Genomic DNA, 70,548 nt, shown 5'->3' with positions numbered 1-70,548 from the left:
CGAACGTGCTAACCACTAAGCCACCGTTAATTAATTTCTCCAATAAACTTTGTGAATTTATAGTTCTATCATCCAATTAGCAGTCAGGAAGTTTAGAGACTACATTTAAAATATTTAAATTTTTACTTTATTTTTACTATTTATATACTTACATGCACACTGTTTCAAAAGACACTAAACTATAGATTGAACAGCTGATAAATATTTGAAGCATCAAGTAGACTTGTATCATATTAAATTATATAACTTAATGATTTTAATTAAATTAAGTTATATTCCTTCTACAGTATGTGTATAATTCTTTCTTCTTTTTTTTTTTTTTAAATCATTAGAGCCTCCAGGGTTGGGGGTTCGCTTCCCACCTCCGCCTTGTGTGTGTGGAGTTTGCATGTTCTCCCCTTGCCTCGGGGGTTTCCTCCGGGTACTCCGGTTTCTCCCCCGGTCCAAAGACATGCATGGTAGGTTGACTGGCATCTCTGGAAAATTGTCCGTAGTGTGTGTGTGTGAGTGAATGAGAGTGTGTGTGTGCCCTGTGATGGGTTGGCACTCTGTCCAGGGTGTATCCTGCCTTGATGCCCAATGATGCCTGAGATAGGCACAGGCTCCCCGTGACCCGAGAAAATGAGTGAGTGAGAGAGCACAAAAGCTATCCACCTCCTGAAAGAAACTCAGATCCATGGACGTCTTGAAACTTCACGATAGCAAAGTTCTGCATATTTAAATTTAACAACCCTCCGAGTCGGCCTAGCTAGCTTTATTTATGTGATTATTGTCAAAACTTTTTGACTTTTTTTTTTTTTAAATCATACCATCTGAAAAGCCAGAAGTTTTTTTGTTATGCACCAGTTGTTTTAAAGTCAAAATGGCTAGTAACAGCTAGATGATTGATTAAGTGCCTTAACATTTAACAGTGTTTACTGCTGACATTTCCTATCTGATAAATCACTGACCAACTAATGTAACATGTTAAGAAACCTCAGTGTGACCTCGTGGCCCATTTGGATCGTGGGTTCAGGAGTTCAGAAATGTCAAGTTATGGTTAGAATGGACTCAGCGGATCACAGGAATTTATAACACAGCATGACTGAATGCTTAAATCGGATATAGCAAGAGGGCGTGATTTTTGTATAATTATATAAAAAATATATAAGTATTCCTTATTTAAATCCATTTAAATTAAACATGCAGTGGATCCTCGATCTTCGGAGTCTATATACAACCATCTGCTTTGCTATCAATTCTTTTTTTTAAATAATAGGAATATAAGACAAACATTCAGTGTCGTCAAGTTTTAAAGCATTTTTTGATCTACTCTATCAACTCATTGTTATTCAGCTCACTCTAATGCTAGCTGTATGTTAAAACAACTAGCGACAACATCGGCACATCTCGGTCAAACAGAGATTAGTGACCACCTCAGGTCATGGTGCAACTCATCACTTAACCTTTCACCCCCTGTAACATTTTTGTGCTCTGGTGACTCAGAGACATGTCTACAGGTCAGATTAGTTTTCAACTTCTAGCTCATTACTCCTCATCTCAGCACTCACCTTAACACTGCAGAGGTGTTGAGAAACAGACCGATTTTACATTTCTAGATCATCCTTTATTACTGTTTATAGCATTAGTATGATATCGGCTCCAAGTTTTCTATAAATAAAAGAGTCTTTAACTTTGGCAGAGTCTTATTAGTGTTTCACTATACTACACTTAGATCTTGTTTTGGACAGTGAGTCAACCAATAAAGCTAGCTAGCTTATTACTAGCTAACAACTGCAAGCTAGGATGTTACAAATCCTGTTTGAGGCTAAGGATTACAATCGAGTGCACTACATTCACTGTTTTGTTTTTTAGTTTGTGGCTAACTAATGCTAGCTAGTAGGTTATGCTCTTTGCTTGGTTGTGGCTAGCTAATTAATGCTCATATGCTACATACTATGTATAGTTTTTGATAGTTTGTGGCTGTTTGTGGACAACAGTTCAGCGTTCAACACCATATTTCGCTCCACGCTCACCTCTAAGTTGGAGGTCCTGGGACTCAGCCTGCCGCTGTGTCAATGTATCTCCAACTTCCTGACAGACAGACCACAAGCCATAAGGGTGGGCACATACACCTCATCCACACTCACCCTCAGCACTGGAGCACCCCAGGGTTGTGTTTTGTGCCCCCTGCTGTACTCACTGTACACATATGACTTTGTGGCCACTTCCAACTCCACAACCATCATCAAGTTTGCTTACGACACTGTTGTGGTGGGTCTAATCGCCAATGACAAGACGGCCTACCTACGGGAGACTAAAAACCTGAAGAGATGGTGCCAAGAGAACAATCTTCTCCTGAACTTCAGTAAGACTAAGGAGTTTATAGTGGACTTCAGCATGAAGCAGGAGTGGTTGGTATGACCTCAACATCAACAGGACCCCAGTAGAGAGAGTGGACAATTTCAGAGGTGTGGCTTCTGTATCTGGCTCAATAAATAAGTTATGGCCTCGGTATCTATTAAAGCAAATGAGGTGTGGCCTCTGTATCTATCCGTCTCAATAAAAAAGGTGTGGCCTCTGTATCTATCCGTCTCAATAAAAAAGGTGTGGCCTCTGTATCTATCCGTCTCAATAAAAAAAGGTGTGGCCTCTGTATCTGTCCGTCTCAATAAAAAAGGTGTGGCCTCTGTGTCTATCTGTCTCAATAAAAAAGGTGTGGCCTCTGTATCTATCCGTCTCAATAAAAAAGGTGTGGCCTCTGTATCTATCTGTCTCAATAAAAAAGGTGTGGCCTCTGTATCTATCCGTCTCAATAAAAAAGGTGTGGCCTCTGTATCTATCCGTCTCAATAAAAAAGGTGTGGCCTCTGTATCTATCCGTCTCAATAAAAAAGGTGTGGCCTCTGTATATATGTCAGTAAGGTGGGTGTGGCCTTTGTAGCTGTTTTAATAGAAGAGGTGTGGCTTCTGTATCAAACTGCCAAAATAAACTAGGCGTGGCCTCTGTATATATCAAAACAAACAAGCTGTAGCTCCTGTATCTATCTGTATCAATAAAGAAGGCTTCTGTGGCTTTTGTATGCATCAATTTAAATTAAGAAAGTGTGGCTTTTTCTATGTATCTCAGCAAAGTAGGTGTGGCCTCTGTGCCTGTCTCAGTAAAGGGGCATGGCTTCTGTATCAATATAGATTTATGTTATATGTGCATTTTTTGTTTTGCTCAGCTCGAGACTCCATTGTTTGAGTCAGAACATTAGAGTTACTGTCTGCATGGAGATTCACACGTTCACATGTTCTTGTGTGTAGATGAGTTTCCTCTGGATTCTCCTCCCACCTCCCCGAAACATGTGACTCTTTTCTCTTAATTTCCCTTAAGGTTCAATGTAAATAAAGTCTGCTATTATGCGATCAGTGTAAGATACTGCATGGGATGACTTTAGCAGATCGTCTGAAAGTAACGTGACCTCAGTCACTGCCTTTATATTGCATCAGCCTCATTGTTGCTATGAGAAGCACAAAGCAACAGGATGCAGCTTCCGGCCTTTGTGTGGTCAGTCAGCAGCTACTCGTTCTGCTTTTGTGGTACGCTTCCATTTTTTAATCAGTCGGCACTATGGTATTTTAAAGAATAGCGCTGCTTTCAAACTAAATGAAAAGGTTCAAAATGTATGTGAACAAACGATATGAGCAGCTTTAAAAGTGATTAGCATCATTATGGCATTTTATTTAGGGGGGAGGATGGACACCAACGATAAGCTATTTAACTTTATGAGTTATAGATTCAACTAGCACATAGCTATTAGCTCTTTTTGGGTGATATAACAGTGAAAACAAGTCAGTTCAGGAGTGTTATACAGTAAATACCCAAGACTCATTACTACTGTATGCCTTCTCACTTTAGATGGCATAAAAGGAGTTATGGAGACTGCAAGTTGAGTAGCGTGTATTAAAACCATTACTGGACCATAGGACTCGATTCCACTGCCTTATTTAGCTGCTGTGCTGCGGTAGTGCTTTCCACAGAGGAGTGTGTTCTGTTTCTGTGCTTGGTATGTTTGTTCCCTGGACTACGAAGCACTTTATTTGGATAAGCTGCTGTATCCACACTTTAAATAATATCCAAGCATGTTTAGTGGAAAGAAGTGAAAACCGTTCTGGGTTTAGTTTCCAATCTCTAAATAAGGGAGGATGTGTTCACCATACGGCTATGAGGAGAATGTATAAAGTGACTGCTGTATTGGCTTTTACATGGTCGACATAATGGAAGATATGACATGAACTGTTTACTAGCCAGTCCATAACAGACTCATAAAAGACTCATATCCAGAATACTCCTAATGACCGGCTCCTAAATCATGTAAATAACTTAGTTTTAGTTAAACAGTTATGGCTTCCGGGTCTCAGTGAAAGGGGGTGTGGCCTATGTACCTGTCTCAGTTAAGGAGGTGTGGTCTATGTACCTGTCTTAGTAAAGGGGGTGTGACCTCTGTACCTGTCTCAGTGAAGGAGGTGTGGCCTCTTTCGGTCTGTCACAATGAAGGTGTGGCCTTTGTTTCTGTCTGTCACAATAAAGGAGGTGTGGCTTCTCTAACTGTCACAATGAAGGAGGTTTGGCCTCTGTATCTGTCTCATTGAAGGGGGTGTGGCCTCTGTATCTGTTCATTAAAGGAGGTGTGGCCTCTGTATCTATCTCATTGAAGGAGGTGTGGTCTCTTTGTCTGTCACAATGAAGGAAGTGTGGAGGCGAGGCCTCTGCACCTGTCTCAGTTAAGGAGGTGTGGTCTATGTACCTGTCTCAGTGAAGGAGGTGTGGCCTCTTTCGGTCTGTCACAATGAAGGTGTGGCCTTTGTATCTGTCTGTCACAATAAAGGAGGTGTGGCTTCTCTAACTGTCACAATGAAGGAGGTTTGGCCTCTGTATCTGTCTCATTGAAGGGGGTGTGGCTTCTGTATCTGTTCATTAAAGGAGGTGTGGCCTCTTTCGGTCTGTCACAATGAAGGTGTGGCCTTTGTATCTGTCTGTCACAATAAAGGAGGTGTGGCTTCTCTAACTGTCACAATGAAGGAGGATTGGCCTCTGTATCTGTCTCATTGAAGGGGGTGTGGCTTCTGTATCTGTTCATTAAAGGAGGTGTGGCCTCTGTATCTATCTCATTGAAGGAGGTGTGGCCTCTTTGACTGTCACAATGAAGGAAGTGTGGCCTCAGTGACTCTCAGCCGCAGTGAAGGAGGCGTGGCCTCCCTATCTGTTAGCTCTATTGATGAAGGGATGGCTCATGTGTTTGTTTTCTCTGTAAAGGAGGTGTGGCTTCAGTGCATGTCAGTGTCAGTACAGGAGGCATGTCCTCTTTGTATAATTCTGTTAACTAATGAGCATAAACTGTAGACAACAAACGTAATAATTTTAACTTTGAATGATTTTTTTTGTCAATTTATTTGATAAATAACTAAGTTTCATATAGTGTTATAGTATATATGTATATATGATGATTTAGTATCATCATAGTATATATGATGATTTAGGCATGCATGAAGCTAAACTGATAGCTATAAGCGTTAATTACTTTTTAGCTACATTACCGTCAGAACTCCAGAACAAAACTAAAGAAGCAGACTTGTAGATTTCTTGGTCTATGAGGGACATTTTCTGTGTACATTTTTATGTGAACGAACTCATCATTTAAAGGGATGATGTTAGTCTTTGTTTTACAAGTGGCTCTGCAAAAATGACATGAAACGTCGTACAACATTAACAACACCATTAAGATCGAGAGCACTGTTTTTATGAGCGCTTTCAGTTTGACATCACCTTTGCTCTCCATTATGTGTGTGTGTGTGTGTGTGTGTGTGTGTGTGTGTGTGTGTGTGTGTGTGTGTGTGTGTGTGTGTGTGTGGACAAAATGATGTAAATCTATCCCTTAGTCTCAAAGTGTGATGGTGCATTTAAGAGGTGACCCTGGTCATGAACCCACTGCTGGGGGTAACACATGAACCTGGAGAGGCAGGAAATGGCTCCAGTATGACAGGACACTGAGAACAGAAGGTCTTTGATCCTGTCTGGTGTGATTTACATGTCCACTCAGGCCTCCCTGGGATAGAGATTGATTTCAATTTAGGTCTGCAAAGATGTTGAAACAGCAGGCTGATTTTAAATATCAGGGGAAACGAGGCACATGGACACGTTTGATTATATTATAGTCCATGTTGATCATAGAATGTCTTTGTCATGTCTCACTCCACAGTGGTGCTTAATATGAAGCTCATATGAAAGTACACACTCAGGATTTAACCTACTTGGAGCAATATATTTGTAGAAATGTTCCAAAAAACAATAATGGTTAATTTTTTTTTCACACAAATGTTTGTATCTTCAAAGGAAATGTTAATATCAAACCCATTTCTGCTGTCTCTTATGGCAGGAATTGGCCTTTTCCTGTTTGGACACTAGGGGGACATTGTTGCTTTTGTGTCTGTGCCTTGTGCTTTTGTTTGGTTTTTGTATCACTTGTATTAGCCACCACGTTTCTGCTTCTGCACACCAGTTCCTTGTTTCAATTATCGTCACCCTTATTTATACCGGTTGTCTTGCGTCTGTCTTTGTGAGTCCTTGTCTTTGGTTCGCTGTCTTTTCGTTTGTTGTACCTGTTCCTGTGTTTTGTGTTTCCTGTCTTCAGTGTTTTTTTCCCTCATTGTTATTCTTTCCTTAATAAACCCCTTTTATGTTAACCCTGCATATAGGTCTGAATTAGACACCCCAGTTTTCTAACAGTTCTTGTTCATAAGAATCTAAAATTTAAAGGTGTTTAACTTTTATCACTAAAATTCAGTGTAAGATTATCAACTGAAAGAAAAACACACATCACATTTAAGGCCAATTGAGTCCTGACTCGATTTAAATCAGACTCACAGCCAGAAAAGCATTTATTTGTTCATACTGATAAAAAAATGTCCCATAGGAGGAATGAAATGTCAGAGTACTGTTAAAAAAAAAGATAAACCATTTAAAAAAATGAAAGCATCATGTTAAGAAAATTAAAATCTAAGGATGTTTCACCCTCTGATTGACATCTGACTCAGTTCTTCACTATGTACAGTATTTACAGTCTGTCTTACTGTTCATGCTGATTCCAGTCCCTAAGCTCATGCTATACTGTACTGAATCTCATCATACTGGGACGAACAAGAGCTACAACGTGACATTGTTATGTTATAACTGAGTAAACACAACAGTTTTGATTAACAATGCTTTTGTTTAGAAAGCAGGGCTTGTGCACAGCTGTGTATCTCGTCCTCTTGGATTGTGCACAACTATGTTACTGAAATGGTAAGACAGACGAGGCACTAGTCTGTGAGAGAGAGTGTGTGTGTGTGTGTGTGTGTGTGTGTGTGTGTGTGTGTGTGTGTGTGCATGTTCGAGTGTTTACACACGGCATATTTCTATCACTTTTGGATTGTTCCTCTAGGGGAATGTAAAGATGAACCGTCTCTCGTTCCCTCGTTTCCTGTCTTATGTATATGATTTTGTCCAAATCAGTTTGGACTCTAAATGCCCTCATTACTGCCCTTTAAACAGCGCTGCGATTCTGACTCAAGACAAGCAAAGACAAGGCGAAATGAAAGAATGAGTCTCCTTAGAATGGAGTTGAGCAGATGAGAGGAAAAGGCTGATGTAACAGTGGCAGCTTGGTGGTACTGAGCATCTGATCAGTAGTAAAGTAGTCCTGAGCTTTAACCTCTGAGCCACCAGAATGAATAAGATAGCATACATGAAATATTCCAAAGCATTCGTTTTGCTTCTTTCCTTTGCATTTGCATTTATTTTTCTAGCATTTCCAGGTAGACAGCTTTATCCAGAGCGACCGACAAAAGTGATTTGAAGTTTCTTTCAATAAATACATCCAGATACATTTACAGCAGACGCCTTTATCCAGAGCGACTTACACTAATACCTCACTTTTTAGACAACTGAGCGACGGAGGGTTAAGGGCCTTGCTCAGGGGCCCAGCAGTGGCAGCCTGGCAACCTTAAGCACTAGGCTACCACATCTTCAGATACCGTGTCACTGGGTCAGTGACAAAGAAAGAAATATAGCAAGACATATTCATTCATTCATGAATTCATTTTCTACCGCTCATCCAAACTTATCGGGTCACGGGGAGCCTGTGCCTATCTCAGGCGTCATCGGGCATCGAGGCAGGATACACCCTGGACGGAGTGCCAACACATCACAGGGCACACACACACTCTCATTCACTCACACACTCACACACTACAGACAATTTTCCAGAGATGCCAATCAACCTACCATGCATGTCTTTTTACCGGGGGAGGAAACCGGAGTACCCGGAGGAAACCCCCGAGGCACGGGGAGAACATGCAAACTCCACACACCATGGAGGTGTGCGGCAAACATGCTAACCACTAAGCCACAGTGCCCCCTCAAGACTTATTTATTTATTTATTTATTTATTTATTTTTAATTTACAGTTTAAAAGTTTAAACTTCTAGTTTAAGGAGCTCCGGAAGAGGTAGACATTTAGACGTCATTTGAAGATAGTCATAGTGAATCTACAGAAACGTCATTCCAACAACCAGGTGCGAGAGTCTTGATGCACATCTTCGTTGTACCCTTACAGATGGTGGGATCCGTTGAGTCGTGCTGGAGGATCAGCAATTTGGGATTTTGTTGACTGTGTAAAAACCTATTTGTTTTACTTTGGGAAATAGTAGTTTAGTGATTAGCACTTTTGCCTCATTCTCCAGGATTGGAGGTTTGATTCCAAGACATCTGCTTTTCAAATACAATATAGAAATTTAACCAATTAAATGAATGTTTCTCTGGACAATTATAAGATACTGTAGTTTAACGGGACCTTTTTCCCCCATCATTGGCTTCTCTCTTGTAATGTGAAGCCCATTTCCACTGCACAGGAACCCGAGCTGGTTCTTTCCAGCTTGTAGTCAGCACCTGTTTCTTCTCAGTGTCACATTTTACACACGGTTCTCCGAACGAGTTACATTACTACCCCAAACACAACATTTTTTTTGCCACTCTAAAAATGCAAATTCATGAACCTGAATTTAATGCACTAAAGACTTGGTGTTCATCATGAAGCATGAGACCCCACCTTACTTCTGACTGAAATTTTGAAACCGTAATCTAAAGAGTTTGTCGTATCATCAGAAGACTACACAAGATTAAATCCTGATGTTGCCACAGCCATCTGGTGATCTCCCTATGTGAATATACTAACACTAGGGTGCTTTTTTTTCAATAAAAGCTTAAACATCTGTCCTTTTTCAAATGCTTCAGTGTTCCAAAGCGAGCAGCTTCCCAAGATTTCTATGACTTTTGGGAATTTGGGAATCTGGGAATTTGGTGTATTTTTAGATTAGAGGGAACTAAGGGCACTTTTTCTCACAAGATTCATGAACTCTTTCCTCATTTAAAGCATGGTTTCTCTGGCCGCTGTGGGAATGGACAAGTGTTTGTGTGTGTGTGTGTGTGTGTGTGTGTGTGTGTGTGTGTGTGTGTGTGTGTGTGTGTGTGTGATGTATGATTATAGTTATTGGTCCTTCTGCCATTAAGATGTCATCACAGCATGAAGGATGAACAGATCTTCTCTCTGCCTGTACTCAGTGCTTCCTGTCCATTTTTCTAGACAGATTTTCTTTGTGTCCTGCCTGAAAGAGCGATATATCAGCAGAAAGAGCTCGACATTTTTATCACAGGCCATTTTAGTTAATCATTATCTCTCTGTGTGAAGAAGCATTTCATTTGTTGAACAGACAAACCTCTTTACTGCCATTTAGTGGTCATTTATAGTTATTACACCCACTCTTTAAAGTGACGTGACGTGACATAGGCTTCTTTCTTTCTTTCTTTCTTTCTTTCTTTCTTTCTTTCTTTCTTTCTTTCTTTCTTTCTTTCTTTCTTTCTTTCTTTCTTTCGCTCGCACAGAACACTCTTTCTTTCTTTCTTTCTTTCTTTCTTTCTTTCTTTCTTTCTTTCTTTCTTTCTTTCTTTCTTTCTTTCTTTCTTTCTTTCTTTCTTTCTTTCTTTCTTTCTTTTGCCCAGAACACTTTTTCTTTCTGTCTTTCTTTCTTTCTTTCTTTCTTTCTTTCTTTCTTTCTTTCTTTCTTTCTTTCTTTCTTTCTTTCTTTCTTTACTTTTTTGCACATATACACTTTCCTACTTTCTTTCTCTATAAACAAACAAACAAACAAACAAACAAACACACAAAAACAAACAAATAAATAAGTTATTTAGTTATTTATAAAGCAAATAGTGACAAAAAACTGCTTTGTAAGATCAGGACAGATTTCATCACAAAAGTGAAGGGGCTAATAAGTGTGAGAATAAGCATACATACTGAGAAACAGGTCAAAATAATTAAAAGCCTGTATTCATGAAAATTCTTAGTGTAAAAAGTTTCTCCTAGTGACAAAATTCTAAGAAATTTCCCCTTAGAATTAAAAAGAAGATCCTAGTAAAGATAATAGTTATTCATAAAGCATCTTAACCCCTAAAAGAGCTCATAAGGTCAAGAAGTATTAGTGAAGAGGACTTTTAAGAGGTTTAAGAGTTTCTTTATCAGAGGACAATGAGTTAATAAGATGATACAGATTAGAGAGATCCCAGAGAGACTACATCCCTGCACGTTCAACTATTCAACCAGAGTGAGGAGGAACCAGTTGTGGAACACATCCTTCCATCCTCAGTCATGGTCATAGCCTTAGACATTGAAAAGAAGGTCCAACGAGCTGTTTCCAGTCTTCCAGTTCCTGATGGCATCTGCTGGGTGCTTCCATCATCCCTCTGCTAGCTTTCACCTACAAACTAACAGCCAGACAGAGTGATTAATCCAGGATTTGGAGATTGGACACCAAATTCTTTGCTCCAAAGATCCTTCCTGGTCGGCCAACCTGATATGGTTTGAATATGCCCTCAACTCCCTGCCCTCTGCTGCCACGGGCCTCTCCCCTTTCCAGGCTGCCTATGGCTACCAGCCACCCCTGTTCTCTCACCAGGAACTGGAATCCTCTATTCCCTCTGCCCACGCTCTGGTTAATTGATGTTGACGAGTCTGTAAGAATACTCGCTTAGTGCTTCTTTGATCATCTAAAAGCTATGATTGATGGGCCAACCATAAGCGCCATCCAGCACCCCCCCTCCCGCATCGGCCATCAAGTCTAGCTGTCCACTAGAGACTTGCCCCTGAAGATATCCTGTCGGAAACTTGCTCCTCACTTTGTCGGCCCATTTCCGATCTCCAAAGTTCTCAACCCAGTATTTGTCCGCCTCAAAATTCCCAGAGCCCTTCCCATCCATCCGACCTTCCATGTCTCCAGATGTAAGCCTGTCCAGGCCTGTTCTCTGTTTTTTTTTTTAAACATTTTATGTTACCAGGCAGTATATAAGGACGCTGCCTGCACATGGGTTTTTCCAGATGGTCTTCTCAGCCTGCCTAATACTTCTGATTAGTCATCCCTCCTTTGTTCCTGTTCCTGCATTACCTACTGTTGTGTCTGCCTGTCCCTGGACCTTGACTCTGCCTGCAATTCTACACGCTTCCTGATTTGACCCTGTTTTCTTCTCTGTTGCTGTTTTCTGCCTGCCCTGCATTGCCCTGTGTACTACATTTTGGACTGTCTTTTTTACAGAACTGTGCCTCTCCTGTGTAAGCCATCTCATATTAAAGACTTTCAATTTGAAAAAACTCTGATCTGTGTCTCGCATTTGGGTCCTCGTCTGTCATTCCTGGCAATACTAGCTTTTTAGGAGATATCTTATTGTTCAGGATAGTAATAACATTCAAAAAATCTTAAAGACCCTTTACAAAGACTCTTTACCATCTCTTTACAATGTTTGTATGTATTTTGTGTTAAATTTTCTAAAATGTTGTTCTAAAGTTTATTTGTCCTCTTTCTATCTTTCCTCTGAAACGTGTTTACTGATTAACTCAATAAAATAGAAGGCAAATAGGAGAGAAATGATACAGCTATCAAATCAATATCTCTAAAGCATCTCAGACTGTTTATTTTAAACAATCTTTGATGCAAATCAACCTTTCTGATATCATCTGAGATGCTAATGCCTGATTATTAACCTTATTTTCACCACCTTTTTTTCTCTTAATAAATTACATTAGCATACACTTCAGTATTACTGCATTAGCATACACCATAGGATTAGCGTTCTCTCCAGTATTAACATGCTCTTCAAGCATCCTGAATTCAATTAGACTCAAGTGTGTCTTTCATATCCACACATTCCCCTCTATTCATCTCGTCCCCATGTTTCCACTCAGAGGGACAAAGAAAAAATAGAACTGGTCTCGCCTCAGGGCCACGACTGATGCCCCTTCTGTGTTTCTGGGTATTGACATACTAAAGAGGAGATAACACTCAGAAGTGTTTTAAGTGAAGGAGGACGCTTCATCAACCTACACGCTGTGGTACATTTTGAAAAAGAAATCCTTGAAGGACGTGAGATTAATACTTATTATTAGCCTGAGCGGAAATGCTAATCAGGTGTTTTTAAAGATTGATGCTTGGAAAACAAGCCTCTGATCATCTGAGTGTTTGAGGCCGATGTAGTGTGTGTGTGTGTGTGTGTGTGTGTGTGTGTGTGTGTGTGTGTGTGTGTGTGTGTGTGTGTGTGTGTGTGTGTGTGTGTGTTTTTGCATGAAGGTGTGTTTAACATATGAATCACAGACCAGCATCAGAGCAGCTTAACAATCTGCACTGAGAAACACACAATATTAACGCCATTACAACACACTCTTATGCTCTTTTACACTTGTATGTGCTATGTATTGTATATATAACTACATTTAATACACAGCTCAAATTTTTTTTTGTAGCTTAAAATTGCTTAAAATTGTATGTGTATCTTATTTGTATTTGTTCAGAATGTACAGAATAAAAAAAAAGTAGCTTTAAAAATATACTATGAGAATGAATTACAATTAAATAACACACAGACTGAACTTTTCTTTAGGTCCAGTGTAAAGCAGTTGAAGTTGCAGCTCATGTATGAACCATCTACTATGACTACTATTACTATCAATAAAATTATAACAGTAATTCATTTTCTACCACTTTATCTGAACTACTTGGGTCACGGGGAGCCTGTGCCTATCTCAGGCATCATCAGGCATCGAGGCAGGATACACCCTGGACGGAGTGCCAACCCATCGCAGGGCACACACACTCATTCACTCACACTACAGACAATTTTCCAGAGATGCCAATCAACCTACCATGCATGTCTTTGGATCAGGGGAGGAAACCGGAGTACCCGGAGGAAACCCCCGAGGCACGGGGAGCACATGCAAACTCCGCACACACAAGGCGAAGGCAGGAATCGAACCCCCAACCCTGGAGGTGTGAGACGAACATGCTAACCACTAAGCCACCTTGCCTCCTATAACAGTAATAATTTACTTATTTTCTGTTTCATTGAGTAAATTCAAATTCAGAGAAAAATGCTGTTCTGTAAAAAATTTATTAATAATTATATGTTATGATGGGGACGTGGTAGCTCAGTACTTAAGGCGTTGGACTACTGACCAGAAGGTCATGGGTTAGAATCCTAAGGCGAACATGCAGCCACCATGCTGTTACTACTAGGCCCCAGAGCAACTCCCTCAATTGCTCAGTTGATAAATGGGAGTCGCTCTGGATAAGAGCATCTGCCAAATGCTGTAAATATTATGATAAATAAACACCTTTTTTGCAATATTTTATTTATTTCAACAAACATGTTTCAGGTTTCAAGTGTACTTTTATTTTACATTTTACATACAAAAAGAAATTGTATTAAATATGTTAAATATAAAAAAAACATCTATTCTATTGCTGTGTAATGGATAGTACTGCACTTGGCTGGATGAAAGAAGAAAAAGAAGAGGAAGAAGAGAATAAAGAAGAAGAGACCTTTGAGATTTAATAATAAGTAGTTCTGAATAAAAATATATAGTTGTAAATAACTCTATATGGCCAAAAGTATGTGGACACACGACCATCAAAGACTCATATGAGGCTCATAATAGGACATTTAAAAAACTTGTAGGTGAGGTGTGATGGTGCACAAACGTGTAGCCATATGGTGTACAAATACATCAAAATACTAAATACTATAGTTAAATGTTGCAAGAAACTATAATTACTGAAGTATTGAAGTACTGGTTTCACGTGTCTTGGAGGAACGTGTTAGCTTTCCCCCGTTCTGCCTGGGACGTGTTATATGATATGTATTTTGTATAGGAATTAATGATGGAAGAGTATATAAAGGAAAAATAAATATGAAGTGTTTATAGTGAGGATTAGCTAGTAAAGTTATGGATGTCTTTAGGAAGACTGACTGTATGTATTTTTGCATCCCGCCACATATAAACACCCTTGTGTGGTGTTTAGATCAAATCGACCCACGTCATATTTTTACTAAAAGTGTTTTGCTTTTGTTGTAAATCATTCTTGTTTGCAGATGAATTTTAAGAGCTGAATTTCATAAGCGATGACTGCAATAATCTTTTGTTTCTCATGCTTCTATTGTTGTTCATCACCTCTATTTAATAAATCAGTTCAAAATAATAAACATTAATTAAAATATTGGTCCATTTTAATTTTTTTCCCCTAGATTTATATCTAAAAAAACGACACTTTCATGATCTAGTTAAATGTGATCTAGTAACTGCGAACAATAATCACAAATATTATGTTGGGGATTTAGATAGCGACAATATGCACAAAAGACTTCTATGCAATTTTTTTAATTATTTCAGCTGTGCTTGTAATACCCTACTAATGCCCCAGGACTGTTTGACCTGAAGAGTGAACATAATGTAAGGGTTAAATTCATCTCAAATACAGCTCGTTAAAATAATAATCACAGATACAGAAAAGATTTTGGACCTTCACTGAGATGAGGCCGACCCTGTGAGGATCCTGGGGCACCTAAAGATGTACCAGCTCCAGTTGGACTTTGTTTCACAAAGTATTCAGACATTTAAGAGGAGATTCCAACTCCGTGTGGTCTTTGAGGACAACAACCTCCTCATCGATACACAATTCTCAGACTGTATCTGACTGTAGAAAGGACATTATTCCTAATAACACACTCTTGTTTATAACAGTTTATAATCACACCCTCCAGTGTCACCCAAATGAAGATGAGGTTCTCTTCTGAGTCTGGTTCCTCTTAAGGTTTCTTCCTCTTCCATCTAATGGAGTTTTTCCTCACCACAGTCACCTCAGGCTTGATCACTAAGGATAAATACAAACAAATTTAAATATACTGTAAGTCTAATATTAATTTTTGTATTATAATAATCTTCATATAATATAAAATGTCTTGTATTATGTATTATGTTTGCTTATGTATTGTATTATATTATGCTTATGTTCTGTAAAGCAGCTTTGAGCCAACGTCCACTCTTAAAACTGCTATACAATTAAATTTGAATGAATTGAATTGAATTGAATTGAGAAACAATATGGGATTGAAATGAACAGCTCTCATGTCTCTATCTCTGTCTTAAGACCTCCTGGGTTCTTATTCTTGACGCTCGTTCTTTTCACACCCACCCGCACGCTCGAGTGTTATCGTGGAGGATGAATTGTGCAGAAAAGATTTAACGATGCGAACATCAGAGAAGTGTTAGAAGTATCGTAAAGGTGTTTAACAGAACTGAATCAAATACACAGTGTGTGACTCATGTCAGAGATGGAGGTGGGAGTTAAACGTGTAGAAACGGTTATGTGAAGATTAGCGATGAAACAGAATCAGCATTAGATAATCATATTAACACACTCGCTAAGATTTGGTGCTCATTTAGGCTCGATTAGATTGTATTTTTTCATGAGATAAAGACAAGACGTGTTTATTTCACGCTAATAAAGCCCACATGTGGGTTCTTTGTGAATTCAAATCAGCATTTCAATTCTGCTGTAATTAATATTTTGTTACTCTTTTGAGCAACTTCACAAACCTCCTACACGGGGTTCAGAGATGAAAGCTGCCAGAGCAAAAAGCACAGAATTTATACATGAATGATTCTCATTTTTCGGCGAGGATGAATTGCCCAGGTTGAAGTGAAGCACCGAGCCTCTTTTCATTATTTGATTTAGAGAACAAAAGCTGAATGGAGGGGGGCACGGTGTCTTAGTGGTTAGCACGTTTACCTCACACCTCCAGGGTCGGGTTTCGATTCCCGCCTCCGCCTTGTGTGTGTGGAGTTTGCATGTTCTCCCCGTGACTCGGGGGTTTCCTCAGGGTACTCCGGTTTCCTCCCCCGGTCCAAAGACATGCATGGTAGGTTGATTGGCATCTCTGGAAAATTGTCCGTAGTGTGTGTGTGTGTGTGTGAGTGAATGAGAGTGTGTGTGCCCTGCGATGGGTTGGCACTCTGTCCAGGGTGTATCCTGCCTTGATGCCCAATGACGCCTGAGATAGGCACAGGCTCCCCGTGACCAGAGAAGTTCGGATAAGCGGTAGAAAATGAATGAACGAATAAAAGCTAAGAATATAAGAAGATAAGATAAGAACCAATTTCTTATTCAAAACGTATTCACACACACACACACACACACACACACACACACACACACACACACACACACACACACACACACACACACACACACACACAATCACAATACAGAATACAGCACATTTTATACATGATCATGAGGAGATACATGGCCAAGAAGAACCACAATAAAAAGTGGGTATAGATGTAAATCTGGCTGCATCTCAAATCAGAGTATTAAATGAGACTTTCTTACAATTGCTACTGACAACGGAGCAACTTTTTTCAAACTTTTCCAGATTTTCCAACAGAAATCTTCACCAATCGGTTTGTCTCATCTCTAAAAACTCGCTCAAACCATCAAACAAGTTCGTTCATCCAAAACACTGGCAAAAAGAAAAAACACTCTGTCAGTCATAACACACTGACCTACAAAACATTGCAGATATGAAAAACTTTCTACAGTTTTGGAAGTTTGAATGATGTTATTTTAACCTCATCTCACCAACCTCGTCATTATGTTTTGAATGTGTTTTATTGTCAGGGTCACGCTTAGACATTCGCTGTTGGTACACTAGGGGCGCTTCTGTAGTGTGTTATGTTTCTGTGCCATATGTTTTTGTTAATGTTTGTGTTCAGATGTCTTTGTCCGCCCCCTATCCTTAATTCCGTTCTTGCATGTGCACACCTAATTACTTATCCTATTTATACCTGTTGTCTCGTCTTCGTCTCGCTGTTTTGTTTCCTATATTGTGTTTTTGGTAAATAAATAAATTAATAAATAAATATTTAGATTTGGGTCTGAATTTCTTCCTGTGGCGGCGATTGTCAGGCTGCGGTGATAAAGATATCTATAAGTTTACATTCCAATACACTTTAATATGCTCTCATTATATACAAATCCCTATGTTCGACCATTGTGCAATAACTTTTACATACTTATTTATACCTTAAACATCATTTACAATTATTGACTTATTTATTATTATCACCTGGACTGCATTTTTATCATTTTTTCAATTCCTAAAATTGAAGTTTAGCTTGAAAAAGTTCTTTAGTTGCATTAGTTTCACTTTACTCCATATATTGACAATAAAGGAATCTATCTTTAATTTAATTTTTATTTATTTTGTAGGTGATAAAACATGAATGATTTTAGAGCATCGTGGAAAGACGTGATCGTTGAATGCATTTTCTGTGAAAGCGATGAAAAATGATTTGCAGTTTGGTGTGAAAAGATTTTTCTCTTTTGCTGACTTTATGAAGAGTTTCTTGAAACTCTTTATTTTAACTTTCTGGTAAAATAAAACAAGTCCTGTATTTTTGCGGCTTTATCCGTGTTTAGACTGAGCCGATCGAACGATACAGGTAGAGCTGTGAGGTAAATCAAATTCTGCAGTGAAAATATGTGATTATAGAGAATCGTTCCGAACGAATCGTGAACAAGATTTATTACAATCATCATTATGTACGATTTAGAAAATGCCATGAACGTCTTATGTTATAATTAACAACAACAACAACAACAACAACAACAACAACAACAATAATAATAATAATAAACAAACAAACAAACAAACAAACAAACAAACAAATAAATAAATAAGTTACTTTGATTGAAGAGAATACACAAAACTATTATTGTGTGTTACAGTAAATCACTTTTTTAAATAACAGGTAGAAACAAAAGGTTAGAAGGAAAAAACTTTTCAACTTTTGGGAATTAAACAAATATATTGAATAAAAATATTAAACAAACAAACAGACAAACAAACAAAAAAAAAAGTAAGACAGGCCTCGGACTCCATCTCCCAGCAGCCACCAGCACTCCCACGCTCTGGCTCCCGGTTGTGTTTGACTGTAACTCGCTCTGTTGAAACATTGTTTGTTCTATTGTTCACTGGGAGGTTCAGAGCCATTTGTTTAAGCACATTTTAATCCCTGGTTTTGATCTTGTCCTGTTTGTCCGGTTTTCCCTTTATTTCCCTGTGGTTGTCGCTGCTTGACCCTGGTCTGTTTTGACTCATGGGTTTGGCTCGTGTTTTGTACATTCTTTCACCAGTTTGTTTCCTTTCCTTTGTTCCATTACTTTTTGTTCCTAATTTTGCAACTTTTTTTATGCGATTGTCTGCACGTCTGTTTGCTTTACCCACTTGTCTGTGTGTTGTTTGTTCACAACATGTTACCTGTGTGTATCATCAAACATCTGTACTTGGATCCAACCCTGCAAATTTGGGTCTTAAAAAAGGAATTTCTTTTACATAAGGTTTTTTTTGGTGCTTTTAATGAGAATTTCAAGAAATATGTTAAATAACGTTTCAGTACTTTGAGCATAATTGGGCCTCATTTTTCCAGCTGGATTAAAAAAGTTCCCAGGAGCGATTTACACAAGATTTACACAAATATTCTACCGAGGGTCGGGATAGAAAGAAAGCAGTGCAACATAAGTCCTTAAACTGAAACCAAATTTGGTCATTAAATTAAGACAAAAGTAATGGCACCCACTAAAACGAGGAAGGTCGCTGTGCCGCATTACTTAAATATTAAATCTTTATATGCTGTGATTAAGGGCCACTCTTTCATTGTTTAGTTGTTGCTCCTTAGATTATTTCTGGCCGATGAGATGATTTATCGACATACTTTATGTGCACGAGTACAAAGTAAATCTGACTGGATTTTGAAGAAGAGATTGACACTAAATGATTGATACGATTCCTTTAATTCAGAACTCCTACAATAAAACAGCTACATTCTCTGTTTGTGTTGTTGTTGTAGCTAATCGAGATTCACCGCTTCCTGGTAAAACGTCTCGATGTCTGAATTCAAGAGACTCGTCAGGAGTTTCCAAGATTGCTGGAGAGTCTGCAGGTCCAGTGGGTGCATGATTGTGTCTATGTCCAGGTTCTCAGGAGTGACAGACGACACGGGCTCGTCCGTCGCATTGATCTGTAGATAAAAATAAAATCATGCTGATAATGTTTCCTGCTCATCATTTTTATAATAACTGCGTCTATTGCAAATATTCCTGAAAATCCTAAAAAATTCTAAAAAATTCCTAAAAAATTATTTTGCAGTGTTGGGGAACTGAATTCTCGATTCCGACTGGCCAGAACATCGGAATCTCTTTTTTTGTCGTATTGAAAAAGACAGGCTTAAGATAGAACACGGAGTCCTTAGAATATAGGTTTCAAAAGATTTACACAAAACCCTGGAAACAAAGCTTCCTGTGAGTATAGAGACACGAGAATATGGAACCCTGGAAATGTACAGAGAGGGAAACATAGAGGCATGGGAATATACTGTAGGATCCTGGAAATGTAGGATACTGGAAATATAAAGCCTTGTCTTGGGAGTATAAATGAAATAATGGAAATAATAGTCCTGTTAACAAAGGATCCTGGAATATATAAAGTCATGGGAATTATGCCCTGGGAATATATAGAATGCAGGCTTCCAGTAAAATCTATTGGAAATATAGGGCCCTTCAATTAGTGTCATGGGAAAATACAACCCTGGGATGAGTCTTGGGAAAGTGGGAAAGGATTTTGGGAACTTGGGTCCCAGAATATATAGACCTCTGGGAAATTAAGTCCTGGGATTGTATCGAGTATTGAGAATGTGGAACCCTGATAAAAGAGTGTATTGGGGACACTGAGCCCCAAAATATATATAGTCATGGGAACATACAGTATGGTATTGGGAATATAGATCCCTTAATGATTCGCAAAAACTGTGCACTACTTCAGAAATTAAGTCGAAATTATTAGAGCAGAAGTCAGTGTTTATCCTGAGTCGGCCTACCTGTTCTCCGGTCTTGTTCTTTGTCTCTCTTTCCAGCATGCTCTTCTTCTTGTCTTTGCATCGCTTGTTCTGAAACCAGATACGAATGACCCGTGAGCTCAACCCCGTCATCTCCATCAGCCGTTCTTTCAGGCTAGCGTCCGGTCGCGGGTTCACACTGTAGCATGTGAGCAGCACTTGTAGCTGAGACTTGCTGAGTGCCGTCCTCACACGTACGGTCTTCTCAGGCTTGATGGGTGCCTGCCATCCAGATTCCCCTTCTCCACCCGACCACGAAGTGTCTGCATGAAATACAGTGATAAAAAGACAACATCCACTGAGTCACAGGTGAATGCATTTGTAGAAAATTGTCAAGTTGTTGCTGTGCTGGTTTCTAAACATGCCTCTTTAAAAGGTTTGGATGTTTACCTGCAACTCCATCACACCTGTTCGGGTTGGTCACATGTACTGAGTCACATGAAAGTGTCATTAATCTGTGACTGGAGTTTTCATGAGCAGTGCAGTGCAAGAAGCCGTCTCGGATGGTAAACTCATCTCCGGGCTTCAGCAGCCGATCGCAGTGCTCACAGCGAAAACACTGCACGTGATAGACGTTAACTCCTGCACGCATGACGTAATCGTGACTGCTGAAGGACTTTTGACAGTTTGCACATTTGGTGGTGTATAATCTGAAAAGCAAAGTTGAACCAATCCATTTGAATTAACGTAAGAACTTCTCTGCTTAGTATGTTTAGTGTTCGGAGAGAACAGACACAAAAACACACAGACACACACGAATCTCATGTAGCTGCATGATTAGTTCATATTTAAGTAAATGTTCATTCATTCATTCATTCATTCATTAATTCATTCATTCATTCGTTCATTTTCTATCGCTTATCCGTGCATCTCAGGCGTCATCGGGCATCAAGGCAGGATACACCCTGGACGGAGTGTCAACCCATCACAGGGCACACACACACTCTCATTCACTCACACACTCACACACTATGGACAATTTTTACAGAGATGCCAATCAACCTACCATGCATGTCTTTGGACCGGGGGAGGAAACCGGAGTACCCGGAGGAAACCCCCGAGGCACGAGGAGAACATGCAAACTCCACACACACAAGGCGGAGGCGGGAATCGAACCCCCAACCCTGGAGGTGTGAGGCGAACGTGCTAACCACCATGCCCCCCAGTAAGTAAATGTTAATTCAGGTATTATTGTGGGATTAATTGTGCGATGTTTTCTAAAGTGTTAATGCATAATGAAAAAAAAGTAAAGTCATCTAAATTATCTGTAACATACAGTAAAAAGGAAAATAAGAAAAAAGGACAATGAAATTGATTGCGTACCTGATATAATCTTCTTTACACAGGGTCTTTCCATCTTTAATGAAGCAGGTGTGTGACTCGTTTAGGTTTTGCTGGCACTCCGCACACTTAAGGCACGCTACATGCCAGCGCAGGTCTGGAAACACGCTCAGCACGAAGCGATCGCGGATCTGAAGCCCACAGCCAACACAGAACGAAAGGACATCTTTTTCTTCTCAGTACAACAGAGAACATAAAAGCTTCATTGATTATTTGTTATAATGTTGAGAGTTGGTGTTAAATTCACAGTTTTATATTAATGCACTCATTTTAATATACTACAGTTTCTATAGGAACAAATAATACACAGGGACTTGTAGAAGACTGGCTACATGTAATCCAAGTCTGATGATAAACAGATTAAAAAAAACATTTTATCCAACAAAGAAAAATGGTATCGTTAATATGGAGGACGTTTCTGTAAGCAGAAATTAATTTAACGTATTTAAGGACGGAGTCTCCAGTGTCAGTGCTTTTAATGGATGAGGAAGTTTGCAGTTTCTCTGTAACATTAATTAGATATGTTAAACTTTAAAAATTATATATCACAGACATTAGCAATTAAGAATATAGATTATCATACAGTTTTTTAGGTTAAGTTGTCAGATTTAAATGACATTGGTTTAATGGTCAAAACCAACAGTCAAAGCAACTTTGTTTTCATATTTGTGCAGTTTAAGTATTTTTAATAATGATCACTTACCTTTTTCTGGCTTTTGCATCGTGTAAGTAAATGTTAGAGCATCTCTTCCGATCACGAATCACCTGTCAGCATCTTCATGCGTGCTCTTTTTAGTCCTGTGCCCTTTTTGCACAGCTTGCCCGCTACACTGAGTGCTTTGAAAGCAGCTGGTTTTCTATGGACAAGATGATGCATCGTCCTGCCTCTGAGAAGGCCGATTGGCTGGCACACAGCTATTCAAGTGTAATCTGCACTCATTTAGAGGTTTTTGCACTCATTTGAAGGTGCAGTGTTAGAACCCATGTCCTACCTCCTACCATTGTTTGAGGTAACAACCTACCATGTCCTTCCTCCTACCATTGTTTGAGCTGTTAAGGTGAGATGTGTGTTAGTTTTCCTAAAGCAGCAGTTTATGTGAGGATAAAATGAAAGTTGTAGTGTTCAGTTACTTGTTAGCTACAATGGCCTTTAGTACATCATTACCAACTTTTCCTGTAAATAGCTGTGTAAGGATTCTTGTGGACTTTCAAGGTAAAGATCGTTTAAAACATTTTCTATTACAAGTCAACTACAGTATAAAAAACTACAATAACTACAATAGTTAACTACAATAACTATAATAACTACAATAACTATAAAAACTATAAAACTATAAAAAAACTACAGTATAAAACTGGGGGCAGTCGTGGCCTAATGGTTGGAGAGTCTGACTCATAACCCAAAGGTTGTGGGTTCGAGTCTCGGGCCGGCCACGACTGAGGTGCCCTTGAGCAAGGCACCAAACCCCCCTAATTGCTCCCTGGGCGCCGCAGCATTAGTGGCTGCCCACTGCTCCGGGTGTGTGTTCACGGTGTGTGAGTGTTCACTGCTGTGTGTGTGCACTTTGGATGGGTTAAATGCAGAGAACGAATTCTGAGTATGGGTCACCTTACTTAGCCGTATGTCACATCACTGATCATCAAAATCTGATAATAAATAGACTAGCTTTGATAATAATTAGAGAATTTTTGCACCAGATGCACTTTATATATCTAGGACTAACTTACTACAGTAAGTCCTTAGCTCTTTGTTTTATGTAGCACCATGATCCTGGTGAAACATTGCCTCATTTATATACAGTAGCTATATACAGTATGGTTGAAATGACAATAAAAGCTTCTTCACTTGACTTGACTTAACTTGACAGTATTTAAAGAAGAAAAGTAGGTAATCATACATCCCTGATAGCAAATGAGTACTGGCCCAATTAATCTTAATCTGATTTCCAAGAATGCAGCCATAATAAAAAGCAAGATGTGCATCGATTGCTACTAGGTTCATTCATTCACCTGTTCATTTTCTACACTGCTTATCCTAGTGGGTCATGGGGAACTATATAAGTGACGTGACATTCGGCTAAGTACGGTGACCCATACTCAGAATTTGTTCTCTGCATTTAACCCATCCAAAGTGCACACACACACCGGAGCAGTGGGCAGCCATTTATACTGCGGCGCCCGGGAAGCAGTTGGGGGTTTTGGTGCCTTGCTCAAGGGCACCTCAGTCGTGGCTGGCCCGAGCCTCGAACCCACAACCTTTGGGTTACGAATCAGACTCTCTAACCATTAGGCCAAGACTGGAGCCTATCCCAGGAGACTTGTTACAAAAGACAGGGTACCCCCTGGATAGGATGTTGTCTATCATAGGGTACAATTATGTGCACACACTCGTTTACACACTATGAGCAATTTAGAGATGCCAAGTAGAATACAATGCATGTCTCTGGACTGGCAGAGGAAACCGAAGCACCAAGAGGAAAGCAGATTTCATGCAAACAGCAGACAGAGTCAGCATTAGCTTTGCCAACATTAGCTTTCAAACAACGTACACCCCACCTTTAATTTCGTGTTAAACTAATGATCTGCCTATTTCCGGGATCTCTGACGTCACCCCGGATACGTCTGACGTCACCACCCTCGCCATATTGAATCAGGAAATCAGGGCTCGAGAGCCGGACGCATGTAAACATCCACGTCAACGGACAGCTGTTATCTCAGAAACAAGGATAACTTTTTCTTTTTCCGCCTCAGACTGATGTGTTATTAAACAGCGCTGTTGTTACGTGTTGGTGATCGGAACACCGGACTGTTATCGGGAATAATAATGACGTCCCTGACGCAGAGGAGCAGCTCGGGCCTGGTGCAGCGGCGGACCGAGGCCTCGCGTAACGCCACCGCCGACAAAGAGAAGAGCTGCAACGGGGACGAGTACGAAGAGCGCCGGGGTGAGGAAGATGAGGAGGAGCGGGGAGACTCGAAGGAGACGCGGCTCACACTGATGGAGGAAGTGCTGCTGTTAGGACTGAAGGACAGAGAGGTGTCTCTCTTTAACTCATAAGCATTATAATAACACAGCATTTATCACTGAAACCGTAAAACAATAATCAATAACAATAATTATTTAGTATACTTATTATTTAATAATTAAGTATAGTGTAATAATTACACTGTCGATACTACTGCTGATAATAATGTGTGTGTGTGTGTGTGTGTGTGTGTGTGTATATATATATATATATATATATATATATATATATATATAGTGTGTTATATATATATATATATATATATATATATATATATATATATATATAGTGTGTGTGTGTGTGTGGGTGTATGTTTATGTATGTGTGTGTATATATATATATATATATATATATATATATATATATATATATATGTCTGTCTGTGTGCATATGTGTGTGTCTGTGTATGTGTGTGTCTGTCTGTGTGTCTTTGTGCGTGTGTGTCTGTGTGTGTGTGCGCGCACGTGTGTCTGTCTGTGTGTCTCTGTGTGTATATATGTGTGTTTGTGTGTGTGTGTATATTTGTGTGTGTGTGTGAAAGAGAGAAAATATGCATATCTGAATGTGGCAGAAATTTCGTTATTATTAACAAATTAATAACAATTCATAATAAATACATTAAAATAACACCACATTTATCACTGAAACTATAAAACGATAATTATTTAGTTTACTATTATTATTTAATAATTAAGTATAATTATTGTAATAATTACACAGTCGATACTTCTGCTAATAATAATCTCGTGTGCGTGCGTGTGTTTAATAAGTTAAACGTTATTAAATCTCTGAAGAACATGTACAGCAAGATTCTTATGTTGACCTTATACATGAGCGATAGCAGAGAAAAATAGCTGACCTGGTGAAATACAGCTCGAATTTTCATTCATCTCAAAGTGGCAGAATGAAAGAAATCTCATTTGTTTATGTTCTCAAGATAAGATTCATTAACATAAGTCCAATAATAATATATCTTACAGTATAGAAGAAATCCATGTACAACTTTTTTGATATCTGGTTAATTATTTTGTGTGTGTGTGTGTGTGTGTGTGTGTGTGTGTGTGTGTAATTTCACAGGGTTACACATCATTCTGGAATGACTGCATATCTTCAGGGCTGAGAGGCTGCATGCTGATCGAGCTCAGCCTTCGAGGACGACTACACCTCGAACCTTGTGGCATGAGGAGGAAAAGCCTGCTGTCCAGAAAGGTGTGTCTCTTATTCAGCCTATTGTTTTTTTTTTGTTTTTTTTAAAAGTATAATCATTCTTTAAGCTGTTATATGTTTATGGTATTGAACCGTTTCCCATCAGAAAATATGTCACCTGAAAAGCTGAGCTACACAAAACATATACTACTAAAAATACCCACTAGTTCCGTGTGCCAACAAACGCCAACCTGGTGACGCTCACATGCATCATGACACACGTTGGGTTTGGGTGTTTGGCCTGTTTGTCTTGCTCCTTTGTCGCTTAATTACACATGGTTTCTGAGTAGTGTGGGAGGAGGGAGGGGAATGTTGTGCAACATTGCATATCAGCTGTAGAGGCTTTTTCTTTCAACGGCTGTGACGATCACTAAAGGCTGTTTGAGAACTCCATGGTTTATCCTCACAGTGTTCCTGACCCCTGCATCTGTTTGATTTAATATCTTACTTCAAATGACACAATTCACCAATAAATTCCTCACTTGTTCTCCAGCAAGAACACAAAGTTACCAGTCTGAAACCTGATGTCCTATGATAGCCAACACGTGCATGTGGAAAATTGTTAACATTGTACTTCGATAATGTTGGAAGCTCTGCCATTTAACTCCTACGTCTTCAGCTGTAACTAACCTAAAGCATACAGAATAATCTGTAGTTCTGGAATATTCTTTATCTGTTATTTTTGAATATTGTTTATCTTTAGCTATGGAATCATGTTAATCTGTAATTCAAGGCTGTTTTTAACCTGTAGGTCTGGAATACTGTTAATCTGTAATTCAGGAATCCTGTCATGCTGGAATATTGTTAATCTTAATTTCAGGAATATTGTTAACGTGATCTGTCCTTCTAGAATGTTGTGATCCTGTAGATCAGGGGTGTCAAACTCTGGTGTAATTATATTTGGCCCGCGAGATCATATCAAATTGCATTACAGCTGGCTAGCCGCATGCTCCGCTAATACTACAAATCCCAGAATGCCTTGCCACTGTATTGACGTGGTGTCACGAACAGCAAGCGCCCCTCATTCTCTGTTGACAGTCGTTAAAGGCAGGGTCTCAGATTTTTGAGAAATGCTTCAGAAAACTGAGTCGGGCTGATAATAAACAAAAATCAAAACAAATACAAAACAAACGTGTAGCCAATGAGCAGAAAGGGGCGGGGCTTGTCAATATGGGTGGAGAGAGTGTTCAGTGCGCATGTATGACATTAGCAGAAAGCGGTTTTAACATTGACATGGAGGATAAAAACAAAGAAAGAAAGCGAAGAAAGGCTTACGATAAGGCAAGAAGTAGGACGTGTTAAAATAGGATCAGCTTTCCAGCGCTGGAGAGAACTGAAGGAGCAGGAAGTTGGCCACATATTCACAGGTGTGAGTTTCCCGAGTCAATAACTCCTGAGCTAAACGCTGTTACTACACAAATAACACCTCTTTTCTATCGTAGTAATGTAGAGAGGCAGCTACAACCACGTTTTGTGTAGTAACAGCTTTTAGCTCAGGAGTTATTGACTCGGGAAAGAACTCAGGAGTTGTTCCAAATCCTGTGTTTAAGCCAAACTAATGTCTGTTTCCATATGAAAAAGGTTGAACATTACATATCAGTTAATTGCAGTTAATTTTTCAATAAATATTCAGTTTGGCCCATGACTTTATCTCAGTTTTATGTTTTGGCCCACTGTGAATTTGAGTTTGACACCCCTGCTGTAGATTGAATGTTGCTAACCTGTAATTTGGGAATATATTTAATCTCTAGTTCTAGGAATATTGTTAACCTGCACTTATGGGATATTATTAACGTGTAGCTCTGGAATATTGTTAACCTGTGGTTCTGGAATGTTTGGTAACCTTTACTTAGGAGTGGTTGTTAATCCGTAGCGGTTCAACTCTATCTAAGGAATGTTGTAATCCTTTAGTCTGGAATGTTCACATCAAATTTATTTAGAGAGCACTTTTTAAAACAGCAGGTGTTCACCCATGTGCTGTACAAACAATATAAAATAAACAATAGAACTAAAAAGCATAATAATAATAAAATAAATAAAATCACAATAAATACAATAATTGGGGGACACGGTGGCTTAGTGGTTAGCACATTCGCCTCACACCTCCAGGGTTGGGGGGTCGATTCCCGCCTCCGCCTTGTGTGTGTGGAGTTTGCATGTTCTCCCCGTGCCTCGGGAGTTTCCTCCGGGTACTCCGGTTTCCTCCCCCGGTCCAAAGACATGCATGGTAGGTTGATTGGCATCTCTGGAAAATTGTCCGTAGTGTGTGAGTGAATGAGAGTGTGTGTGTGCCCTGTGATGGGTTGGCACTACGTCCAGGGTGTATCCTGCCTTGATGCCCGATGACGTCTGAGATAGGCACAGGCTCCCCGTGACCCGAGAAGTTTGGATAAGCGGTAGAAAATGAATGAATGAACGAATAAATACAATAATAATTAGTAAGACACACTTAAAGGAACTCCTAACAGGTAACTCTCATACTGTGTTGTATCCTGCACTATACATATATTTTTAAATGTGATTTAGAGTTATGTCACCTCTGTTCTGTTGCATTAGGGAAGACTACAAGTAGTTGCCCAGCAGACCTAAGTGCTCTGGACGGAGCATATGGCTGTAATAGGTCTGAGAGATATTGTTATGATTTAAAACCTAAAAGTAAAATCATGAAATCAATTCTAAAATGAATTGGCAACCAATGAAGGGAAGCCAATATAGGTGTAATGTGTTCTCGTTTGCGTTAATAAACGTGCAGCCGCATTTTGTACCCCCTGCGACCGTGTTAGAGATGTTTCACCAATGCCTACATAGATATAAAAGCATGGATGAGTGTTGTTAACCTGAACAAATAGGCGAGTTGAATCCTGCATGCTTTGTGTAAACAACAGAATCCTCCAGAGGTGGGAAAACATTAAACATTGTCTCTGCACAGTTTCCATTCGTTTTAGTTCCTTCTTCCCTGTGAGCTTAGGTGCTGTGTAAATCGGACGCGCCCACGGGAGACGTGCTGCTAGACGAGGCGCTGAAGCATGTGAAGGAAACTCAGCCTCCTGAGACGGTGCAGAGCTGGATAGAGCTTCTGAGCGGTGAGAAGAAACACACACCGCTTAATAGATAATGGATATTATACCACTGAATTCTCTGAAGTCAGAAGACAAGTGTGTATTAATGAGCTCATGTTATGTTTTCTAATTGTTTTTTTGCTTTGAATAGGAGAGACGTGGAATCCCCTGAAACTCCACTACCAACTCCGCAACGTTCGTGAGCGTCTGGCGAAGAACCTGGTTGAGAAGGGTGTGCTGAGCACAGAGAAGCAGAACTTCCTGCTGTTCGACATGACCACGCACCCGCTGAGCAACAACACGGTGAAGCAGCGCCTGGTCAAGAAGCTCCAGGAAGCCCTGCTCGACAAGTGGGTGAGGGATCCGCAGCGCATGGACAAACGTCTGCTCGCGCTCATTCTCCTTGCACACTCCTCCGATGTGCTGGAGAATGCTTTCTCACCGCTGCAGGACGAGCAGTACGAGCTCGTGACAAAGCGCCTGCGATCGCTGGTTGAGCTTGAACCGGAGACCGAGGCGGCCAAATCCGGCGCTAACGAGCTGCTCTGGGCTGTCGTGGCCACTTTCACCAAATGAACCTGATTGAGAATGGAAGAGATGTAAAGAACGAGCAAAAGTGGACTTTATATTCCATGAACCTGCTAGAGATTGTGGCTGCTTGCACCAGATGAAAGGGAATGAGAAAAGCTCATGACCCTTGGATTTGTACTTGGGTTATACTGAACTGTACTGGAGGTGGTGGGATTATAATAATGGTGGAATTTCTGTTAATGAAGAATTTATAGTGATGATGATGATGATATGATGATCATAGTACCGTTTCTCAATGAAACCAACCTCCCCATCTTGGAGATTTTGTGTAGTTCAGATTTGATCAGAAATTAATTGTTTCTCTGAGAGATTTCCACTTCAGCTCATTTCCTTTACATGAGCAGAGCTCAGTCTGCTCGTACACAAGTATCCATCGATGTAGGTTCAGACAGGACTGTTCTGACATTGCACAACCGTCCTTTACCAAAAACAAAGAGAGTTTACACTTGGGCTGTGGGCCGGTGTATCTAACAGGTAACAGAAATCTATCTTAAAGAATATGTTTCATAAAAATATGTCAGAAATGTCAGATGTTAGAGATGTTAAAGCTGATCAGTCAATCCACATTTCACTTAAAGCTCACTTGGGAATTTACTTTTTTGTAATTATTGCTGTACCATGCGATCTGGATATAGATTTTTATTTGTTTATTGTTTCTCAGACTGGCCTTTCTCCCTAATTCTGACCTGACCCAGCTGTGCTCTGGCTCTGATCCCTGTGCCATCCAGTGAAACCTTCAGCTTTTGTCCCTAATATTTTTATTTAGCACATCAGATCCTGATTCTTACAAAGTCATTAAAACAAATCATTGATTTTTTATTATTTAAAAAAAGAATAAAAAAATTAGGGTTTCACTGTCGCTGCTTCGGTGATGGCTTCGTATAGAATGACGTTATTCAGGCAAATTATTACACCCCCCCCCCCTCAGTTAACTTACATGCTAGTACATGATTCATGGTTTCCTTGAGAAGGGTGTGTGTGTGTGTGTGTGTGTCCATTGATTTTTTTGGGATTTAATGCACATCATATTTATTCCTGAACCTACACACTTCTTAAAACTGTCCTGCACACTTCTTTTTTTTCTGTCCAGCAGATGGCAGTGTAACTCAGACCCCCCCCCCCCCCCCCCTTCTGAAAGAGTCCGTTAAACAAACGTAGTGGTTTCTCCTAAATTAGAGCACTAACAAATAGCATCACTTACATAGAGCTCACACTTAGAGATCAAGAGGAAGACAGCGTAGGGTTTAGTGGGAGTGTATTTGTGGAGTATAGACATGCATTTCTATCAGCAGACATGAACAAACCCCTGAAAAAACGTATTTAACATGAAGTAGGCGTAATCTATTCATCCTGTATGCACTTTTGATAATCTTTATAAACCGGTTTTAAAAGGAAAACAGCATCAGATTGGAGAATGTTCTAGTGAAGTTAAAGCCGGCCACTAAGGAACCTCACTTGAAGCTGATGAAGAAATGAAATTGCCTTCAAGATGTTCAAGAGCATTCAAAGTAATAACAGGCCATGAATGTAGTTATATTATCAAATATTTAAAATAAACTTCAAGGCTGTAACTAGTATGGAGGAAAAGAGTCTCTTAATGTCTAGTTTATACATACAATAACAGACACACGAACAACTCGCATTACAAAACTATCTTACCTCCTGACCTTGTCCTGCGAAAAGCTTTTGTGTTCTCGAAGTGAATTAAAAGCTGTTATGATATATTACTATTTATAATATGGTTTCAAGATTTGTCTGTAATTCAGTTAGTCGTTTTGTTCTGTTTGGGTTATTAGGGATGTACCAATCAAATGCACAGTATGAATATTGAACCAAAACTTTCCTGATTTATTGGATCATTATCAAATTTTTTCAGATGTTCTGGTTCTGTCTACAGACATGTCAGATTGTCTGGCCACTATTTCCACCCGAAACTGATTTTTGACTGCAAGAGCATGACAGCATGACAGGATGTCCTCACTGTGACACTCTTTTTGTGAAATGAGAAAGTAAGATCAGTTCATCTCGAATTCTTTCTTAGTCATTTCTCCTTACTCCCCTTACTGTGAATGAGAAGAGGTTTCAGGTTTGGTTGTTGATCTGCTGTTAGAAAACTACTTTGTAGTGCTGGTGTGAGAGGAAACTGAATTTGTACACTTTATTTTTACCTTGTAATAAAGGATGATCCTTTAAGTGCCTGAACTGGACGTAAACAAAGTTCTGGTCCTGGTTTTATTTCATATCATAACGAACATGCAGATAACTTATTGTATTCATTTAAACTAGGAATACACTATAAAAAACCATAGCAGGATTGGGATCTTTATAACATTTATTTAGAGATGTCTAGTGGTTACATTTACAGCATTTGGCAGACGGCCTTATCCAGAGCGACGTACATAAGTGCCTAAATCTCTAACATTGAATACATTAATGCTGGTTCACTGGGTTACATACTTAAGATACCATGAGTTTAAAACATTTGTTCAAAGTTACAATGAAAAAGTGTCAAAGGTTGTTTTTTTTTTTTTTAATGCAAAAGATAAGGAAAGAAGTGCTAGTTGAAGTGTTTCCTGAATAAGTAGGTCTTCAATCGCCGCTTGAAAATAGCCAGTGACTCAGCTGTCCGGACCTCTAGGGGAAGTTCATTCCACCACCTTGGTGCCAAAACAGAGAAGAGTCTTGTAGTATACTTGCCTCTTACTCAGAGATGGTGGACCCAGTCGAGCAGTGCTGGTAGATCGGAGGTTGTGGGGTGCAGTGTGAGGAATGATGAGGGCTTTGAGGTAAGAGGGAGCTGGTCCATTTTTGGCTTTGTAGGCCAGCATCTACCGGGAGCCAGTGGAGGGATCGCAGCAGCGGGGTGGTATGCAACTTGCAACAAGAACTTTGGCAGGTTGAAAACAAGCGGGGCAGCTGCATTTTTGATCATTTGCAGAGGACGGATTGCGTTCATAGGTAGACCTGCCAGCAGTGCATTGCAGTAATCCAGTCTAGAAATGACAAGAGACTGAACAAGTACCTGAGCAGTCTTCTAATGTTGTAGAGAAGAAACCGACATGAGCGATAGACAGTTGATTATAGACAATGTGTTCAAGAATTTTTGAAAGAAATGAGAGAAGTGATACCGGTCTGTAGTTACTGATGTCTGATGGATCAGGTTTCTTTAGGATGGGAATAACCCTTGCTCTCTTGAAAGTAGTTGGTACCTGACCAGATGCTATGGATCTATTGACGATAGTGGAAATGAAGGGCAAATGGTCTTGCGAGATGGTCTGGAGCATAGTGGTAGGGAGTGGATCCAATGGGCAGGTGGTAGGATTGCAGGACTGGATGAGTTGTAAAATCTCTGGGCTGAAGTGAAGGTCCGGCAGATTTCCTCAATCTTCTCTTGGTAGAAAGAAGCAAAGTCTTCTGCAGTCAGGGAGGATGAAGAAGGTGGAGCCGGGGGGTTGAGCAGAGAAGAGATGATGTGGAATTTCCGAGGGTCATGTGAGGAAGCTTCAAGCTTTTCCTTGTAGAAGGAAGTCTTGGCAGAAGTCACATCTGAGGAGAACTTGGCAAGAAGTGTTTGTGAAAAAATCAAGATCTGCATCAGGTTGTGATTTCTTCCACTTTCTCTCTGATGATATTAGCTCTCTTCGATTGTTGCGCAGCACATCTGAAAGCCAAGGAGCAGAACAAGAAGTTTTCTTGGGTTTAGTGAACATAGGGCAGAGGAAGTCCATAGTTGAGGAAAGAGATGAGAGGAAAGTATCTGTGGCTGAGTCCAAGGGTAGTGAGGAAAAAGACTTAGAATCAGGAAGGGAAGAAAGAGTGCCAGAAGCTACAGATGAAGGGGAGACAGAGTGAAGGTTGCGGCGGGTAAGAGCGAGGGGGTGAGAGGTAGTTTTAGGTAGGATAGGTAGAGTGATGGTGAAGGATACCAGGTGATGATCAGAGACGTGTAGAGGGGTAGCAGTCACGTCTGTAGCTGGAGAAGGACGGGTGAAAACCAGGTCCAGGACATTGCCTCCTTTGTGTGTGGGGATGTAGCTGTTGAGTGTGAGGGTGAATGAGCCGAGAAGAGACAGGAGGGAAGAAGAATGTAGCTTGTCAGAGGGGAGGTTGAAGTCACCAAGGACTGTCAGGGGGAAGCTATCGGAAGGGAAAGCACTAAGCAGTGAGTCCATTTCTTCCAGGAAGTCTCCTAGGGGACCAGGAGGGTGGTAGACAACAATGATAACAAAGTTGATTGGAGAGGTAACTGAAATGGCATGGAACTCAAAAGAAGAGATGGTTAAATGTGAGAAGAGGAGAGGTGTAAAGCACCAATTCTTTGACAACAATAAACCTGTACCACCAACCCTGCCTGTTTCTTGTGGTAAGTGAGAGAAAGCATAGGCAGAGGATAAAGCAGCTGGTGTAGCAGTGTTCTGTGGGGATATCCGGGTCTCTGTTAGCACAAGGAAATCAAAGGAGTAATGGGAAGTTAAAGCAGAGATAAAATCAGCTTTCTTTACAGCAGACTGACAATTCCAGAGCCCACCTACCACCACTGTTTGAGACTTACACAACAGAGGAGGGTAGATGAGGTTACTGGGATTGTGACCTCTGCTCTGTGGATGAGAGCGTCTGCGAGAGTAGGTCTTGAGTACAGAGATGGGTTTAAGGCACATATTTGTAGTCAAACAAGTGTGAGAATTAAGGTATGGTAGAATATATCAAACAGTACTAGACACTAATGTTAGAGAGAGATTCTGACAAACCTTCAATTTAAATAGGTAAGCCCTGCCCCCAATTCACACCTTAAGGGAGACTGAAACTACCCAGGTAGTACCCAGAGGAAACCCCGAGGCACGGGGAGAACATGCAAACTCCACACACACAAGGCGGAGGCGGGAATCGAACCCCCAACCTTGGAGGTGTGAGGCAAATGTGCTAACCACTAAGGCACCGTGCCCCCCAGTTTTAGTTTTAGTTTTAAATAAGTCTCTGACTTTCTCTCTTCTTCTCTATAACTTCTTTCTGACATTTGAAAGTGTTGTATAAACACTGCAGAGCATTTTGCCATCTGAAATAAAACAAACTTAACTGTCATTTTGTCTTAATAAACCAAGACATGAAAACTATCAATTATTTTTTTGTCTCCTGAAAGCAAATTCTTGAAAGAATTTTATTATTTAACAAACCAGTGTTTTAGTCTTTATGTGCAGTAGCATTCCTTTCTGTGCATGCACACAAGACCAACCAATTAGCAATTTCACACCTGAAGAAAGGGCTTGGAATAATGAGTCATGTGATCTGTGAGTAGTTAATATTCATCCCCTGACTTGAATTAGTGGTATAAAAGGAAGGCTGCTGGGCTTCTGGGCTATTTGTGTTTTGAGGTTTTATGAGTCAGTAGTATCACGGTAGGCTCTAAGCCTTCCGGTAGTCAGTTTTGTCATTATGTGGGATTGTAAAAGGTTAGTGTTGGTGAACATTTTGCAATGCTGACTTATTTGTCTAGATTATTGGTTTGTGATTTCAATTCGCTTTTGTCTTGTAGGCTCTGGTTACTCTTTATTGCTTTACTATATTTAAAAGATGTAAGGGCACTTGGAGGTAAGCTATTCTCAAACTTGAAGTAGTGTGATGCCTTGTGATTGTTCATCAATTCTCAAAGTTTAAAAGTATTACTTTTCTTTGTCTCTTAGTGTGGAATAAAAGGCCTGCACAGGATTGGTACAGTGTTGCTGCCCAGATCCCTCTGGCTCAGCCTAAGGAACCTGCCCCCTTACATGATGGAGCCCAAACTTCCACAGCCATGATGAATGAAGGTAAAACCAATGCTGAAGCTTTGCAAACTAGTAGAGCCTCTTAGGCAGGCTTATTTTCCTCTAATGCCCTGACCAGTGTCTCTCTTGATCAATACAAGTCTCAAACTTTTTCTAGGATTCCAGAGCCAGAACATTGTTTCATATGCACAAGCCACATCTTATCAGGATGTTTCAACTGCTGCTCTTCAGAACAGCTATGGGACTCCATCAGTGACACTGCAATCTGGTAACACTGTCTCTTCATCCATGCACCAGCAACGACCACCAGTTCCCAGCACTTCCCAAACAAGTCAGTCTTGGATGCAAAATGCTAGCTCTTTCAGTGGTTCTCAAAGCCAAACCTCAAATGGCTATGGGCTCTCTCAAGGGTTTGCAAGCCAGTATGTTGATCATTCAAGTGCCATCCCTGCATTTATTGTGACCCAGCCAGGCTCTGATGGTACAATGTTCAGTGGTTCTGCTTCTAGTACTTCAAGCTCTTCCAGTTCTTCTCAAAGCCCATCTGCCTATTGGCAGTCAGCAAGCTCACTTTCTAGTAAATATCTTGCTTCACAGGGACAGCAAGGGATAAATCAGATGAGTTCTGCCCCAGGTGTAACTGTGATCCAGCCAGCCTCTGACAGTGCAGTGTACAATGATTCTGCTACTAGTATGCCGGCCTCCTACACTAGTTCCCAAAGCCCATCTACCTACTGGCAGTCACCAAGCTCACTTTTTACTCAATATCTTGGTTCACAAGGACAGCAAAATGTACCTGCTTTAACATTGACCCAGCAGGTTGCTGAGAGTGGAATGTCAAGTGGCCCCACTACGTCTGGTATGTCTTCCATAGCTTATAGTGGTTTTCAAAGCCCATCTACTTCTTGGCTCTCAGGAATTTCCAAGCCTACTAGTAGTACCCCAACACAGCAAGGTATTAACCAGCATGGCTCTGTGCCCAGATTAACTGTGATCCAGCCAGCCACTGTCCTTGCATTGTCCAGTGGTTCTACTTCTAGTACTTCAAGCTCATCCAGTGGTTCTCAAAGCCCGTCTGTCTATTGGCAGTCACCAAGCTCACTTTTTACTCAATATCTTGGTTCACAAGGACAGCAAAATGTAAACCAGGTGAGCTCTGCCTCAGGTTTAACCACAACCCAACAGGCTGCTCCAAGTATAGTTTCAAGTGGTTCTACTTCTAGTACTTCAAGCTCTTCCAGTGGTTCTCAAAGCCCATCTATCTACTGGCCATCACAAAGCTCAGGAATAAATCAGATGAGTTCTGCCCCAGGTTTAACTGTGATCCAGCCAGCCTCTGACAGTGCAGTGTACAATGATTCTGCTACTAGTATGCCAGGTTCCTACACTAGTTCCCAAAGCCCATCTACCTACTGGCAGTCAGCAAGCTCACCTTTTACTCAATATCTTGGATCACAGGGACAGCAAAGTGTAAATCAGATGAGCTCTGTTCCAGGTTTAACTGTGATTCAACCAGCCTCTCCAAGTGTAGTTTCAAGTGGTTCTACTTCAAGCTCCTACACTGGTTCTCAAATCCAAGGCTCAACTGGTTATGGGCTATCTCAAGGGCTTCCCAGCCAACCTGGTAGACTCCAAATACAGCAAGGTATAAACCAGAGAAACTCTGCCCCAGGTTTAACCACAACCCAACAGGCTGCACCAAGTATAGTTTCAAGTGGTTCTACTTCTAGTACTTCAAGCTCTTCCAGTGGTTCTCAAAGCCCATCTGTCTATTGGCAGTCACCAAGCTCTCAAAGCCAAAGCTCAACTGGCCACGGGTTATCTCAAAGGCTTGCAAGCCGTTATGGAGGTTTTTGGATGTGGCCTGACCAAAACCAACTGAGCTCTGCACCTGCTTTAACATTGACCCAGCAGGTTGCTGAGAGTGGAATGTCAAGTGGCCCCACTACATCTGGTATGTCTTCCATAGCTTATAGTGGTTTTCAAAGCCCATCTACCTCTTGGCTCTCAGGAATTTCCAAGCCTACTAGTAGTACCCCAACACAGCAAGGTATAAACCAGCATGGCTCTGTGCCCAGATTAACTGTGATCCAGCCATCCACTGTCATTGCACTGTCCAATGGTTCTACTTCTAGTACATCAAGCTCCTACAGTTCTCCAAGCTCAACCTCCTCTGGGCAGTCACTAAGCTCACTTGGCTCACCTGGACAGCAGAGTGTAAATCAGATGAGCTCTACCCCAGCTTTAACTGTGACCCAACAGTCCATGCCGAATGTAGCTTCAAGTGGTTCTGCTTCTAGTACTTCAAGCTCTTCCAGTGGTTCTCAAAGCCCATCTGCCTATTGGCAGTCAGTAAGCTCCCTCTCTAGTCAATATCTTGGATCACAGGGACAGCAAAGTGTAAATCAGCTGACCTCTGCCCCAGGTGTAACTGTGATCCAGCCAGCTTCTGACAGTGCAGTGTACAATGATTCTGCTACTAGTATGCCAGGTTCCTACACTAGTTCCCAAAGCCCATCTACCTACTGGCAGTCATCAAGCTCACTTTTTACTCAATATCTTGGATCACAGGGACAGCAAAGTGTAAATCAGATGAGCTCTGTTCCAGGTTCAACTGTGATTCAACCAGCCTCTCCAAGTGTAGTTTCAAGTGGTTCTACTTCAAGCTCCTACACTGGTTCTCAAAGCCAACCTTCAACTGGCTATTGGGTGTCCCAATGGCTTGCCAACCAACATGGTAAAATCCAAACGCAGCAAGGTATAAATGAGATGAGCTCTGCCCCAGGTTTAACTGTGACCCAACAGTCCATGCCGAATGTAGCTTCAAGTGGTTCTACTTCTAGTACTTCAAGCTCCTACATGCCTTCTCAAAGCCAAACCTCATCTGGCTATGGGTTGTCTCAATGGCTTGTGAGCCGTAATGGAAGTTTTGAAATGTGGCCTGAACAAAACCAACTGCACTCTGCTCCTGCTTCAACAATGACTCAGCAGGTTGTTGAGAGTGGAATGTCAAGTGGCTCTACTACCTCTGGTATTTCTTCCACAGGGTCTCAAAGCCCATCTACGTCTTGGCTCTCAGGAATTTTCAAGCCTACTCATGGTACCCCAACACAGCAAGGCATAAACCAGCTTGTCTCTGTGCCTGGATTAACTGGGATCAAGCCAGCCTCTGTGTCCAATGGTTCTACTGTCAGTGCTTCAGGCTCCTATGGTGTTGCTCATATCCAAAGCCCATCGGCTTACTGGCAGTCACCAAGCTCACTGTCAAGTCAGTATCTTGGCTCCCAGGGACAGCAAAGTGTAAACCAGCTGAGCTCTGCCCCAGGTTTAACTGTGACCCAACAGGCAGCACCAAGTGTAGTTTCAAGTGGTACCAGTACTTCAAGCTCCCCCACTGGATTTCAGAGCCAAAGTACATCTGGCTATTGGTCATCTCAAGGGCTTTCTAATCACCATGATGGTTTGCAGACAGAAGGCACACATCAGTTGAATCAGCAGGCCTCAAGCACATTGACATCCAGTGGCCCTAATGTGAGTACTTCCAGCACCACAACTTCCAATCTTGGCATACAAAGCATGAATGTTCCGAAACCTCAGGCCTTCAATCTTTGGATGGGTCGGTACTCCTGTAAAAGTGGCTCATCCTCCAATGCTTCAATGCTCTCCTGATTTGTTAATGCTGTTTCCCTTTAAACCTTGCTTGCACTTGAAATGCCTTCTGCCCTGCTGAACTCTGGTAAAACCAAGTGTAATTGTATTGCTTAAAAGAAAATGCATTGTCTAATAAAGAATTCTTGCAGTATTCAGGTTTTGCTGTCTGTCTTTAGGTCTTTTTGGTTCAGTGAGTTGAGCCATGCCTTGGTTCTGTTAACTGTAAGCATGTTTAAAAAGCTGAGCTGAAAAGTCTGAATTTGGGTGATCATGTGTTCTATTTGGTTTTAAATTCATCTAACAAGCTCCTGTTTCAAAACTTCCCCTAACATGATGTCCAAGTCGACCCTAATGTTAATCGGAGCAGTTTTTAGTGTTTCAGTGTGTTAACTACTTGCACAGGTTACACTTTTTTTTTTTTTTTTTTTTTAGGTAAAAAAAAAAACAGCCTGTGAATAATTGGCACAAATTGTTCAAAATAGCCATGGTCACTTTTTTTATATGGTTAACACAATTGGGTTGGAAAGTAAATGTGCACCATTCTAAATGCAATATTGGAATGTTCTTACTGTTTGATGCAAAGGCTTCTTTTAATGAGTCACATGTTTAAAAAGATGATTGGAATGAAGTGTTGGATTCTGAATATAAATCATTTAGCTAATTTCCTTAAAGGTGGATTAACAGAAACTGTAAAATGTGAACAGAGGAATAAAAACAGGAGTGATTTGTCTTTGCCCATCTCAATAAAAACACTGCAATTAATTGCCTCAATTTAAGGAAACAATACAGTGCTTTTTTTTTTTTTTTAATTATATAGTTGATACCTATCCATTATTTGTGTTAAAATATAGAAGAAATTGAATTAACTGTTTTAATTTACCCAAAATATTTTGTGTAATAAAGTGCAATTTGTATCACAGGATCTCAATATAAATTCACCTTTTTGTGGTTGACCCCAGACAGCTAAGAGAACGTACCTCAACAGACAGCATCATGAAGATGGTTTTTATCTAAAATAAGAGTTTTACACAGCAGCAATCAGGCTTTGATTATAAAATATTTTCCAAAGCACCGTTAAATGCAGTTTTCTACCAAATCATTTACCAGATGGCGCTCTAGTCATCCAAATGTTAAAAGTGTTTTCCTGAAAGCAGGGAATTAGAGGGGTGAACAAAATATGTAAATCTCCATATGAAAACTTTTATTTTGAAGTGAATTACAAAAGCAGCAAAACAAGTCATTTTGTTGAATATGTTGCTACAAAAGAGATCAGCAAATTAAAGCACAGGAGGCAAAAATGTCAAGTGTTTTGAACTCATGAGAGTCACAGACAAGTTTTAACAGCAAAGAGGAAAACCATACCGTTCAGAACCAGGGTTATATCAAGGCTTTTTACATTACTTTTTACAAGGCCCTCATTTCCACCTCACAATAAAGCTAAATGTAAAATTGCACAACCGTCCTTTACCAAAAACAAAGAGAGTTTACACTTGGGCTGTGGGCGGTGTGTCTAACAGGTAACAGAAATCCATCTTAAAGAATATGTTTCTTAAAAATATGTCAGATGTTAGAGATGTTAAAACTCATTTGGGAACTTATTTTTTTTTGTAATTATTGCTGTACCATGCGACCCTTTCTCCTTAATTCTGACCTGACCCAGCTGTGCTCTGGCTGAGATCTGATCCCTGTGTCATCCAGTGAAACCTTCAGCTTTTGTCCCTAATATTTTTATTTAGCACATCAGATCCCGATTCTTACAAAGTCATTAAAAAATCATTGATTTTTCATTATTTTTAAATCTTCGGCATCTGTCCGTCTTCAAGAGACGATTGTGTAGCTTCCAGTTTAGGTGTCCTATCTGCACCTTCGCGAGTGGCTGAAAAGTCTGATCCTGGATTGACAGTCTCTGTTGTACTTGCTGCAGGTAAATGCTGATGCTTTCTGAGGCTGTTGTTGGTTTGCCTTCCTCCTGGCTCTCTTTGCAGCGAGGTTTGTGTTTCTCACCTCCTCGGTTTTCTGAGCGCCCTGTCTGACAGCAAGACGCCAGGCTGGGCGGTCGTCAGCACAGCTCTCCCAATTGTTTACGTTGATGTTGGCCATCTTCATGTCCTTTTTGCAGACATCTTTGTACCGCAGACGTGGCCGCCCGGTCAGTCGTGCACTTTCTGCTAGCTCGCCGTACAGCAGGTCCTTGGGTTTGCGACCCGGGTCCATTCTCCTAACATGGCCAAGCCAGTGAAGGCACCTCTCGCTGAGAATGGTGAACATGCTATTCATGCCGGTGCGTTCCAGAACCTCTGTGTTGGGTACTTTGTCCTGCCACTGGACATTTATTTATATATATATATATATATATATATATATATATATATATATATATATATATATATTAGGGTTTCACTGTTGGCTTGATCGCTGCTTTGTTGATGACTTCGTATAGAATGACGTGTAGAATTCAGGCAAATTATTATTTTTTTCCCTTCCTCACTCAGTTAACTTACATGCTATTACATGATTCATGGTTTCCTTGAGAAGTGTGTCTGTGTGTCTGTGTGTGTGTCCAATGATTTTTAGTGATTTAATGCACATCAAATAGCCTTTTTACACCTGGTCACTTCATGTGTTGTCTCTGATCCGATAGCTATCTGATTTGATAAAACTGTTCCATTTACATTAGGCCACATAAACACGTCTTGGCGAATCAGATATCAATCCGATCTTTCTACTCCGGCCCAAAATGCAAATATATTTTATCTCCTTTCCAGGGTAATTGAAATGGAACACACTTTGGTGTATGCGGTTGCTACAAAAAAACAGCATTTTCTGTTTGCTGCATTTTTGCTGGTGGCAGCAGTGCATTTTAAGACCCAACAAGAGACCTGAGTGAAAGATCAGAGCCAGTACTGGTGGGAAAACATATTTGTTTCTGGCACGATGCACGACTTCCGTTTGGGAGGAGTTTAGCGCTGACGTATGTGGCTTGAACAACCACATTCATTTACACCTGTCCAGTTTCGTCTGAAACGCGTCCCAGACCACCTGATGGGGTTTGAACGATCAGATTTATATCCGTCTCAAAACCGTTTCGAAGGGCATTTAGACCTGGTCTTTTTACCATCGAATAGCCATCTGATCACAGAAAACACATGAAGTGACCAGGTGTAAAAAGCCCCATATTTATTCCTGAAATTGACAATATCTGCACAATTCTTAAATCTGTCCTGCACACTTCTTTTTTTTCCGTCCAGCAGATGGCAGTGTAACTCAGACACCCCCCCCCAGCTCCTGAAAGAGGCCGTTAAACAAATGCACAGTATGAATATTGAACCAAAACTTTCCTGAATCATTGGATCATTATCAAATTCTTCAAATGTTCTGGTTCTGTCTACAGACATGTCAGCTTGTCTGGCCACTATTTCCACCCGAAACTGATTATTGACTGCAAGAGCATGACAGGATGTCCTCACTATGACACTCTTTTTGTGAAATGAGAAAGTAAGTTCAGTTCATCTCTAATTCTTTCTTAGTCATTTCTCCTTACTCCCCTTATTGTGAATGAGAAGAGGTTTCAGGTTTGGTTGTTGATCTGCTGTTAGAAAACTACTTTGTAGTGCTGGTGTGAGAGGAAACTGAATTTGTACACTTTATTTTTACCTTGTAATAAAGGATGATCCTTTAAGTGCCTGAACTGGACGTAAACAAAGTTCTGGTCCAGGTTTTATTTCATATCATAACGAACATGCAGATAACATTGTATTATTATTATTATTATAACATTGCATTGTATTAATGTAAACTAGGAATACACTATAAAAACCATAGCAGGATTGGGATCTTTCTAACATTTATTTAGAGATATCTAGTGGTTATTTAACATAAATGACTTGGGACATGATGTTATGGGAAAAAGAAAGATTTTTTCAGCCCGATGACGCCTATCTCAGGCGTCATCGGGCATCGAGGCAGGATACACCCTGGACGGAATGCCAACCCATCGCAGGGCACACACACTCTCATTCACTCACAGACTCACAAACTATGGACAATTTTCCAGAGATGCCAATCAACCTACCATGCAGGTCTTTGGACCAGGGAGGAAACCGGAGTACCCGGAGGAAACCCCCGAGGCACGGGGAGAACATGCAAACTCCACACACGAGGCAGAGGCGGGAATCAAACCCCCAATCCTGGAGTTGTGAGGCGAATGTGCAAACCACTAAGCCACTGTGCCCCCAGTTTTAGTTTTAGTTTTTATTAAAAAATAAGACTTTCTCTCTTCTTCTCTATAACTTCTCTCTGACATTTGAAAGTGTTCTATAAACACTGCAGAGCATTTTGGTATCTGAAATAAAACAAACTTAACTATCATTTTGTCTTAATAAACCAAGACATGAAAACTATCAATTATTTTTTTGTCTCTTGAAAGCAAATTCTTGAAAGAATTCTATTATTTAACAAATCAGTGTTTTAGTCTTTATGTGCAGTAGCATTCCTTTCTGTGCATGCACACAAGAACAACCAATTAGTAATTTCACACCTGAAGAAAGGGCTTGGAATAATGAGTCATGTGATCTGTGAGTAGTTAATATTCATCACCTGACTTGAATTAGTGGTATAAAAGGAAGGCTGCTGGGCTTCTGGGCTACTTGTGTTTTGTGGTTTTATGAGTCAGCAGTGTCACGGTAGGCTCCAAGCCTTCCGGTAGTCAGTTTTGTCATTATGTGGGATTGTAAAAGGTAAGTGTTGGTGAACATTTTGCAATGCTGACTTATTTGTCTAGATTATTTGTTTGTGATTTCAATTCTATTTTGTCTTGTAGGCTCTGGTTACTCTTTATTGCTTTACTATATTTAAAAGATGTAAGGGCACTTGGAGGTAAGCTATTCTCAAGCTTGAAGTAGTGTGATGCCTTGTGATTGTTCATCAATTCTCAAAGTTTAAAAGTATTACTTTTCTTTGTCTCTTAGTGTGGAATAAAAGGCCTGCACAGGATTGGTACAGTGTTGCTGCCCAGATCCCTCTGGCTCAGCCTAAGGAACCTGCCCCCTTACCTGATGGAGCCCAAACTTCCACAGCCATGATGAATGAAGGTAAAACCAATGCTGAAGCTTTGCAAACTAGTAGAGCCTCTTTAGGCAGGCTTATTTTCCTCTAATGCCTTGACCAGTGTCTCTTTTGATCAATACAAGTCTCAAACTTTTTCTAGGACTCCAGAGCCAGAACATTGTTTCATATGCACAAGCCACATCTAATCAGGATGTTTCAACTGCTGCTCTTCAGAACAGCTATGGGACTCCATCAGTGACACTGCAATCTGGTAACACTGTCTCTTCATCCATGTACCAGCAACGGCCACCAGTTCCCAGCACTTCCCAAACAAGTCAGTCTTGGATGCAAAATGCTAGCTCTTTCAGTGGTTCTCAAAGCCAAACCTCAAATGGCTATGGGCTCTCTCAAGGGTTTGCAAGCCAATATGTTGATCATTCAAGTGCCATCCCTGCATTTATTGTGACCCAGCCAGGCTCTGATGGTAAAGTGTTCAGTGGTTCTACTTCAAGCTTGTCCAGTGGTTCTCAAAGCCCATCTGCCTATTGGCAGTCACCAAGCTCACTTTCTAGTCAATATCTTGGTTCACAAGGCCAGCTAAATGTAAACCAGGTGAGCTCTGCCTCAGGTTTAACCACAACCCAACAGGCTGCACCAAGTGTAGTTTCAAGTGGTTCTACTTCTAGTATTTCAAGCTCTTCCAGTGGTTCTCAAAGCCCATCTGCCTATTGGCAGTCACCAAGCTCCCTTTTTACTCAATATCTTGGTTCACAAGGACAGCAAAGTGTAAATCAGATGAGCTCTGCCTCAGGTTTAACTGTGGCCCAACAGTCCACTCCAAGTGTAGTTTCAAGTGGTTCTACTAGTACTTTCACTGGTTCTCAAAGCCCGTCTACCTCTTGGCTCGTGGGACTTTCCATACCAATTGGAAGTTCTCAGACACAGCATGGCATTAGCCAGCTTGGCTCTGTGCCTGGATTTACTGGGATCCAGCCAGCCTCTGACAGTGCAGTGTTCAATGATTCTACAGTTAGTACTTTAAGCTCCCATGGTGGTTCTCAAAGCCATGGCTCAACTGTCTATGGGCTATCTCAAGGGCTTGCCAGCCAATATGGATATGGTAGATTCCAAATGCAGCAAGGAATAAACCAGCTGAGCTCTACCCCAGCTTTAACTGTGACCCAACAGTCCATGCCGAATGTAGCTTCAAGTGGTTCTGATTCTAGTACTTCAAGCTCTTTCAGTGGTTCTCAAAGCCCATCTGCCTATTGGCAGTCAGCAAGCTCCCTTTCTAGTCAATATCTTGGATCACAGGGACAGCAAGGAATAAATCTGAGCTCTGCCCCAGGTGTAACTGTGATCCAGCCAGCCTCTGACAGTGCAGTGTACAATGATTCTGCTACTAGTATGCCAGGTTCCTACACTAGTTCCCAAAGCCCATCTACCTACTGGCAGTCACCAAGCTCACTTTTTACTCAATATCTTGGATCACAGGGACAGCAAAGTGTAAATCAGATGAGCTCTGTTCCAGGTTTAACTGTGATTCAACCAGCCTCTCCAAGTGTAGTTTCAAGTGGTTCTACTTCAAGCTCCTACACTGGTTCTCAAATCCAAGGCTCAACTGGTTATGGGCTATCTCAAGGGCTTCCCAGCCAACCTGGTAGACTCCAAATACAGCAAGGTATAAACCAGAGAAACTCTGCCCCAGGTTTAACCACAACCCAACAGGCTGCACCAAGTATAGTTTCAAGTGGTTCTACTTCTAGTACTTCAAGCTCTTCCAGTGGTTCTCAAAGCCCATCTGTCTATTGGCAGTCACCAAGCTCTCAAAGCCAAAGCTCAACTGGCCACGGGTTATCTCAAAGGCTTGCAAGCCGTTATGGAGGTTTTTGGATGTGGCCTGACCAAAACCAACTGAGCTCTGCACCTGCTTTAACATTGACCCAGCAGGTTGCTGAGAGTGGAATGTCAAGTGTCCCCACTACCTCTGGTATGTCTTCCATAGCTTATAGTGGTTTTCAAAGCCCATCTACCTCTTGGCTCTCAGGAATTTCCAAGCCTACTAGTAGTACCCCAACACAGCAAGGTATAAACCAGCATGGCTCTGTGCCCAGATTAACTGTGATCCAGCCATCCACTGTCATTGCACTGTCCAATGGTTCTACTTCTAGTACTTCAAGCTCCTACAGTTCTCCAAGCTCAACCTCCTCTGGGCAGTCACTAAGCTCACTTGGCTCACCTGGACAGCAGAGTGTAAATCAGATGAGCTCTGCCCCAGGTTTAACTGTGACCCGACAGTCCATGCCGAATGTAGCTTCAAGTGGTTCTGCTTCTAGTACTTCAAGCTCTTCCAGTGGTTCTCAAAGCCCATCTGCCTATTGGCAGTCAGTAAGCTCCCTCTCTAGTCAATATCTTGGATCACAGGGACAGCAAAGTGTAAATCAGATGAGCTCTGTTCCAGGTTCAACTGTGATTCAACCAGCCTCTCCAAGTGTAGTTTCAAGTGGTTCTACTTCAAGCTCCTACACTGGTTCTCAAAGCCAACCTTCAACTGGCTATTGGGTGTCCCAATGGCTTGCCAACCAACATGGTAAAATCCAAACGCAGCAAGGTATAAATGAGATGAGCTCTGCCCCAGGTTTAACTGTGACCCAACAGTCCATGCCGAATGTAGCTTCAAGTGGTTCTTCTAGTGCTTCAAGCTCCTACATGCCATCTCGAAGCCAAACTTCATCTGGCTATGGGTTGTCTCAATGGCTTGTGAGCCGTAATGGAAGTTTTGAAATGTGGCCTGAACAAAACCAACTGCACTCTGCTCCTGCTTCAACAATGACTCAGCAGGTTGTTGAGAGTGGAATGTCAAGTGGCTCTACTACCTCTGGTATTTCTTCCACAGGGTCTCAAAGCCCATCTACGTCTTGGCTCTCAGGAATTTTCAAGCCTACTCATGGTACTCCAACACAGCAAGGCATAAACCAGCTTGTCTCTGTGCCTGGATTAACTGGGATCAAGCCAGCCTCTGTGTCCAATGGTTCTACTGTCAGTGCTTCAGGCTCCTATGGTGTTGCTCATATCCAAAGCCCATCGGCTTACTGGCAGTCACCAAGCTCACTGTCAAGTCAGTATCTTGGCTCCCAGGGACAGCAAAGTGTAAACCAGCTGAGCTCTGCCCCAGGTTTAACTGTGACCCAACAGGCAGCACCAAGTGTAGTTTCAAGTGGTACCAGTACTTCAAGCTCCCCCACTGGATTTCAGAGCCAAAGTACATCTGGCTATTGGTCATCTCAAGGACTTTCTAATCACCATGATGGTTTGCAGACAGAAGGCACACATCAGTTGAATCAGCAGGCCTCAAGCACATTGACATCCAGTGGCCCTAATGTGAGTACTTCCAGCACCACAACTTCCAATCTTGGCATACAAAGCATGAATGTTCCGAAACCTCAGGCCTTCAATCTTTGGATGGGTCGGTACTCCTGTAAAAGTGGCTCATCCTCCAATGCTTCAATGCTTTCCTGATTTGTTAATGCTGTTTCCCTTTAAACCTTGCTTGCACTTGAAATGCCTTCCGCCCTGCTGAACTCTGGTAAAACCAAGTGTAATTGTATTGCTTAAAAGAAAATGCATTGTCTAATAAAGAATTCTTGCAGTATTCAGGTTTTGCTGTCTTTCTTTAGGTCTTTTGGTTCAGTGTGAGTTGAGCCATGCCTTGGTTCTGTTAACTGTAAGCATGTTTAAAAAGCTGAGCTGAAAAGTCTGAATTTGGGTGATCATGTGTTCTATTTGGTTTTAAATTCATCTAACAAGCTCCTGTTTCAAAACTTCCCCTAACATGATGTCCAAGTCGACCCTAATGTTAATCAGAGCATCTTAGTGTTTGTTAACTACTTGCATGGGTTACACATGTGGTGGGTTTTTTTTTTTTTTTTTTTTTTTTCTTCTCTCCTTTCCCTTATCTATGCCTTCGAGCTCACACTTTTTCATGAGATGTTTCATCAGGTAAAACTTTTTTTAACCTTAAAAAAAAACACAAACCGGGGAATAATTGGCACAAATTGTTCAAAATAGCCATGGTCACTTTTTTTATATGGTTAACACAATTGGGTTGGAAAGTAAATGTGCACCATTCTAAATGCAATATTGGAATGTTCTTACTGTTTGATGCAAAGGCTTCTTTTAATGAGTCACATGTTTAAAAAGATGATTGGAATGAAGTGTTAGATTCTGAATATAAATCATTTAGCTAATTTCCTTAAAGGTGGATTAACAGAAACTGTAAAATGTGAACAGAGGAATAAAAACAGGAGTGATTTGTCTTTGCCCATCTCAATAAAAACACTGCAATTAATTGCCTCAATTTAAGGAAACAATACAGTGCCTTTTTTAATTATATACTTGATACCTATCCATTTATTTGTATTAAAATATAGAAGAAATTGAATTAACAGTTTTAATTTACCCACAATATTGTGTGTAATAAAGTGCAATTTGTATCACAGGATCTCAATATAAATTCACCTGTTTGCGGACGTGGCAAAAGTACACACATCCTTTACTCAAGTAGAAGTACAGATACACATTTTTTAAAGGACTCCAGTAGAAGTAGTGACTACACTCTTTTACTCAAGTTAAAGTAAAGTAGTATGGGCTCTGACATGTACCTAAGTAAAAAGTCGCCGTTACTACTACTGTTTAGTGTCATGCTGGTAACTGGACGTCATGATTTTTTATATATATATATAAAAATAATTTTGGAGTGTGCTGATGGATATTTGTGTTCATCAGCCACAAGAGTGTTATGAAAGGCAGGCACTGATGTAGGTGAGGTAGGGTGGAGTCAGCGTTCACATTAATCCCAAAGGTGTTCAATAGGGATGAGATCAGAAAACAACCACATATAGCAGGAAAGGTCAGGTGACCCATTACTTTTGGAAATGTAATGTATACCAAGTGTATCACCAAGGCCATATCCCAAACTGTAGGGAGATACCAGCTCTGTCCTTGAAAACAACAAAAATTAACAAACAATAAACAAACAAAATTATTGTGATGTTTTACAAATGATAAAATTAATGTTAATTAAATTAAGCACTTTGTGTTTTTTTTGTTGACACCAGGGGAGGTTCTAGGATTTCATCTTTAGGGGGGTTTTAGCCCACAGTGAGAATTTAAAACAAGAAGAGTTTTATATTATATATTATTTGACAACTCTGGTAATAAGAAAAGTGAAATTTCACTGCTTTTGGTTGCCGTCTTTGCGTCTTTTTCCGCCGATTAACGTTATAGATAAACGCCTCCAGCTCTGACTGCGCGTGCACGCTGCGCGTACCTGTGCTTTTCTGTTCAAATAAAGTTGACAGCTGATGATGCACTTTTGAAAGACTACAACACACGCGTGTAAAAGCAAAGTAAAAAACAAAAATCGCTCTTGGATCAAACTGATAAATAATTTTCTTTCCCATCGACGACATGTCCTGCATTTTAACGTAATTTTTATTGTTTATTTATGAAAGTAAAAATGATCCTTATAGTTTTAGGGTGGCTGAGATTACAGACAGGGGGCTGAAGCCACCCTAAAAAAGGGCTAGAACCGCCCTGGGTGACACAATTCGCAACGCATTCGCCAGGAATCCTTTTTGACGCCGATTATTTCAGACATCTCCCTCATATATGGCCATGTGTGTTCAGGAATGTCCTCGTTGTTAGTTATTTTAACATCGGTGACTCCCTCTGAATTAACATTAGCCATTCCTTTTGTAGGCGCTGCTCATTGTTAGCTCCGCTATCCTTAGTCTATGTCTGATAGCCAGTAAATAATACAGTGCACCAGTCACATGGGGAAAAAGCCGCACAATGATAGGATGATAGGCTGGAAACAGCGCTCAGTGAGAAGAAATAATACTAAAAGTAACGAGTCCGTTTTGAAAACGTAAGAAGTAAAAAGTACAGATATTTGTGTAAAAATGTAATGAGTAAAAGTAAAAAGTTGTCCTAAAAATAGTGGAGTAAACTACGGATACCAGAAAAATTTACTTAAGTACAGTAACGAAGTATTTTTACTCCGTTACTTCCCACCTCTGCCTATTTGTGGTTGACCCCAGACAGCTAAGAGAATGTACCTCAACAGACAGCATCATGAAGACAGTTTTTATCTAAAATACACAGAGTTTTACACAGCAGCAATCAGGCTTTGATTATAAAATATTTTCCAAAGCACCGTTAAATGCAGTTTTCTACCAAATCATTTACCAGATGGTGCTCTAGTCATCCAAACGTTAAAAGTGTTTTCCTGAGAGCAGGGAATTAGAGGGGTGAACAAAATATGTAAATCTTCATATGAAATAACTTTTATTTTGAAGTAAGTGAATTACAAAAGCAGCAAAACAGAAGAGTCATTAGGTTGAATATGAATTAGCTACAAAAGAGATCAGCCAATTAAAGCACAGGAGGCAAAAATGTCAAGTGTTTTGAACTCATGAGAGTCACAGAGTTTTATCAGCAAAGAGGAAAACCATACCGTTCAGAACCAGGGTTATATCAAGGCTTTTTACATGTCACTTTCACCAAATGAACCTGATTGAGAATGGAAGAGATGTAAAGAATGAGCAAAAGTGGACTTTATATTCCATGAACCTGCTAGAGATTGTGGCTGCTTGCACCAGATGAAAGGGAATGAGAAAAGCTCATGACCCTTGGATTTGTACTTGGGTTATACTGAACTATACTGGAGGTGGTGGGAATTTCTGTTAACAAAGAATTATAGTGATGATGATGATGATGATGATGATGATGATGATGATGATCATAGTACCGTTTCTCAATGAAACTAACCTCCCCATCTTGGAGATTTTGTGTAGTTCAGATTTGATCAGAAATTAATTGTTTCTCTGAGAGATTTCCACTTCAGCTCATTTCCTTTACATGAGCAGAGCTCAGTCTGCTCGTACACAAGTATCCATCGATGTAGGTTCAGACAGGACTGTTCTGACATCTGGTTACGAAATCACTGCCCTCATTTCCACCTCACAATAAAGCTAAATGTAAAATTGCACAACCGTCCTTTACCAAAAACAAAGAGAGTTTACACTTGGGCTGTGGGCCGGTGTATCTAACAGGTAACAGAAATCCATCTTAAAGAATATGTTTCATAAAAATATGTCAGAAATGTCAGATGTTAGAGATGTTAAAGCTGATCAGTCAATCCACATTTCACTTAAAGCTCACTTGGGAATTTACTTTTTTGTAATTATTGCTGTACCATGCGACCTGGATATTGATTTTTATTTGTTTATTGTTTCTCAGACTGGCCTTTCTCCCTAATTCTGACCTGACCCAGCTGTGCTCTGGCTCTGATCCCTGTGCCATCCAGTGAAACCTTCAGCTTTTGTCCCTAATATTTTTATTTAGCACATACAAATTTAAATTTGTAAACAAATTTAACACACAAATCATTGATTTTTTATTATTTTATATATATATATATATAAAAGCTTCGGTGATGGCTTCGTATAGAATGACGTGTAGAATTCAGGCAAAAATTTCCTTCCTCACTCAGTTAACTTACATGCTATTACATGATTCATGGTTTCCTTGAGAAGTGTGTCTGTGTGTCTGTGTGTGTGTCCAATGATTTTTAGTGATTTAATGCACATCAAATGGCCTTTTTACACCTGGTCACTTCACGTGTTGTCTCTGATCCGATAGCTATCTGATTTGATAAAACTGTTCCATTTACATTAGGCCACATAAACACGTCTTGGCGAATCAGATATCAATCCGATCTTTCTACTCCGGCCCAAAATGCAAATATATTTTATCTCATTTTCGGGATAATCGAAATGGAACACACTTTGGTGTATGCGGTTGCTACAAAAAAAACAGCTTTTTTGCCGCATTTTTGCTGGCGGCAGCAGTGCATTTTAAGACCGGACAAGAGACCTGAGTGAAAGATCGGAGCCAGTACTGGTGGGAAAACATATTTGTTTCTGGCACGATGCACGACTTCCGTTTGGGAGGAGTTTAGCGTTGATGTATGTGGCTTGAACAACCACATTCATTTACACCAGTCCAGTTTTGTCTGAAACGCGTCCCAGACCACCTGAAGGGGTTTGAACGATCGGATTTATATCCGTCTCGAAACCGTTTTGAAGGGCATTTAGATCTGGTCTTTTTACCATCGGATAGCTATCTGATCACAGAAAACACATGAAGTGACCAGGTGTAAAAAGCCCCAGATTTATTTATATTTATATTTATTATATTTATGAAATTGACAATATCTGCACACTTCTTAAATTTGTCCTGCACACTTCTTTTTTTTCTGTCCAGCAGATGGCAGTGTAACTCAGACCCCCCCTCCCCCCCACCCCCACCCCCTTCGCCGTCTCGTGAACGAGCCACCACCGCTAGGAGGCGAGAGTGCATCAACTTCATTGTAACTTTTAAGCATTAAATCCTTTAAATACACGGTTAAATTATATACTGTTTGAAAGCTTAGACTCTCAGGATTTTATTAAGCGCACACACAAAGCATGTTCTAAGGAACCTCACTTGAAGCTGATGAAGAAATGAAATTGCCTTCAAGATGTTCAAGAGCATTCAAAGTAAAAACAGGCCATGAATGTAGTTATATTATCAAATATTTAAAATAAACTTCAAGGCTGTAACTAGTGTGGAGGAAAAGCGTCTCTTAATGTCTAGTTTATACATACAATAACAGACACATGAACAACTCGCATTACAAAACTATCTTACCTCCTGACTTTGTCCTGCGAAAAGCTTTTGTGTTCTCAAAGTGAATTAAAAGCCATTAAGAGGAATAAAACACTCTGGGACATGATGTTATGGGAAAATAAAGATTTTTTCAGTTTTATTCATTCATTCATTTTCTACTGCTTATCCGGACTTATCCAGACCGTGCCCCCCAGTTTTAGTTTTAAATAAGTCATAATATCCATAACACTGATTCTACTTCTCTCTGACATTTGAAAGTGTTGTATAAACACTGCAGAACATTTTGGTATCTGAAATAAAACAAACTTAACTGTCATTTTGTCTTAATAAACCAAGACATGAAAACTATCAATTATTTTTTTGTCTCTTGAAAGCAAATTCTTGAAAGAATTCTATTATTTAACAAACCAGTGTTTTAGTCTTTATGTGCAGTAGCATTCCTTTCTGTGCATGCACACAAGAACAACCAATTAGTAATTTCACACCTGAAGAAAGGGCTTGGAATAATGAGTCATGTGATCTGTGAGTAGTTAATATTCATCACCTGACTTGAATTAGTGGTATAAAAGGAAGGCTGCTGGGCTTCTGGGCTATTTGTGTTTTGTGGTTTTATGAGTCAGCAGTGTCACGGTAGGCTCCAAGCCTTCCGGTAGTCAGTTTTGTCATTATGTGGGATTGTAAAAGGTAAGTGTTGGTGAACATTTTGCAATGCTGACTTATTTGTCTAGATTATTGGTTTGTGATTTCAATTCTGTTTTGTCTTGTAGGCTCTGGTTACTCTTTATTGCTTTACTATATTTAAAAGATGTAAGGGCACTTGGAGGTAAGCTATTCCGCAAACTTGAAGTAGTGTGATGCCTTGTGATTGTTCATCAATTCTCAAAGTTTAAAAGTATTACTTTTCTTTGTCTCTTAGTGTGGAATAAAAGGCCTGCACAGGATTGGTACAGTGTTGCTGCCCAGATCCCTCTGGCTCAGCCTAAGGAACCTGCCCCCTTACCTGATGGAGCCCAAACTTCCACAGCCATGAGGGATGAAGGTAAAACCAATGCTGAAGCTTTGCAAACTAGTAGAGCCTCTTGGGCAGGCTTATTTTCCTCTAATGCCCTGACCAGTGTCTCTTTTGATCAATACAAGTCTGTTTCGTTTTTTTTTTTCTAGGACTCCAGAGCCAGAACATTGTTTCATATGCACAAGCCACATCTAATCAGGATGTTTCAACTGCTGCTCTTCAGAACAACTATGGGACTCCATCAGTGACCCTGCAATCTGGTAACACTGTCTCTTCATCCATGTACCAGCAAAGACCACTGGTTCCCAACACTTCCCAAACAAGTCAGTCTTGGATGCAAAATGCTAGCTCGTTCAGTGGTTCTCAAAGCCAAACCTCAAATGGCTATGGGCTCTCTCAAGGGTTTGCAAGCCAATATGTTGATCATTCAAGTGCCATCCCTGCATTTATTGTGACCCAGCCAGGCTCTGCCGGTAAAGTGTTCAGTGGTTCTACTTCAAGCTTGTCCAGTGTTTCTCAAAGCCCATCTGCCTATTGGCAGTCACCAAGCTCACTTTTCAGTCAATATCTTGGTTCACAGGGACAGCAAGGAATAAATCAGATGAGCTCTGCCCCAGGTTTAACTGTGATCCAGCCAGCCTCTGACAGTGCAGTGTACAATGATTCTGCTACTAGTATGCCAGCCTCCTACACTAGTTCCCAAAGCCCATCTATCTACTGGCAGTCACCAAGCTCCCTTTTTACTCAATATCTTGGTTCACAAGGCCAGCTAAATGTAAACCAGGTGAGCTCTGCCTCAGGTTTAACCACAACCCAACAGGCTGCACCAAGTATAGTTTCAAGTGGTTCTACTTCTAGTACTTCAAGCTCTTCCAGTGGTTCTCAAAGCCCATCTGTCCATTGGCAGTCACCAAGCTCTCAAAGCCAAAGCTCAACTGGCCACGGGTTATCTCAAAGGCTTGCAAGCCGTTATGGAGGTTTTTGGATGTGGCCTGACCAAAACCAACTGAGCTCTGCACCTGCTTTAACATTGACCCAGCAGGTTGCTGAGAGTGGAATGTCAAGTATCCCCACTACCTCTGGTATGTCTTCCATAGCTTATAGTGGTTTTCAAAGCCCATCTATCTCTTGGCTCTCAGGAATTTCCAAGCCTACTAGTAGTACCCCAACACAGCAAGGTATAAACCAGCATGGCTCTGTGCCCAGATTAACTGTGATCCAGCCATCCACTGTCATTGCATCGTCCAATGGTTCTACTTCTAGTACTTCAAGCTCCTACAGTTCTCCAAGCTCAACCTCCTCTGGGCAGTCACTAAGCTCACTTGGCTCACCTGGACAGCAGAGTGTAAATCAGATGAGCTCTGCCCCAGGTTTAACCATGACCCAACAGTCTACTCCAAGTGTAGTTTCAAGTGATTCTACTTCAAGCTCCTACACTGGTTCTCAAAGCCAACCTTCAACTGGCTATGGGGTGTCCCAATGGCTTTCCAACCAATATGGTAAATTCCAAACGCAGCAAGGTATAAATAAGGTGAGCTCTGCCCCAGGTTTAACTGTGACCCAACAGTCCATGACGGACGTAGCTTCAAGTGGTTCTGCTTCTAGTACTTCAAGCTCTTCCAGTGGTTCTCAAAGCCCATCTACCTACTGGCACTCACTAAGCTCACCTTTTACTCAATATCTTGAATCACAGGGACAGCAAAGTGTAAATCAGATGAGCTCTGCCTCAGGTTTAACTGTGGCCCAACAGTCCACTCCAAGTGTAGTTTCAAGTGGTTCTACTTCAAGCTCCTACACTGGTTCTCAAAGCCAACACTCAACTGGTTATGGGACATTTCAAGTGCTTGCTAGCCAACATGGCGGTTTCCAAACACTGCAGGGTACAAATCAGATGAACTCTGCCCCAAGTTTAACTTTGATTCCGCTGGCCTCTGACACTGCAGTGACCAATGGTTCTATTGTTGGTACTTTAAGCTCCTATAGTGGTTCTCAAAGCCAAGGCTCAGCTGGTTATGGGCTATCTCAAGGGCTTCCCAGCCAACCTGGTAGACTCCAAATGCAGCAAGGTATAAACCAGATAAACTCTGCCCCAGGTTTAACTACAACCCAACAGGCTACACCAAGTATAGTTTCAAGTGGTTCTACTTCTAGTACTTCAAGCTCTTCCAGTGGTTCTCAAAGCCCATCTATCTACTGGCCATCACAAAGCTCAGGAATAAATCAGATGAGTTCTGCCCCAGGTTTAACTGTGATCCAGCCAGCCTCTGACAGTGCCATGTTCAATGATTCTACAGTTAGTACTTCAAGCTCCCATGGTGGTTCTCAAAGCCAAGGCTCAACTGTCTATGGGCTATCTCAAGGGCTTGCCAGCCGATATGGTAAATTCCAAATGCAGCAAGGAATAAACCAGCTGAGCTCTGCCCCAGGTTTAACTGTGACCCGACAGTCCATGCCGAATGTAGCTTCAAGTGGTTCTGCTTCTAGTACTTCAAGCTCTTCCAGTGGTTCTCAAAGCCCATCTACCAACTGGCAGTCAGCAAGCTCACTTTTTACTCAATATCTTGGATCACAGGGACCGCAAAGTGTAAATCAGATGAGCTCTATTCCAGGTTCAACTGTGATTCAACCAGCCTCTCCAAGTGTGGTTTCAAGTGGTTCTACTTCAAGCTCCTACACTGGTTCTCAAAGCCAACCTTCAACTGGCTATTGGGTGTCCCAATGGCTTGCCAACCAACATGGTAAAATCCAAACGCAGCAAAGTGTAAATCAGATGAGCTCTGTTCCAGGTTCAACTGTGACCCAACAGTCCATGCCGAATGTAGATTCAAGTGGTTCTACTTCTAGTGCTTCAAGCTCCTACATGCCTTCTCAAAGCCAAACCTCATCTGGCTATGGGTTGTCTCAATGGCTTGTGAGCCGTAATGGAAGTTTTGAAATGTGGCCTGAACAAAACCAACTGCACTCTGCTCCTGCTTCAACAATGACTCAGCAGGTTGTTGAGAGGGGAATGTCAAGTGGCTCTACTACCTCTGGTATTTCTTCCACTGGGTCTCAAAGCCCATCTACATCTTGGCTCTCAGGAATTTTCAAGCCTACTCATGGTACCCCAACACAGCAAGGCATAAACCAGCTTGTCTCTGTGCCTGGATTAACTGGGATCAAGCCAGCCTCTGTGTCCAATGGTTCTACTGTCAGTGCTTCAGGCTCCTATGGTGTTGCTCATATCCAAAGCCCATCTGCATACTGGCAGTCACCAAGCTCACTGTCAAGTCAGTATCTTGGCTCCCAGGGACAGCAAAGTGTAAACCAGCTGAGCTCTGCCCCAGGTTTAACTGTGACCCAACAGGCAGCACCAAGTGTAGTTTCAAGTGGTACCAGTACTTCAAGCTCCCCCATTGGATTTCAGAGCCAAAGTACATCTGGCTATTGGTCATCTCAAGGGCTTTCTAATCACCATGATGGTTTGCAGACACAAGGCACACAACCGTTGAATCAGCAGGCCTCAAGCACATTGACATCCAGTGGCCCTAATGTGAATTCCACCACAACTTCCAATCTTGGCATACAAAGCATGAATGTTCCGAAACCTCAGGCCTTCAATCTTTGGATGGGTCGGTACTCCTGTAAAAGTGGCTCATCCTCCAATGCTTCAATGCTTTCCTGATTTGTTAATGCTGTTTCCCTTTAAACCTTGCATGCACTTGAAATGCCTTTTGCCCTGCTGAACTCCAGTAAAGCCAAGTGTAATTGTATTGCTTAATAGAAAATGCATTGTCTAATAAAGAATTCTTGCAGTATTCAGGTTTTGCTGTCTGTCTTTAGGTCTTTTGGTTCAGTGTGAGTTGAGCCATGCCTTGGTTCTGTTAACTGTAACCATGTTTAAAAAGCTGAGCTGAAAAGTCTGAATTTGGGTGATCATGTGTTCTATTTGGTTTTAAATTCATCTAACAAGCTCCTGTTTCAAAACTTCCCCTAACATGTTGTCTAAGTCCAATGTAATGTTAATCAGAGCAGTTTAGTGTTTCAGTGTTAACTACTTGCATGGGTTACACATCTTGGTGTCCCCCCCCCCCCATTTATGCCTTCAAGCTCACACCTTTCATGAGATGTTTCAGGTAACTTTTTTCTTTTTAAGGTCAAAAAGCCTGGGAATTGGCACAAATTGTTCAAAATATAACTTTGTCACTTTTTATATGGTTAACACAATTGGGATGGAAAGTAAACGTGCACCATTCTAAATGCAATATTGGAATGTTCTTACTGTTTGATGTAAAGGCTTCTTTAATTCACATCTTTTTAAATAAGATTGGACTGAAGTGTTAGATTCTGAATATAAATCCTTTAGTTAATTTCCTTAAAGGTTGACTTAACAAACTGCAAAATGTGAACAGATGAAGAATAAAAACAGGAGTGATTGTCTTTGCCCATCTCAAGGAAAAACATTGCAATTGCCTCATTTTAAGGAAATGCAGTGCCTTTTTTAAATTATATAATTGATACCTATCCATTTATTTGTGTTAATATAGTAGAAAATTGACATGTTTTAATTTACCCAAAATATTGTGTAATAAATTGCAATTTGTATCACAGGATCTCAATATAAATTCACCTGTTTGTGGTTGACCCCAGACAGCTAAGAGAACGTACCTCAACAGACAGCATCATGAAGACAGTTTTTATCTAAAAAGAGTTTTAAACAGCAGCAATCAGTCTTTGATTATAAAATAATGTCCAAAACGCTGTTAAATGCAGTTTTCTACCAAATCATTTACCAGGTAAAGAGAGAATAGGATTAGTAATGAATTTCAGAAGTTAGTGTGTCCGCCAGATGGCGCTCTAGTCATCCAAACGTTTAAAATGTTTTCCTGAGAACAGGGAATTAGAGGGGGTGAACAAAATATGCAAATCTCCACATGAAATTACTTTTATTTTGAAGTGAATTACAAAAGCAACAAAACAGAAGAGTCATTAGGTTGAATATGAATTAGCTACAAAAGAGATCAGCCAATTAAAGCTGACTGATACAAAGGAGGCAAAAATGTCAAGTGTTTTGAACTCATGAGAGTCACAGACAAGTTTTATCAGCAAAGAGGAAAACCATATCCTTCAGAACGAGGCTATATCAAGGCTTTTTACATGTCCGGTACCAGCAATGTCCTCTTAAGATACTGTCATTTCCCTGTAGAACAGCACAATGCATTGTTTTATTCCTTATTGCACTATTAGCATTTGCAATATTCATATTGTAAAACACGGCAATGTACAAATGAGCTTTCTCACAGACCCCAGTGGCATTACTGTGGTATAAATGATTGCAAGCTAATTTAACCATGACCGTTACAGACTCACCAGTTTGTTTTAATATATTGTTTTAATAATATTTGTCATTACTGCAGGGGGTAGGGTAGGGTAGGGGATTGTAATGTATTTTTTCTCAATTCCATTCAGCCCTTAAAGAAGAACAAAAATATGCACGTCATACGCCAACCCAGATTTGTAAAATCCATCACAGCAGAGCTTCATGCATGAAAGAAATCTGGCTACAATGTGATTGGAAGGAGTTGCAGTCAATCAAGAGACAGAGAAGGGTAGGCGAAATCTGATTTATTCTCTTGGGGAAGTTTCATGTTCAAGTTCTAAGATTTTTAGATATTTACATTTACATTTACAGCATTTAGCAGACACTCTAATCCAGAGTGAATTATTTTTTTTTTTTTAATTTCAGTTTATATACCTGAGCAACTGAGGGTTAAGGGCCTTGCACAGGGGCCTTGCACTTGGTGGACCTGGGATTCAAACCAATGACCTTCTGACCTAAATCGTGGCATTACTGCCAAAGCAAACTACTTATTGCTCATTGTGTTGTTTGGTACATGTTACAGATTAATCCACGGTTGCAGCACAGACCACATTTACAGTACATACAGTGTTTTGCTGTGCACTCGCTTTACTATTTTTCTACCGGAGAAGGCGGAAATCCAAAGTCCTACATCCTGTATCTTCAATAAGCTAAGCAAACATTTTGGGACACTAAGTAAGTAAGAAAAGTAAATAAGAAATAAACACACAAAGAACAGACATCCACAACAACTTTGGGTTTAGGGAAAAAGTTGTACAGCGTTTTAAAGACACAAAAACAAATGGAAAATAAAAATAGCTTATTGTTAGGGGAATTTTATTGGATAAAATAAACATTTTTAACATAATCTAAATTTTTGCTCCACATACTGTATAGTTTTAGTATATCTTTGAGTGTACATCGATATGTATCTCTTTCTATGTCTATATTTCTTTACATGTTGTAATATTTAAGCTTTAAGAGAAATAAAATATCGGTACCCTTTTTGTAATGATTGGTAATCATTATAAACAACAGGTATATAATAGAAAAACCTTTTTTAGATAATTTTTTATATAAAGAACCATCTACTGATTAATTTTTTTTGCAATACTGTTTTTTAATGTCTTCTGTGATGTTTCATTCTAAATATTATAGCACATTAGACTGTAATAGCCAGTATGGACTTTATATTCATACATGATTAGTAAATGAACATTTGACATGACACAGGGTTTAATACTTAAGCTTACAGAGTTTGCAGTGCAAATCTCCATATTCTTTCTTCTTCAGAAAGAGCTGGAGCTTTTATTCCTGATGAATAGCTGTCAATACATGAACCCCTGCTATAATCTGAGGTATAATTTTCTGTATGTGAATAGCAAAATGACTAGTTGGGTGGATATTAATTGGAAGAAATTACTAAGAAAGTCAGTTTGGCTTTTGAAAGCTTGCTTTTAGCAGTTCATTTTTAGCTGTATTTCTTTTTAAAGTGAGCCGTTTTCATTTTCAGCCAACACAAATGTACATCAAATAGTATAAATACCATTAGTGCTAATTCAATAATGAGCTTTGCTGAATTTCACATAGATTTGTCATTAAGCCGATTATTGAAGTTGCACAGTCACTTACCTCCATAATCCACTAAATGATGAATATATAAACAGTCAGTCAATATATGTCCAAGTATATATTCAGAGCAGGGCTCAGTGATGCCAGTAAGAAAAAAATCCATCATGCATCATTTGTCTTCTGGGGTCTCAGTGACAGCAGTAGAACCAATGTTTGCAAATACGTGCCATTATAGGGGGAAAAAAAAGATTATATATATATATATATATATATATATATATATATATATATATATATATATATATATATATATATATATATATATAAAGCAGACATACACACATCAGCCATGATAAAAAAACACTATCTATCTATCTATCTATCTATCTATCTATCTATCTATCTATCTATCTATCTATCTATCTATCTATCTATATATCTATCTATCTATCCGTGATATACAGTATTTGGTAGTAAGTGAAGGTTCAGAGTTATGATGGCTGAACCAGTAGATCAGGGCATCCCCCAAAAGGCACAGGAAACCACAGCACTCCTTTAGAATCCATGTCCTTAAGGCAAGTCACTTACGTTAGTTATGTAATACAGTAGACATAAAGTCGGGCAAGTCATTGCCTATTGGTTAGAGAGTCTGACTCGTAATCCTAAGGTTGTGGGTGCGAGTCACGATTGAGGTGCCCTTGAGCAAGGCACCGAACCCCCCAACTGCTCCCCGGGCGCCGCAGCATAAATGGCTGCCCACTGCTCTGGGTGTGTGTTCACTGCTTGTGTGTGTGTGTGTGTGCACTTTGGATGGGTTAAATGCAGAGAATGAATTCTGAGTATGGGTCACCGTACTTAGCCATATGTCACATCAAGATCAAGATAAAGCAGCTAAAGTCTTTCCCTCATCAGCCTTAAACTGCTGACACTGGAGACTCCTTCTTCTAATGCCAAATTAAAATAAAAACCTGTTCATGTGTCATGTCCACTATAGAGTGTCCCTGTGTCCATCTCCCTGTATAATGTTATAAACTTCTGTTTATACTGTATCCCTTACATTATAATAAGGGTGTTAATATAAACCTGTGATTTGCCTTGCAGACAGATGTATTGTCACCGAGCTGCTGTGATGGGAAATTTATCAACACTTTCTGACCGTTCAGAATCAGGAATTCAATAACACTGTGGGAGAAATGTTCACAAATGATCATATTCAGTACGGCTGGCCAGGAAGTTGTGATTTGTTAAGCAGAGGCAGCTCAGGGATTTTCCAATTTTCAGTCCTCATAAAGCAGCATTGAGAATCGGCATACAGATGAGATTTGGTTTGCTTTCAGTCCAATCTGCATACATGGCATTTGTGGGCAGCTGAAATAAACAAGCTTTTGTGAATCTGTAAATAGAACATTTAGTACAAGCGTGGTGCATATTTTCTGTGCAGAAATACAACATGTCTGTGTATATCCTACAAATAAACATGATACCAGCTGCAAGTGCTTGATGTTTGAGGACCAGAGGAGGTTGAACAGTACAGTAGCTGGCTAATTTAGCCTGTGGTTTGCTGCATTTAGAATTGCAGAGTAATGTGAACCTCACAGAGCTCACAAGTAGCATCACGCCCAAAGACACTGATATGCAGACTGAATGAACATTCACCTTGGAGCCTTTGGCAGTGTTGTTATCACAGTGATACAGGAGTTTGGGTGAAGAAATGACACTGGGGACCTTTTTTAAGGCCTTTCTTTTTGGAGTCTGAGCAGTTTATCAGCTGGCTGATACGAAGGTTCCTTAGACTGAGGGGAACTTGTGTCTTTAAATGTTGTATATGAAAACAACGTTCACGAATGTGATGCTATTCGAAATAAAAACCACACCGTAGGCCACTAGGAGTTCATTTCTAAAGAATCGTTACGTATATCTTGTTTTTTTCAGCGTTAGAGTAAATTTTTAACACTTGCACATGTTTGGATCTTTTTGTACTTTACATTTCCTCGGGTTTCTTTGTAAATGCTTCAGGGTTCTTGGTTTGCTTCTGGGTTGCTCTCTGTGTGGAATTATTTGTGCAGGTTCTCTTATAGTTTCCCCCTAAAACATGCCAGCACGTGGAATAGCTATGCTAAATTCTGCTGAGCATTTGGACACCAAATTTTGCCAAGGAAACTTATGTAATAAAGAATGATTTGTAGGTCTTATGATTCTTAAGGCCAAAATGAAACCGCTTCTCTCAAGTTTTAAGGAAGAATAAGAATTATACCCATTTAGAATAAGACATTTAGGGGTCCAAGCACCTTTCACAAATAATGTCCTTGAGTGGTAAGCAAAGTTACACAGATGGACTGACATCACATCTCCATGCCTCAAGTAGTTTTACTCCATGCTCTAAGTTCTAAAAAAAAAAAAAAAAAAAAAAAAAAAAAATATATATATATATATATATATATATATATATATATATATATATATATATATATATATATATATATAAAATGTAAATAAGTTGGAAAAGTGGGGGGCATGGTGTCTTAGTGGTTAGCACATTTGACTCACACCTCCAGGGTCGGGGTTCGATTCCCACCTCGTTTGCGTGTTTTCGTTTGCATGTTCTCCCCGTGCCTCGGGGGTTTCCTCCGGGTACTCCGGTTTCCTCCCCCGGTCCAAAGACATGCATGGAAGGTTGATTGGCATCTCTGGAAAATTGTCCGTAGTTTGTGATTGCGTGAGTGAATGAGTGTGTGTGTGTGTGTGTGTGTGTGCCCTGTGATGACGCCTGAGATAGGAACAGGCTCCCCGTGACCCGGGAAGTTCGAATAAGCGGTAGAAAATGAATGAATGGAGTTGGAAAAGTCTGCATACTTAGTCAAAGCTCACTGATTATAGTAATGATCACAAGAAATGAAAGATGTTGCCTCTGTCACTGCCGGTGTGAAAAATGACATGCTTATGGCGAAAGAATATTTGCACCACTAGTCAAATCATCCAAATTTTCGTTCACTACTAGCATTTCTGTGACTAAGACGTTGTAGGAAGGAATTAGTGTGGGATCTGTGGTGAACCTGGAACTTGAATGTGTGAGTGAATGAGAGTGTGTGTGCCCTGCGATGGGTTGGCACTCCATCCAGGGTGTATCCTGCCTCGATGCCCGATGACGCCTGAGATAGGCACAGGCTCCTCGTGACCCGAGGTAGTTCGGATAAGCGGTAGAAGATGAGTGAGTGAGTGAGATAAATCCCAATTGATGGAGGTGACGGTGGTGAGGAAAAACTCCCTGAGATACTCTGATTAAGAAACCTTAAAAGGATCAAGACTCAAAAGAGAACCTCATCTTCATCTGGTTGACACCGGAGTATTAATCACTTCCCTTCTATAACTGTGTACTGTTCTTTATTCTAGTTTAAACAGAAAATCTCTCTTGTTGATGTTATCATCTGCTCACTGATGGAGACATGAGAGCAAACCAGTTTGTTTTTAATTGCAGTCATTGCAAAGCCATTTTTCTAATCTTTCCAATCTGTGTAGTTTGATGAACTTGGACCTGGTGGGTTTTTTTTCTGACAAAAGTAGAACACAAAGTTTTCTTCTGTTGCAATGCTGTGTGGTGAAGGTGTTGTGCTACTGGTTTAAAGGTTGTGATTTCGAGTTCTGGGCCTTTGAGCAAGACCCTTAACCCTTAACTGCTCAGTTGTATGAATGAGATACATCTGGATAAAAGTGTCTACCAAAATGCTATGAGTGCCGTTCCAAAGACCTCCACCTGCACCAAATGACCTTCACTGGATTTTTTTTTTTTTACCGCACCAGTTTGTGTGGTGTGTAGAAATTCCAGAAGTTTCTGAAATACTCAAACCAGCCCACGGCATCAACCACTATGCCACTGTCAAAGTCACTGAGATCACATTTTTACTTTGTGAGTGTGGATATCCGCAAGGTTAATGGATTTTTCAGCACTTTTTTTCTTCCTCCCTCTGCTTTGTCACTTCTTTTACTCTGACACCGAAGCTTGGACGGAAGACAAATACGAAGGTTCGTGTTACGATTCGTAAAGCGTTCTCGCATGCCATTTTTTTTAACCCTGACCGATTGAGCATGCATATAAATGATCTTCAGTAGCGTTGGTTAATTGTAAGTAAATCGAGCTAAAATTGTTCCTGATCTTTATTGCCTCAGCTTTTTTTTTCTACCTCTCTCAGCTCCACAGTTTGACCTACTTCACGAGGACATTAATCAGATGTCCGTGGTACTTTGACTCGCATCACTTCCTCCAAGTCCCCAGGATGCTGGGGGGCCCTCATCATACGCTTGTGTGTGTTCATATACTTTCAGCGATTCTAATCATGTCAGTGTATTTTGGAGTCAGTCTGCTAGCCTCTCTCACTCTCTCTCTCTCTCTCTCTCTCTCTCTCTCTCTCTCTCTCTCTCTCTCTCTATCTCTCTCTCTCTCATGAATTTTAATTCACCACCCTTGGCGTATGCGCATCGCATTAACACAGCGGCTCCATAAAAGATGTTTTGCTTCCTTTTTTTTGTCACTTTCTATTGCTGTTGTAATCACACAGATTAAAAGCCATTTCTGTCAGAAGTGAGCTGCGTGTCAATAACTGTCGTGGGTGTTGACTTAGCCACGTTTTATATATATATATATATACGTACGAGTCTGATGCGAATGATCAAAATGGATGGAAGCCTGAAATTTGGTGAGCTTTACTTTTCAATAATATTCAAGTAATATTTCATGAAGACTTCAGCAGAGTTCAGTAGTGTAAGATGTTTTCTCGACTATCACTCGGTTGCCTAGCGGTGCGTTCAAAACGTCATCTTCTTGTCAACTGAACTGAACCAGAGTTGGCGCATAAGCACTCTGAACCGTACCTGACTCTAAAACGAACTCCCTAACGAACCACGGGCCCTGAGGGTGATGTGATTCACAGTCTTGCCATATTTACTGCTCACTCCACCTCTGTGAAGATGAAAACCGCTCCTAACACACGCATTTCCAAATGACTCAAAATCATCCTTGTTATTTAAAACACGAGTTATGATTTCAGATGCCTGTGAAGCACATTAAGCTCTGTGACGGAGTCAAATATTATTTTAGTCTGATTAAGTGTCTTGAATAAACATCTGCCACCCTGCTTTTTCGATAACGGATAAAACAGGTGCATACATTTCCATATTTACATAAAAGAAAGCGTAATTAAGCAAGCTCGAGATGCCTGACTTGCGTATGGAGGGTTTGCGGTTTGGCTGAGATGCAGCGAGGGTTTGGCAGGCTCACGGTTCAGAGTCTGCACTCGACTGATCTGGCTCACGACTGATGATTAGATGGCCTGATTCCTTCAATTATTTACACTTGAGGCATTGACCATGTCGGAGGGAACTGTGTGGAGGGCACATTAGCTCTTGTTCGGGGTTTTAAGTAAACAGATTGGAGATAAGCTGACACTCTGGTGAAGCTCACGCACAAAGATGGACTAACCCTTTAATTCTGCACATGTTAGAGAAGTGTACAATATGTAAAGAATAAAAATGCTAATAAATCCAAGCCTGGTTGACATGACTGTAGCACAAAGCAATAAATGAACTGTTACCTATTTAAAGCTTTCAATAATTTGTCAAAACTAAGAAATGTTTTGGGGGGGGCACGGTGGCTTAGTGGTTAGCACGTTCGCCTCACACCTCCAGGGTTGGGGGTTCGATTACCGCCTCCGCCTTGTGTGTGTGGAGTTTGCATGTTCTCCCCGTGCCTCTGGGGTTTCCTCCGGGTACTCCGGTTTCCTCCCCCGGTCCAAAGACATGCATGGTAGGTTTATTGTCATCTCTGGAAAATTGTCCGTAGTGTGTGAGTGTGTGAGTGAATGAGAGTGTGTGTGTGCCCTGTGATGGGTTGGCACTCCGTCAAGGGTGTATCCTGCCTCGATGCTCGATGATGCCTGAGGCACAGGCTCCTCGTGACCCGAGAAGTTCGGATAAGCGGTAGAAAATGAATGAATGAATGAACGAATGAATGAATGAATGAATGAATGAATGAGTAACACGTTGTGTTACTGTATGTCGTGTCTTGTGTTTTTCTCTTTCTTGAAGCCTGCCTGGTTTCTCATACGCTGGAAACTCATCTGTCCTGAAGACTATCCTGTAATACTCACTGTTCCAAACGCTGACACTGGAGACTCCATCCATACACAGAAATAATCATTTCTTCACATATAAAACGAGAATTCAGCAGCACTGTGGTATATTGCTTTGGGTGTGTGTGGGTGTGCTTTGACACAAAATACTGCAGAATTCTGTCATCTGATTTGTCAGAAGGTGTTGACTGATTTTCTAGAACAGCAGCTCTGACGGATTGCTCCTGCTTCGAGATAAATAATGAGGTGTGTCCCAAATCTCATAGTTATGCCCTATTGTATGTTATAGTGTGAGCAAGCAGTGTGTTCACCCTGAAAAGAAGAAATGCACTTCAAATATCCAGAAGATTCACTTAACATGCTTGTTTGTTGGATATTCCACAAGGTTAAATGTAACTAATTCCTGCCTTCACCTTGTGTGTGTGGAGTTTGCATGTTCTCCCCATGCCTCGGGGGTTTCCTCCGGGTACTCCGGTTTCCTCCCCTGGTCCAAAGACATGCATGGTAGGTTGATTGGCATCTCTGGAAAATTGTCCGTAGTGTGTGAGTGTGTGAGTGAATGAGAGTGTGTGTGTGTGCCCTGTGATGGGTTTCCACTATGTCCAGGGTGTATCCTGCCTCGATGCCCGATGACGCCTGGCACAGGCTCCCCGTGACCCGAGTAGTTCGGATAAGCGGTAGAAAATGAAATTATGAATAATTGTAACTACAAATGGATAAAAAGTGACAAGGATTTTAATTAATAAGTTCTACATTTATGGCATTTGGAAGACATCTTTATCTACAGCCACTTACATTTATCTCATATATGAAGCTGAGCTATCAAGGGTTAAGGGCCTTGCTCAGGGGCCCAGCAGTGACAGCTTGGTGGACCTGGGATTCAAAATCACTCCTTCCAACGCATTAACCGCTAGGCTACAACATCTCACAGTTCTAGTCTTTGGCAAATTGCTTTAGTATAATATTATAATAGAAATAAAATGATTATAGAGTTTTTAGCTGGTAGCAATAACACAGATGATTATTGATTATCTTTTATATTCCTGACCTAAGTAGGTTTATAGAATCACAGATAACATGAAGTTCTACCCAAAACAAAGGCGCAAATGAACCTTAAAATAAAATCAAAACATTTCCTAGAAGCGTGATATAAATGAAGGGGAAAGTCTAGTTCCAGGTACTTGCATTAACTAAGCATCTTTTTATTCTGCTGCTAATTGAAAAGCTGTTACTCATTCCCAGATCTAAAACATTCCACCGCTTAATGGCGTCGTCGGAATGCGAGCCACACGGATAATGAAAGCATTTTGCTGGAAACCTACTGCGATGTCATTCTGCGAGAATGTGCTTGTGTCAGAAAAATGATCTCCCATATGTTATTTGTAATGACGTATGAATTACAGCTTTCTCTCCACACCACACAAAGCAAGGTGCAAAACTACCCCGAAAACTATGTTTGAGTTTATTATAGCCGCGGCCGTGCCTTTTAAAATCATTTGGCGTGCTTTCCGGTACTCATCCGCCACCTAAACTGTCCTCTCTCTCTCATTTGCAAGCTAATGTCTAATAAGGACTTATTTTGACACATGGGAGTGTAAAGTGGAGGTAAATTCGATTTGAAAACTCAATTACACAATCGCCGTTTGAAGCAGATGAGTCCATACGGATAGACAGAGCTGTGGCCAGGAAAACAGAAGAGACTTTTCAGAACCCGGAGCGCTTAGAATCCCACCTGAGCCGCTTGGATTTTTGGTGTGTTGTCTAATTAGCAACCTAAAAGAGCAGATCGCCGACAGCCGGTTTGTCTCTTCAGACCACAGAGCCGTGAGCCAGAGGTCTGCCTGATGGCAACAGGAGAAGCACGGTCCTGGCTTAAAGAGCACAATGTCATCATCCGGACACGATTGGCACGGCCGGCTCAATCCCGAAATTGCTTCCAAACCATTTCCAAATATTGATTAATGACACGGTGGGTTTGTAAATCCACTCTCACATCCCATCTGGGAAGAGTGCAAGGGCTATTATCGTTTCAATAGAAGCGCCACCATCTCTCTGCTTTTTTTCTACCAGGCCATTCTGTTTGAACTAAAAGCAGTACAGAGGAGACGCTTCAGGCAGCAATGAGATCAGCTTCTTTGCACTGTGCAGGAGGGATTTCTCACACTGTGTCCGAAATTCGCTCACAGGTTTTTTCCCCCCCGAGAGATACATACAGGAGTATGTACACATGATCTGCTGGAAAAATAGTCCTATGCTTCTTCAGATAGTTGCCTTTTAAAAATGATCAAAAAACTTACGGTAAATGTTTTGGGTTTTTATTTTCTCCACGCATTATCACGTGTATATATACACTGTATATTCTAAAATGTAAAATCAAACAAATTTCTGAAGCCATAAAAAAGGAAAATCAATAAAGAAAATCACCAGTTGAACCATAACTGGACTGATGTTAAGCCGTTGTATTTGCCCTGCAATTAAAGTACAAAAATAATATACAGTAATCCCTCGCCACTTCGCGGTTCAAGTTTAGCGGCCTCAGTGCATTGCTGATTTTTCAAAAATATTCATAGAAAAATAAAAATAAAAACGGTTTCCCAGGATGCCAGACAAAGAGAGAGGCTCAGAGGCTTTGTACATACCCACGGGCACTCAGACAAGGCACATGATTGGTTCCCGGCGCGAGATCTGAGCTGATTGGCTGCGCATCATCGCATCCTCTCCCAGCTTCTTCCCTTGTTGTATCTCGCCACTCTCGTTCACGCTGTCAACTGTGTCTCGCGTATTGTGTTCGAAATTAACTTTTTGTTAAGCCCTTACAATGCCTCCTAAGCGCCGTGCTCGTGTGAAAGATTCCTCTAGTGAGCCCAAGAGGAAGAGGAAGATGACTTCGCGTTTTTTCACCTATCGCGAGGGGTTCCGGTCCCCATTAACCGCGATAAACGAGGGATCGCTGTAATGTGAAGATCCAAACACTTTCTGGTGGCCGACTAAACTTTTTTAGAGGTCAAAAAAAGGAAATTTGCTCCTTTTTGTGTTATCCCCATGTGCAGAATTCAGTGTCTTGGTCATGTCCCACTCTACAGAGATGATATTCATATTTCATATGAAGCTCATATGAAAGTAGACACTCAGAGATGCTTTAAGAATTTGCAGTGTTTCATAAGTATTTGGGCTCCTAGTAGATCCCTACATGTTCATGGAAAGGTTCCAGAAAAACCTTTTCTTTTCTTTTATATATATATATATAATTTCAGATCAGACTCACAGCCAGAAAACCATTCATTTGTTTATACTGAAAATGTCCCAGAGTGGAATGACAGTATACTGGTAAAATGAATGACCTTATTATATTAATGACCACCGTTCTGTTAAACTATGTATATATACACAAAAGAAAATTCTTTAAATTCTTTAACCAGGTTTGTGTTTCTCTTCGTGGCTTTAAACATGAGCTTATGGCTTTGTGGTTTAAAGAGACAACCCAGCTGTCAGCGATCTGCTTTCTCATGTCGCTAATTAGGTAATGCACCACAAGCTCAGATGGAATATTAAGAGCTAACTAGTGCCTACATTGAAGATCTGTAGTGCTCAATAAAATAGGGAAAGGATTTAGGTCTAGTTCCAGCAACACAAATGTCATTACAAATGGCTCGCCATTATCTATAAAGGCCACAGAAACTCTATACAAACGCTTCACCTACTCTGGTTCACTATGAATGTGTCCCAAACCACTATGTAGACCACATAAACACTATTA

The 70,548-nt window shown here is 40.6% G+C and overlaps 5 protein-coding genes and 1 long non-coding RNA gene across 7 annotated transcripts; 4 read left to right on the top strand and 2 right to left on the bottom strand.

Annotated features, from left to right (window-relative positions):
- Positions 1 to 19,091: 19,091 nt before the first annotated feature.
- LOC113661352 (insulin gene enhancer protein ISL-1-like) lies at positions 19,092 to 22,994 on the bottom strand. The gene is made up of 5 exons (XM_027175440.2): positions 22,380 to 22,994; positions 21,659 to 21,848; positions 20,726 to 20,985; positions 20,318 to 20,598; positions 19,092 to 19,462 (listed from the first exon to the last, which is right to left on the bottom strand). The coding sequence occupies exons 1-5, from the start codon at positions 22,396 to 22,398 to the stop codon at positions 19,292 to 19,294; spliced, it is 921 nt and encodes a 306-aa protein (XP_027031241.1). The 5' UTR covers positions 22,399 to 22,994; the 3' UTR covers positions 19,092 to 19,291.
- Positions 22,995 to 24,296: 1,302 nt separating this feature from the next.
- On the top strand, positions 24,297 to 29,818 carry golph3b (golgi phosphoprotein 3b). The gene is made up of 4 exons (XM_027175435.2): positions 24,297 to 24,713; positions 25,780 to 25,911; positions 28,877 to 28,991; positions 29,119 to 29,818. Exons 1-4 carry the CDS (start codon positions 24,501 to 24,503, stop codon positions 29,541 to 29,543), a joined length of 885 nt encoding a protein of 294 aa, XP_027031236.1. The 5' UTR covers positions 24,297 to 24,500; the 3' UTR covers positions 29,544 to 29,818.
- A 5,081-nt stretch (positions 29,819 to 34,899) lies between these two features.
- On the top strand, positions 34,900 to 39,119 carry LOC113661342 (serine-rich adhesin for platelets-like). 2 transcript variants are annotated; one of them, XM_047804541.1, is made up of 5 exons: positions 34,900 to 35,005; positions 35,089 to 35,144; positions 35,237 to 35,359; positions 35,475 to 36,785; positions 36,963 to 39,119. In XM_047804541.1, exons 1-5 carry the CDS (start codon positions 34,989 to 34,991, stop codon positions 38,984 to 38,986), a joined length of 3,531 nt encoding a protein of 1,176 aa, XP_047660497.1. In that variant the 5' UTR covers positions 34,900 to 34,988; the 3' UTR covers positions 38,987 to 39,119. The 2 variants fall into 2 exon arrangements, with proteins under 2 accessions (XP_047660497.1, XP_047660496.1); XM_047804540.1 differs by having other exon boundaries at positions 35,475 to 39,119.
- Positions 39,120 to 43,599: 4,480 nt separating this feature from the next.
- LOC113661341 (serine-rich adhesin for platelets-like) lies at positions 43,600 to 47,666 on the top strand. Its single transcript, XM_027175418.2, has 4 exons — positions 43,600 to 43,704; positions 43,788 to 43,843; positions 43,936 to 44,058; positions 44,175 to 47,666. Exons 1-4 carry the CDS (start codon positions 43,688 to 43,690, stop codon positions 47,531 to 47,533), a joined length of 3,555 nt encoding a protein of 1,184 aa, XP_027031219.2. The 5' UTR covers positions 43,600 to 43,687; the 3' UTR covers positions 47,534 to 47,666.
- On the bottom strand, positions 45,313 to 56,404 carry LOC125139712. Its single transcript, XR_007138772.1, has 2 exons — positions 56,283 to 56,404; positions 45,313 to 45,459 (listed from the first exon to the last, which is right to left on the bottom strand). It is a non-coding gene; the product is annotated as an uncharacterized LOC125139712 (long non-coding RNA).
- On the top strand, positions 53,311 to 57,556 carry wu:fi09b08 (A-agglutinin anchorage subunit). The gene is made up of 4 exons (XM_027175424.2): positions 53,311 to 53,431; positions 53,515 to 53,570; positions 53,664 to 53,786; positions 53,909 to 57,556. Exons 1-4 carry the CDS (start codon positions 53,415 to 53,417, stop codon positions 57,421 to 57,423), a joined length of 3,711 nt encoding a protein of 1,236 aa, XP_027031225.2. The 5' UTR covers positions 53,311 to 53,414; the 3' UTR covers positions 57,424 to 57,556.
- Positions 57,557 to 70,548: the final 12,992 nt, after the last annotated feature.

The sequence above is a fragment of the Tachysurus fulvidraco genome, chromosome 20, assembly GCF_022655615.1.
Source record: "Tachysurus fulvidraco isolate hzauxx_2018 chromosome 20, HZAU_PFXX_2.0, whole genome shotgun sequence".
NCBI classification, from domain to species: domain Eukaryota; kingdom Metazoa; phylum Chordata; class Actinopteri; order Siluriformes; family Bagridae; genus Tachysurus; species Tachysurus fulvidraco.
This window is presented reverse-complemented; position numbering and strand designations above follow the sequence as displayed.

What these genes read in the sequence shown, in the direction of transcription:
- LOC113661352 (XM_027175440.2), bottom strand. An exon ending in TGTAAAGAAGATTATATCAG is followed by an intron (nt 20,986 to 21,658) that starts GTACGCAATCAA and finishes TTTGCTTTTCAG; the next exon opens with ATTATACACCACCAAATGTG. An exon ending in AGAACAAGACCGGAGAACAG is followed by an intron (nt 19,463 to 20,317) that starts GTAGGCCGACTC and finishes TTTTATCTACAG; the next exon opens with ATCAATGCGACGGACGAGCC.
- golph3b (XM_027175435.2), top strand. Translation starts at nt 24,501, where the DNA reads ATGACGTCCCTGACGCAGAGGAGCAGCTCGGGCCTGGTGCAGCGGCGG. An exon ending in TAGGACTGAAGGACAGAGAG is followed by an intron (nt 24,714 to 25,779) that starts GTGTCTCTCTTT and finishes GTAATTTCACAG; the next exon opens with GGTTACACATCATTCTGGAA. An exon ending in CTGGATAGAGCTTCTGAGCG is followed by an intron (nt 28,992 to 29,118) that starts GTGAGAAGAAAC and finishes TGCTTTGAATAG; the next exon opens with GAGAGACGTGGAATCCCCTG.
- LOC113661342 (XM_047804540.1), top strand. An exon ending in AGATGTAAGGGCACTTGGAG is followed by an intron (nt 35,145 to 35,236) that starts GTAAGCTATTCT and finishes TTTGTCTCTTAG; the next exon opens with TGTGGAATAAAAGGCCTGCA. An exon ending in CACAGCCATGATGAATGAAG is followed by an intron (nt 35,360 to 35,474) that starts GTAAAACCAATG and finishes AACTTTTTCTAG; the next exon opens with GATTCCAGAGCCAGAACATT.
- LOC113661341 (XM_027175418.2), top strand. An exon ending in AGATGTAAGGGCACTTGGAG is followed by an intron (nt 43,844 to 43,935) that starts GTAAGCTATTCT and finishes TTTGTCTCTTAG; the next exon opens with TGTGGAATAAAAGGCCTGCA. An exon ending in CACAGCCATGATGAATGAAG is followed by an intron (nt 44,059 to 44,174) that starts GTAAAACCAATG and finishes AACTTTTTCTAG; the next exon opens with GACTCCAGAGCCAGAACATT.
- wu:fi09b08 (XM_027175424.2), top strand. An exon ending in AGATGTAAGGGCACTTGGAG is followed by an intron (nt 53,571 to 53,663) that starts GTAAGCTATTCC and finishes TTTGTCTCTTAG; the next exon opens with TGTGGAATAAAAGGCCTGCA. An exon ending in CACAGCCATGAGGGATGAAG is followed by an intron (nt 53,787 to 53,908) that starts GTAAAACCAATG and finishes TTTTTTTTCTAG; the next exon opens with GACTCCAGAGCCAGAACATT.